This window comes from Dendrobates tinctorius, unplaced genomic scaffold (assembly GCF_039654945.1).
Source record: "Dendrobates tinctorius isolate UK_male_01 unplaced genomic scaffold, ASM3965494v1 ptg000120l, whole genome shotgun sequence".
Classification (NCBI taxonomy): Eukaryota; Metazoa; Chordata; class Amphibia; order Anura; family Dendrobatidae; genus Dendrobates; species Dendrobates tinctorius.
Window position 1 is genome coordinate 21,304,921 of NW_027361788.1, and position 72,089 is coordinate 21,377,009.

At 47.6% G+C, this 72,089-nt stretch overlaps 1 protein-coding gene across 2 annotated transcripts; it reads left to right on the top strand.

Annotated features, from left to right (window-relative positions):
* The first annotated feature begins 8,222 nt into the window (after nucleotides 1-8,222).
* Nucleotides 8,223-25,014, top strand: LOC141101652 (protein FAM3A-like). 2 transcript variants are annotated; one of them, XM_073590882.1, is made up of 10 exons: nucleotides 8,223-8,375; nucleotides 14,894-14,970; nucleotides 15,378-15,488; nucleotides 15,600-15,623; nucleotides 16,523-16,646; nucleotides 18,681-18,739; nucleotides 18,928-18,978; nucleotides 22,468-22,552; nucleotides 22,653-22,779; nucleotides 23,870-25,014. In XM_073590882.1, exons 2-10 carry the CDS (start codon nucleotides 14,958-14,960, stop codon nucleotides 23,966-23,968), a joined length of 693 nt encoding a protein of 230 aa, XP_073446983.1. In that variant the 5' UTR covers nucleotides 8,223-8,375; nucleotides 14,894-14,957; the 3' UTR covers nucleotides 23,969-25,014. The 2 variants fall into 2 exon arrangements, with proteins under 2 accessions (XP_073446983.1, XP_073446984.1); XM_073590883.1 differs by lacking the exon at nucleotides 8,223-8,375 and adding an exon at nucleotides 8,390-8,531.
* Nucleotides 25,015-72,089: the final 47,075 nt, after the last annotated feature.

A 72,089-nucleotide genomic window follows, 5' to 3' on the forward strand; every position in this document is an offset into this window, starting at 1 on the left:
CACTGTGGGGACATACTCTATGGGGGCACTGTGGGGACATCATACTGTGTGGGAGGGGCACTGTGGGGACATACTGTGCGTGGGAAGGGCACTGTGGGGACATCATACTGTGCGTGGGAGGGGCACTGTGGGGACATCATACTGTGCGTGGGAGGGGCACTGTGGGGACATCATACTGTATTGGGGGCACTGTGGGGACATCATACTTTATGGGGGCACTGTGGGGACATCATACTGTGTGGGAGGGGCACTGTGGGGACATCATAATGTGTGTGGGAGGGGCACTGTGTAGACATCATACTGTGCGTGGGAGGGGCACTGTGGGGGACATCATACTGTGCGTGGGAGGGGCACTGTGGGGACATCATACTGTGTGTGGGAGGGGCACTTTGGGGACATCATACTGTATTGGGGGCACTGTGGGGACATCATACTTTATGGGGGCACTGTGGGGACATCATACTGTGTAGGAGGGGCACTGTGGAGACATCATAATGTGTGTGGGAGGGGCACTGTGTAGACATCATACTGTGCGTGGGAGGGGCACTGTGGGGGACATCATACTGTGCGTGGGAGGGGCACTGTGGGGGACATCATACTGTGCGTGGGAGGGGCACTTTGGGGACATCATACTGTATTGGGGGCACTGTGGGGACATCATACTTTATGGGGGCACTGTGGGGATATACTGTGTGGGAGGGGCACTGTGTAGACATCATACTGTGTGTGGGAGGGGCACTGTGGGGACATCATACTGTGTGTGGGAGGGGCAATGTGGGGACATCATACTGTGTGTGGGAGGGGCACTTTGGGGACATCATACTTTATGGGGGCACTGTGGGGACATCATACTGTGCGTGGGAGGGGCACTGTGGGGACATCATGCTGTGCGTGGGAGGGGCACTTTGGGGACATCATACTGTGTGTGGGAGGGGCACTGTGGGGACATCATACTTTATGGGGGCACTGTGGGGACATCATACTGTGTGGGAGGGGCACTGTGGGGACATCATACTGTGCGTGGGAAGGGCACTGTGGGGACATCATACTGTGCGTGGGAGGGGCACTGTGGGGACATCATACTGTGCGTGGGAGGGGCACTGTGGGGACATCATACTGTATTGGGGGCACTGTGGGGACATCATACTCTGTAGGAGGGGCACTGTGGGGACATCAATGTGTGTGGGAGGGGCACTGTGTAGACATACTGTGCGTGGGAGGGGCACTGTGGGGGACATAATACTGTGCGTGGGAGGGGCACTGTGGGGACATCATACTGTGTGTGGGAGGGGCACTGTGGGGACATCATACTTTTTGGGGGCACTGTGGGGACATCATACTGTGTGGGAGGGGCACTGTGGGGACATCATACTGTGCGTGGGAAGGGCACTGTGGGGACATCATACTGTGCGTGGGAGGGGCACTGTGGGGACATCATACTGTGCGTGGGAGGGGCACTGTGGGGACATCATACTGTATTGGGGGCACTGTGGGGACATCATACTTTATGGGGGCACTGTGGGGACATCATACTGTGTAGGAGGGGCACTGTGGGGATATCATACTGTGCGTGGGAAGGGCACTGTGGGGACATCATACTGTGCGTGGGAGGGGCACTGTGGGGGACATCATACTGTGCGTGGGAGGGGCACTGTGGGGGACATCATACTGTGCGTGGGAGGGGCACTGTGGGGACATCGTACCGTGCGTGGGAGGGGCACTTTGGGGACATCGTACCGTGCGTGGGAGGGGCACTGTGTGGACATCGTACCGTGCGTGGGAGGGGCACTGTGTGGACATCGTACCGTGGGTGGGAGGGGCACTGTGTGTACATCGTACCGTGCGTGGGAGGGGCACTGTGGGGACATCGTACCGTGCGTGGGAGGGGCACTGTGGGGACATCGTACCGTGCGTGGGAGGGGCAATGTGTGGACATCGTACCGTGCGTGGGAGGGGCACTGTGTGGTCATCATACCGTGCGTGGGAGGGGCACTGTGTGGACATCGTACCGTGCGTGGGAGGGGCACTGTGTGGACATCGTACCGTGCGTGGGAGGGGCACTGTGTGGACATCGTACCGTGCGTGGGAGGGGCACTGTGTGGACATCGTACCGTGCGTGGGATGGGCACTGTGTGGACATCGTACCGTGCGTGGGAGGGGCACTGTGTGGACATCGTACCGTGCGTGGGAGGGGCACTTTGGGGACATCATACTGTGTGTGGGAGGGGCACTGTGGGGACATCATACTTTATGGGGGCACTGTGGGGACATACTGTGTGGGAGGGGCACTGTGGGGACATCATACTGTGCGTGGGAAGGGCACTGTGGGGACATCATACTGTGCGTGGGAGGGGCACTGTGGGGACATCATACTGTATTGGGGGCACTGTGGGGACATCATACTTTATGGGGGCACTGTGGGGACATCATACTGTGTAGGAGGGGCACTGTGGGGACATCATAATTTGTGTGGGAGGGGCACTGTGTAGACATACTGTGCGTGGGAGGGGCACTGTGGGGGACATCATACTGTGTGTGGGAGGGGCACTGTGGGGACATCATACTGTGTGTGGGAGGGGCACTTTGGGGACATCATACTTTATAGGGACACTGGGGACATCATACTGTGCGTGGGAGGGGCACTGTGGGGACATCATGCTGTGCGTGGGAGGGGCACTTTGGGGACATCATACTGTGTGTGGGAGGGGCACTGTGGGGACATACTCTATGGGGGCACTGTGGGGACATCATACTGTGTGGGAGGGGCACTGTGGGGACATACTGTGCGTGGGAAGGGAACTGTGGGGAAATCATACTGTGCGTGGGAGGGGCACTGTGGGGACATCATACTGTGCGTGGGAGGGGCACTGTGGGGACATCATACTGTATTGGGGGCACTGTGGGGACATCATACTTTATGGGGGCACTGTGGGGACATCATACTGTGTGGGAGGGGCACTGTGGGGACATCATAATGTGTGTGGGAGGGGCACTGTGTAGACATCATACTGTGCGTGGGAGGGGCACTGTGGGGGACATCATACTGTGCGTGGGAGGGGCACTGTGGGGACATCATACTGTGTGTGGGAGGGGCACTTTGGGGACATCATACTGTATTGGGGGCACTGTGGGGACATCATACTTTATGGGGGCACTGTGGGGACATCATACTGTGTAGGAGGGGCACTGTGGAGACATCATGTGTGTGGGAGGGGCACTGTGTAGACATCATACTGTGCGTGGGAGGGGCACTGTGGGGGACATCATACTGTGCGTGGGAGGGGCACTGTGGGGGACATCATAATGTGCGTGGGAGGGGCACTTTGGGGACATCATACTGTATTGGGGGCACTGTGGGGACATCATACTTTATGGGGGCACTGTGGGGATATACTGTGTGGGAGGGGCACTGTGTAGACATCATACTGTGTGCGGGAGGGGCACTGTGGGGACATTATACTGTGTGTGGGAGGGGCAATGTGGGGACATCATACTGTGTGTGGGAGGGGCACTTTGGGGACATCATACTTTATGGGGGCACTGTGGGGACATCATACTGTGCGTGGGAGGGGCACTGTGGGGACATCATGCTGTGCGTGGGAGGGGCACTTTGGGGACATCATACTGTGTGTGGGAGGGGCACTGTGGGGACATCATACTTTATGGGGGCACTGTGGGGACATCATACTGTGTGGGAGGGGCACTGTGGGGACATCATACTGTGCGTGGGAAGGGCACTGTGGGGACATCATACTGTGCGTGGGAGGGGCACTGTGGGGACATCATACTGTATTGGGGGCACTGTGGGGACATCATACTTTATGGGGGCACTGTGGGGACATCATACTGTGTAGGAGGGGCACTGTGGGGACATCATAATTTGTGTGGGAGGGGCACTGTGTAGACATACTGTGCGTGGGAGGGGCACTGTGGGGGACATCATACTGTGTGTGGGAGGGGCACTGTGGGGACATCATACTGTGCGTGGGAGGGGCACTTTGGGGACATCATACTTTATAGGGACACTGGGGACATCATACTGTGCGTGGGAGGGGCACTGTGGGGACATCATGCTGTGCGTGGGAGGGGCACTTTGGGGACATCATACTGTGTGTGGGAGGGGCACTGTGGGGACATACTCTATGGGGGCACTGTGGGGACATCATACTGTGTGGGAGGGGCACTGTGGGGACATACTGTGCGTGGGAAGGGCACTGTGGGGAAATCATACTGTGCGTGGGAGGGGCACTGTGGGGACATCATACTGTGCGTGGGAGGGGCACTGTGGGGACATCATACTGTATTGGGGGCACTGTGGGGACATCATACTTTATGGGGGCACTGTGGGGACATCATACTGTGTGGGAGGGGCACTGTGGGGACATCATAATGTGTGTGGTAGGGGCACTGTGTAGACATCATACTGTGCGTGGGAGGGGCACTGTGGGGGACATCATACTGTGCGTGGGAGGGGCACTGTGGGGACATCATACTGTGTGTGGGAGGGGCACTTTGGGGACATCATACTGTATTGGGGGCACTGTGGGGACATCATACTTTATGGGGGCACTGTGGGGACATCATACTGTGTAGGAGGGGCACTGTGGAGACATCATAATGTGTGTGGGAGGGGCACTGTGTAGACATCATACTGTGCGTGGGAGGGGCACTGTGGGGGACATCATACTGTGCGTGGGAGGGGCACTGTGGGGGACATCATAATGTGCGTGGGAGGGGCACTTTGGGGACATCATACTGTATTGGGGGCACTGTGGGGACATCATACTTTATGGGGGCACTGTGGGGATATACTGTGTGGGAGGGGCACTGTGTAGACATCATACTGTGTGTGGGAGGGGCACTGTGGGGACATCATACTGTGTGTGGGAGGGGCAATGTGGGGACATCATACTGTGTGTGGGAGGGGCACTTTGGGGACATCATACTTTATGGGGGCACTGTGGGGACATCATACTGTGCGTGGGAGGGGCACTGTGGGGACATCATGCTGTGCGTGGGAGGGGCACTTTGGGGACATCATACTGTGTGTGGGAGGGGCACTGTGGGGACATCATACTTTATGGGGGCACTGTGGGGACATCATACTGTGTGGGAGGGGCACTGTGGGGACATCATACTGTGCGTGGGAAGGGCACTGTGGGGACATCATACTGTGCGTGGGAGGGGCACTGTGGGGACATCATACTGTGCGTGGGAGGGGCACTGTGGGGACATCATACTGTATTGGGGGCACTGTGGGGACATCATACTGTGTAGGAGGGGCACTGTGGGGACATCAATGTGTGTGGGAGGGGCACTGTGTAGACATACTGTGCGTGGGAGGGGCACTGTGGGGGACATAATACTGTGCGTGGGAGGGGCACTGTGGGGACATCATACTGTGTGTGGGAGGGGCACTGTGGGGACATCATAATTTATGGGGGCACTGTGGGGACATCATACTGTGTGGGAGGGGCACTGTGGGGACATCATACTGTGCGTGGGAAGGGCACTGTGGGGACATCATACTGTGCGTGGGAGGGGCACTGTGGGGACATCATACTGTGCGTGGGAGGGGCACTGTGGGGACATCATACTGTATTGGGGGCACTGTGGGGACATCATACTTTATGGGGGGCACTGTGGGGACATCATACTGTGTAGGAGGGGCACTGTGGGGATATCATACTGTGCGTGGGAAGGGCACTGTGGGGACATCATACCGTGCGTGGGAGAGGCACTGTGGGGGACATCATACCGTGCGTGGGAGGGGCACTGTGGGGGACATCGTACCGTGCGTGGGAGGGGCACTGTGGGGACATCGTACCGTGCGTGGGAGGGGCACTTTGGGGACATCGTACCGTGCGTGGGAGGGGCACTGTGTGGACATCGTACCGTGCGTGGGAGGGGCACTGTGTGGACATCGTACCGTGCGTGGGAGGGGCACTGTGTGGACATCGTACCGTGCGTGGGAGGGGCACTGTGGGGACATCGTACCGTGCGTGGGAGGGGCACTGTGGGGACATCGTACCGTGCGTGGGAGGGGCAATGTGTGGACATCGTACCGTGCGTGGGAGGGGCACTGTGTGGTCATCGTACCGTGCGTGGGAGGGGCACTGTGTGGACATCGTACCGTGCGTGGGAGGGGCACTGTGTGGACATCGTACCGTGCGTGGGAGGGGCACTGTGTGGACATCGTACCGTGCGTGGGAGGGGCACTGTGTGGACATCGTACCGTGCGTGGGAGGGGCACTGTGTGGACATCGTACCGTGCGTGGGAGGGGCACTGTGTGGACATCGTACCGTGCGTGGGAGGGGCACTGTGTGGACATCGTACCGTGCGTGGGAGGGGCACTGTGTGGACATCGTACCGTGCGTGGGAGGGGCACTGTGTGGACATCGTACCGTGCGTGGGAGGGGCACTGTGGGGACATCGTACCGTGCGTGGGAGGGGCACTGTGGGGACATCGTACCGTGCGTGGGAGGGGCACTGTGGGGACATCGTACCGTGCGTGGGAGGGGCACTGTGGGGACATCGTACCGTGCGTGGGAGGGGCACTGTGGGGACATCGTACCGTGCGTGGGAGGGGCACTGTGGGGACATAGTACCGTGCGTGGGAGGGGCACTGTGGGGACATAGTACCGTGCGTGGGAGGGGCACTGTGGGGACATCGTACCGTGCGTGGGAGGGGCACTGTGGGGACATCGTACCGTGCGTGGGAGGGGCACTGTGGGGACATCGTACCGTGCGTGGGAGGGGCACTGTGGGGACATCGTACCGTGCGTGGGAGGGGCACTGTGGGGACATCGTACCGTGCGTGGGAGGGGCACTGTGTGGACATCTTACCGTGCGTGGGAGGGGCACTGTGTGGACATCTTACCGTGCGTGGGAGGGGCACTGTGTGGACATCGTACCGTGCGTGGGAGGGGCACTGTGTGGACATCGTACCGTGCGTGGGAGGGGCACTGTGTGGACATCGTACCGTGCGTGGGAGGGGCACTGTGTGGACATCGTACCGTGCGTGGGAGGGGCACTGTGTGGACATCGTACCGTGCGTGGGAGGGGCACTGTGGGGACATCGTACCGTGCGTGGGAGGGGCACTGTGGGGACATCGTACCGTGCGTGGGAGGGGCACTGTGGGGACATCGTACCGTGCGTGGGAGGGGCACTGTGGGGACATCGTACCGTGCGTGGGAGGGGCACTGTGGGGACATCGTACCGTGCGTGGGAGGGGCACTGTGGGGACATAGTACCGTGCGTGGGAGGGGCACTGTGGGGACATCGTACCGTGCGTGGGAGGGGCACTGTGGGGACATCGTACCGTGCGTGGGAGGGGCACTGTGGGGACATCGTACCGTGCGTGGGAGGGGCACTGTGTGGACATCGTACCGTGCGTGGGAGGGGCACTGTGGGGACATCGTACCGTGCGTGGGAGGGGCACTGTGGGGACATAGTACCGTGCGTGGGAGGGGCACTGTGGGGACATAGTACCGTGCGTGGGAGGGGCACTGTGGGGACATCGTACCGTGTGTGGGAGGGGCACTGTGGGGACATCGTACTGTGTGTGGGAGGGGCACTGTGGGGACATCGTACTGTGTGTGGGAGGGGCACTGTGGGGCCATCGTACTGTGTGTGGGAGGGGCACTGTGGGGACATCGTACTGTGTGGGAGGGGCACTGTGGGGACATCGTACTGTGTGTGGGAGGGGCACTGTGTGGACATCATACTGTGTGTGGAAGGGGCACTGTGGGGACATAATACTATGTAAAGAGGCACATCTTTAGGGCGTACCGTGCACTGTGTGGGAACACGAGTGACCATCGTTAGGGCACTATTTCTGTCTGGGTGGTGGGTGACGCTGTAGATAGAGGAGACCCTCTTTCTCTCCTCCAGCGTTGGAGGTCTGGTTACAGCGGTATCACATGGCACTGCGCTCTTATTTGGCTCTCAGGACATTTCTGAGCTCAGTTCATGAAGTCTAAATCTTCACAAATCTCCTTATGACGTGGACGATGCAGCTCTAACATCACAATGAGGGAATAGTACAACACTGGAATTGGCCTCAATTGACCTCCATTCAAAGAGCGAAGAATAAAAACGTCTGCAGTTTGGGTGTAGCAATATGGCCGCCGCAGGAAAAGAAATCTCACCTTGATTCCTCGCGGTGTCCGTAGTGGGGAAAAAAAGGACGCGCTTTGCCATTGGTTAAATGAACGGCCAATCAATGTCGAGTCGTGCTCTTCACAACCAATCATATTCGGAGTTTTCGCGTACACGCCTCCTCCTCCCGGGGTCGCTGAGTGGACACACACTTCCGACTATCTTAGCAGCGGGAGCTGCTGCTGGGATATAGCGGGACATTAGCGGTCGCAGGTGAGTGCCCGGCACAGGCGCCGTGTATGCAGCTAGTGCGGAAGTGCCGTACTAAGCGGCCAAAATCCGTCGTGGTACTACAAGTCCCAGCACGCCAAGTACTGCACAAACGTGCTGGCACTTGTCCGGGGCAGTGTATGTGGTTGGAAAACTTTTGTAAGTTTGGCGAATTTTTCAGGACGAGGTTATGGTGCAGCCTGTTACCATAGCAACCATATACATTCATGCACATAAACTATTTGTTTGTAGCGTGAGCAAGTAGTTAGAGTGGGCTACACCTGGTGTATACGAGGGGCTGATGGTGGCGGGCTTCCATTGATTAGTGGTAAGTTAGGTTTGGGCTGATCTAAGACTAGTTGCTACAGATATGCTGCCTGGTAACCAGGGCTGATCTCAGTAATCTGAGGCTGGTTACTATGGAAGTGCTACTTGGTAACCAGGGCTGATCTCAGTAATCTGAGGCTGGTTACTATGGAAGTGCTGCCTGGTAACCAGGGCTGATCTCAGTAATCTGAGGCCAGCTGTTATGGACGTGCTGCTTCTTAACCAGGGTTGATCGGATTAATCTGAGACTGGATGGTATGGATCTGCTGCCTAGCAACCAAGGTTTATCTGAATAATCTGAGACTGGATGGCATGGATGTGTTGCCTAGCAACCAGGGCTGAACTGAGGCTGGTAGTTATTGATGAGCTTCTGGCAACCAGGGCTGATCTCGGTGATCTTAGTCCTGTCGCAATAGATGTGCTGGAAATGACTAGGGCGGATCTGAAAAGTCTAAGACCAGTTGCTATGGATTTGCTGCATAGTACCAATGGCTCATCTCAGTAATCTGAGGTCGGTCGCTACTATAGATGTGATGCCTAAGAACCAGGGCTAATCTCAGTAATCTTAGGCTGGTCGCTATGGATGATGGATGGCTGATCTTGGTAATTTGAGACCGGTTGCTATGGATGTGCATCCTAGTAACCAGAGCTGATCTCAGTAATCTGAGGCCTGTCGCTATGGATGCGCTGCCTGGCAACCAGGGTTGCTTCTGTCTAGTTTTCATGTAATGCACCCTATACTCATCACGTGTTTGGTCTCCGTTTTGATGTATACACTGCACACAAAAAAAACTAAAGCAACACTTAAAGAGGTTTTCCACCTTTTGCAGACAAATAATTTTTATTTTTAGGTTTAAAAGAAGAAAAAAAAAATCACTTTTGCAGATGGGTACCATTAAAAAGTTTGCACCATTTGCCTTCTGTAGCCTCTCTGTTGCTGGCTGCAGATTGAGTAAACTGAGATCCATCAGTGAGTTCATTCTGCTGGGGCTTTAGATACTCTTCCTTTATCTGTCTTTTTCTGAGCTCCTCTCAGATGATTTATGACCACAGACCACATCAAAGGTCGTTGTGGTGGGAAACTGAGACTGTAAAAGCCAAACTGCCAAATTTTTAGTGAAGCCCAATTGGAAAAAAATATATTTTTTAAGGCCCAAAATACATGCTTTTGAGAAAACAAATAATGGTCCTCACAGGTGGACAATTCCTTGAAGGATTAGGCTGTGGGGTCGCTTATAGCGTAGAAGCAGTTTCCTATAGGTATGTATACAGGGCGTGATGCTGACGCTCGTCTGAGAGCCTATGTACACAGGCATCGTTTCACCTGACGATCAAGTGGGTTTTCTCGTTGGGGGATGGGCAGCCTGTTTCCACGGTGAGATTATCAGTTAATGATCGATCACTATAACCTGCGGTGTGGATGGATGATGAGTGTCACCGGGGCCCCGCTCTGCATCATTGGCAGTGGATGCCTCACGTCCGGCCTATTGGTAATGCCGAAACCACGCGGCCGTTACCGGTCAATGAGCGACCTCTCTGTGGGGCACACGGGGAGCGCTATGTGTGACCCCGACCTCACCGTATAAACCCGCGTCCCTTACACTTCAGGGATATTGATCTACCCAGTTAGGAAGTAGAAGTGATTGTGAACAGGAGCACCGGAGAGACCCCCAAAATGGGAATGGTGGTCCCATAATCTTTCCCAACAGATTCTTCTCCAGTTTTCCTTTTAACGTGTTCTTGTCTGTACCGGTAGCATGAGACAGCCTGCAGCCCGTTCACAGGTCGGCTCCCAGTCAGTGCTTATTCTTGGCTGCAGCAGTGATGTCTTGTATTCCTCTTGTGACCACTGCAGCCAATCAACCCTCAGCGGTCAGGTAACCAAAAAACAGGCCTCCATTTCTGTCTGTGAGGAAAGTGGCCGGTTCTGAATGCACGGGGTGGGAGCAGGCGAGTACACCTCATTTCACTGTTCTGCTGCTCTTCTGGAAGTGTGTATGACATTTTTAATAACCCATTCTCTGCACTGTTCTGCTCATTGTGCGCCGCACCCAGACGCCAGCCGTGAGCGCTATGGCTTATAAGCCTCTCGTTGTAATCGGCGTGTGGCATTACAAGCAGTCTTATAATATACCATGATTGCCTATGGCAATGCGTCACACACCTGAGCCGACACCACAGTCGCTTTCTCTGATGACCCTGCCCCGTGACAGCATCGGGACGTTCCCTGCAGGTAGAGGAGGCCGGTCAGACTCGTCTCTGCTGTTCCACGAAGCCGAGTTGTAAGGGGAATCTCTCTTCTCAGTAAAACAATTATGTCATGACTCCAGCTGTTGCAAGACTACAACTCCCAGCATTTTGTTCATCAGCCCCCTGGCCTCATACATAGGGGGGCTACTGTAGTGAATGGGAGTGACAGAAGCCATGTCTGAAACCGGACCAGACTGCATATACAGGATGGCCCTTGGGTGTTGTGACCGAATACTGCGTGAGTGCTCGGCCGTCAGGACATGCTGGGGGTTGTAGTTCTGCAACAGCTGGGGACCTACAGGTTGGAGACCAATGCTTTAGGCCAAATGTATCCAAGGTCTGCAGCTGGGTGCAGGGTACTGGCGGATCTGCTGATATCGCTCACATGGAGGTGACCAGTCCTGGGGAATGGAGACGGCAGATTACAGCCATATATACATAGTCCACCTGAATTGTGTGGAGATTCAGGGAAAGAGGGGCTGCATCCAAACCCCGGTAACCGGTCTAGACATCTGTCCTTCCCCCTTGCTTGGGAGAGGTGAGGAGCTTGGAATTTATTTTAAGTGCAATTTTTTTTCTCCAAGGTTTTGATCTGGTTTTATTTTGGGTGTAAATTTAATTTTCTGCGTCTTGGGCATTTTTTTTTTTTTTTTTGGTGGGTGGCGGCTGAGGGGGGGGGGGGGGAGTTATATAATAAGTCGTTGCAACACATAAGGCTGCCCCCATACACAAAAGATGAAAGTTGGTCAATTTGATGAGCCTGGCTGATCTGATGTATATGTGGGGGTCTTGTGATTCTCCCTGACAGATGTCAATGGAGATGAGGATCTGGTACTTGAAATTTTATCACCCAGTTGTTTCCAGGGGAGAGAAGCCAAAACTACACCTCTCTGACCGGGGGTATTTCTGCTCACCCAGTTGGGAACATATAAATGCTCGGCGTAACCAAACACTTGTGTGTGGAGGGAGTTGGGAGAGATGGCTTTCTGTATGGCCATCAGGACATAGTACAATGCCACGTTGCACACCACTAGACCACCAGGGTCCCTAAAGCGTAACAGCACTGACACCTAGTGGGGTAATGTGAAGTTACCAAATTATTTCCACAAGACCTGCTATACTCATTCCATCATGTATATTGTGGTAGTTCAGCTCATGCGGAGGTAGAAAAAATGAGAACACTATCTCTTTAAATCCTCGTTGGTTTATTATAAGGCAGCATACACCAACACCACGAGGGGAAAAATAAACTCAGCCTTTCCGGATAAAACAGGAAAACACCAAAGAGAGCAAAATGCTGCAACACAGTCCATACGTTGCTGATGGCACCCCGCTCTGGAGCAATACAGGGTCAGTCTTTCTTCCCCACAAGGCACCAAACCACTGGAGACTCCTCTCTCCAATGTTGCTCAAACCAGACTGCCTGTAGAGCCCATTTATTTGAAGCCCAGACCATGTGACTCTTTCCATCATGTGACTGACCACATGATCATGACATCACAGGTCCTGGCAGGTCTGCAGGTGGGGATAATGCGGACCTCCTCCCACCCGCTCTATGAGGGTCCCACATGAAACCAGCACATTATGCAAGTGCTGATGCCATTAAGCGCAGTGACACATATCTTCCCTCTATTACCTTACCAGTGACTTTCAATATACAGCAGCATGGTGGCTCAGTGGTTAGCATTGCAGCGCTGGAGTCCTGGGTTCAAATCCCACCAAGGACAACATCTGCAAGGTTTGTATGTTCTCCCCGTGTCTGCGTGGGTTTCCTCCGGGCACTCCGGTTTCCTCCCACATTCCAAAGACATACCGATAGGGAATTTAGATTGTGAGTCCCATCGGGGACAGTGATGATAATGTCTGTAAAGCGCTGCGGAATATGTTAGCGCTATATAAAAATAAAGATTATTATTATTATCTGTAGTCTGGGAGTCCTTCATATGTTTTTAGCAATCTCTATGCGGGCTTTCATATGTCTGGCACTGAGGAGAGGTTTCCGTCGGGCCACACTGCCATAAAGGCCCGACTGGTGGAGGGCTGCAGTGATAGTTGACTTTGTGGAACTTTCTCCCATCTCCCTACTGCATCTGTGGAGCTCAGCCACAGTGATCTTGGGGTTCTTCTTTTCCTCTCTCACCAAGGCTCTTCTCCCACGATTGCTCAGTTTGACAGATCTAGGAAGACTTCTGGTGGTCCCAAACTTCTTCCAGTTAAGGATTATGGAGGCCACTGTGCTCTTATGAACCTTGAGTACTGCAGAAATTCTTTTGTAACCTTGGCCAGATCTGTGCCTTGCCACAATTCTGTCTCTGAGCTCCTTGGCCAGTTCCTTTGACCTCATGATTCTCATTTGGTCTGACATGCACTGTGAGCTGTGAGGTCATATATAGACAGGTGTGTACCTTTACAAGTCAGGTCCTATCAGTTTAATTAACCCCTTAACGACCAGGGGTATTTTTCGTTTTGCATTTTCGTTTTTTGCTCCCCTTCCCAGAGCCATAACTTTTTTTTTTTTCCATAAATATGGCCATATGAGGGCTTTTTTTTGCGGGATGAGTTGTACTTTTGAACGACACCATTGATTTTCCATGTCGTTTAACAGAAAACTGGAAAAAAAATTCCAAGTGCAGTGAAATTGCAAAAAAAAAAGGGCAATCCCACACTTGTTTTTTTGTTTGGCTTTTTTTTTTTTTTTTTACTAGGTTCACTAAATGCTAAATCTGACCTGCCATTATGATTCTCCAGGTCATTACGAGTTCATAGAAACCAAACATGTCTAGGTTCTTTTTTTTTTTTTTTTTTATCTAAGTGGTGAAAAAAAATCCAAAGTTTGTAAAAAAAAAAAAAAAAAAAAAAAAAAAAATTGCCATTTTCCGAGACCCATAGCGTCTCCATTTTTCGTGATCTGGGGTTGGGTGAGGGCTTATTTCTTGTGCGCCAAGCTGCCTTTTTTATTGATACTGTTTTGGTGCAGATACTATCTTTTGATCACCCGTTATTGCATTTTGTTGCAATATTGCAGCAACCAAAAAAACGTATTTCTGGCGTTTCGATTTTTTTTTTTTTTTCTCGATACACCGTTTATTCTTTTTCTATATTGATTGGGCGATACTGAACGCGACGATACAAATATGTGTAGGTTTGTGTTTTTTTTTTTTTTGTTTTTTTTTTATTTTGAATGGGTTGATTTGAACTTTTATATTTTTTTCTACTTTTAATATTTTTAAAAACTTTTTTTTTTTTTTTTTGCTTTCTTCAATAGTTTCCATCGGAGACTAGAAGCTGCACTTGCCCAATCGCCTCTGATACATGGAGCAGGGCTGCAGCCCTGCTATATGTATCAGAAATACTCTCTTGCTATAAGCGCCAACCACCAGGTTAGGTTAGGCCGGTTTCATATTTGCGCTTCAGGGCGCAGCGACGGCCTGCATACGGCCGCCGCTAAGCCCAGCCCCCTGCCGCACCTCCGCCGGTAGCTCCGCCTCCGGGCGCATGACGCTGCATGCGTCATGCATCCCCTATCTTTAGCACTGAGGACGCAGGCCGTGCGCAGTATGCGTTTGGCGGTGCCTGCGTCCTTTTGACGGTGCGCCGAGCGCAACCAAATTGCAACAGGTTGCGTTTGGCGATGGTCGGCGCACCGTCAAAAGGACGCAGGCGCCGCAAAAACGCATACTGCGCACGGCCTGCGTCCTCAGTGATAAAGATAGGGGACGCATGCAGCGTCATGCGCCCGGAGGCGGAGCTACCGGCGGAGGCGCCGCAGGGGGCGGGGCTTAGTGGCGGCCGTGCGTAGGCCGTCGCTGCGCCCTGAAGCGCAAACGTGAAACTGGCCTTAGAAAGTCGCATTCACAGTATGTGTGAAGATATGTCCGACTTGATTTTGCATTGGTTTCACACTGTGCATCTTTACCATTTATGTGTTTTTTTTAATTATGCAGGTACGGCCAGGAGAAGAGGGGCGCCCAGTGCACTAGGGCAGGACTTGTGCTTCTTCTGTGAATTATGCGGTTAGCAGGTAAGTTCGCTGCCTCTTTGAGGGATGGTTCCCGTCATATAAAGTGATGGCGTATGGCTAGGATATACCATAACTTTTTAAATGGTGGAGGCAGGAATCCAAATAATGGAGGGGCCGTGTCACTGATTCTGCACTGTTCTTCCTTGCACAGTAGCGCCCCGGCCAGTTGCTGTGCAGAGACCTCACTCCGCCTCGTTGCCTGCGGCAGTATTCCTACACAGCAGCAGGCCAGGAGCGTTACGGTACAAGACTGTGGCAGGGCCGCAGCAGTAGATCAGCACTGCAGACCCCTTCATTTTTGGGAAATTATGAAATGAATGGCATCACTGAGATGGGAATGCCCCATTATTAGGTCCTGTCATCTGCGATGTGATTGGACACGCTGAGCCTTTTCTGTGTTCGGGCAGGTCCTGTGCGTATTATTGTGGTACTCCTCACCGTGGGCCTGACATGGATATTAGCTGGAATTATCCTGGGAACACAGAACGGCTTCCCCCGGTTACAGCAAATCATGGGGGGTAAGTGCAGCCTGGTACACCCCCTGCGTCCCCCGATCACTGCCACTCAGTGTAGTCTCCCAGTATCTTCTTTTTTTGTCATGTTGTCTTAATTGTGCTCATTATCTGCAGGTTCGGATGTGGTGAGTACGGCTGGTGAGTATATGTGCCAGTGTCTCCATACAGCCTGGGCACACTCGTACTAACCTCTGCTAACTGGGCACCTTGACTAATTATCCCACTAACCAATCTACACCCACCAATCATCTCACATGTGGTGCTGTCACCTGTCTGCACGGCGCCATCAGTGCAGAATCTCTGATATCGGCACCTCTCCGCCATACGGTGCACGGAGATGCCGATACCCGGATCCGCCGTGTGCTTGTGGTTTGTGCCAAAACATGAGATTAGTGACTATTCTAATTCCCGAATGCTCTCATTACACATCACGCTGGCACATCGTCATAGCGTCTGCATGTCACCATGGATGACAAATGGCTCTTCACCTCCAGCGGTGAAGTGGGCAGACCTAAGGATCATTTACGAAACAGACACAAATGACTACTTGAATGGCGGAAGAGTATGGGGGGGCTGTGGTCACTGGGAGATGTACCTGCTCTACTCCTCTGCTCTGTTGGGCTAGAGCTAAAATCTGTTAGAATCCATTCACTAGCGGCACTGGCTGCAGGCTAATATTTTTTATTCTATTTATGCCAGAAATCTGATTGATATGTCTGCCCTATAGAGCTCCTATCTGCATTCCCTTCACCCACCACTAGGGGGAGCTCATTGCTTATGGCCTTATACTTCTAAGGCAGTCAAGCTCCTCCTAGTGGCCACTGGAGGAAATGCTATGTTTTGTAAATCTGTAAGGGCTGAGCTTCTCATTGCTGGGGTCACCTCTGTGCCCCGAAGTTGTTGTATGGTCCTGCTTGACCACTTTCGTAAATGACCCTTAAGACTGAATCCGCATTATCCTGGTTCGCCATATCAAGCTTTCATGTCGCTGCCTCTCCCCTAGCCGTCTGTGACCTCTCGTCTGTGTTTCCTCGCAGACCCGCGGCCCAGGAAATATAAATGTGGATTACCACAGCCCTGCCCTGATAAGCACTTTGCCTTCCGAGTGGTGAGCGGAGCAGCGAACGTCATTGGACCGAAAATCTGCTTTGAAGATAAAATGTGAGTTCTAAAAGCCCCACAAGACTCTGGGTAATGTCCTACCAAATGTGCAGTAATCCAGGGTCCGGTCTGCGAATACAAGGGAGGCGACCTCTCTGTAGGAAGCAGACCGGCCTCCATATCTACACAGCAATGCACATGGAAGATGGGACGGGGGAAAGTCAGTCCGCCATGGGCAGATTTCTTATTGTGTGTACCCATTTAATGACCAGTAACCTCACTGGTAGAGCTGAGCGAATGTTCGGGTTCCTTCTTATTCGGCAAGTTATATCGCTTACCGAATAAACTACAGCGGGAACCCGGATACATGGAGCGCGCTGGCTGATCGGCACCGCAGCTGCTGTGTCGCGGCTGTGTCACAGCACATGCATGGAGATCCTGTGTGTTGGGCTCTCCATGCATGTGTTATGACTGTCACCCAGCCGTGACACACAGCCAGCGCGCTCCATGTATCCGGGTTCCCGCTGTAGTTTATTCGGTAAGCGCTATAACTTGCTGAATAAGAAGGGACCCGAACAAATTCACTCAGCTCTACTCATTGGGAAGGCCTGGTCTGATTATTGGCAAATTCCTACCTATCCGGCCAATTAGAAGAGAGTCTACTATTCAGGAACCTTATTCCCGTCCTGCCTCGGCCAAGTCTCCTTTTTATTCTATCCAAGTTTTTTTTTTTTTTTTAACCTCTTCTTCCAAAAGCCATGTGTTTTTTGTTTTTTTTTTGTAGTTTTGAATGACCCCTTCCTTTCTCCTTGTAATGTCCTATAAAACAAAAATAAAAAATTCCAAGTGCGGTGAAATCTCGGGAAACAAAATCTCCTCTTCTGTATTTTTTTTATGGCCTTTTTGCGGTAAAGGTAACATGGGAACTTGTTTCCTGAAGTTGGTGCAGTTTGGTTATAACTTGGTAGGAAAGATGTCCAGCAACACATGCGGAGAGGTAAGTGTTGAAATCAACTATTTAAAAAAAAAATAAAAAATTGTCATATTGGTAAAAATTGCATATCACTGGGCATGCGCCAGACTGACGCGTTTCAAACTAGTTCTTAATCCTAGAAAGAACTGTACTATGACGAAGAACAAGTAGTTTGAAACGTGTCAGTTTGATGCAAAATATTTTTTGGGAAAAAAAATGTTTTAATCATTATTTTTTAAATAAATAGTTGTTTTTAACACTTACCTCTCTGGATCTGTTACTGGATGTCTTCCCTACCAAGTTGTCTTCATTTCCTACTGCCGACACAGGCCCTCATGTCTCTGCACTACCGGAGGACTTCAGTTTATAGGTGAGCTGGAGAACCATTGTTTCTATGTGAATACAGTTTGGCTACTTGTCCATGGCTATTCAGGTGCCTTTGTATTTCTTGTGTGACATGCTGTCATTTATATTGATACCGCTCTGGGGTACATATGACGTTTTGATCGCTTTTTATTGCGTTTTTTTTTTTTTTCTAAGGAGGGGAAGCGACTGAGGAAAAAAATGTCAAAACTGTCTTTTTAATGTTGCTTCTCTTTACAGCTTTTACTGTTTGATTAATTTTTCCATTTGATAGATCAGACTTTTCCTGGATGCAGAGATACCAAACATGGTGGTTTTTATATTTAGGTACTTTTAAACTGTGAAAATGGGGTTCATTTAATATATTTTAAAAATAATTTTATGGTTTTTCCATTTTCTCGTTCCCACGGAACTTGAACCTGCACTTGTTTTCTCTCTGTGCACTGTAATATTATTATATTGTTGTATGTGTGTATATATAGAAGATGATCTCTTGTAAAGCCCAGCAAAGGGCTGGGCTTAGCAGGAAGACTAAGACGGCAGGGATGGGGGGGACCCTCTACAGGCCCCCTACTGCCAACTCATCCCATTAGCACTCCCGCCTCCTCCCGATCGATGGGTGCACACTAGGCAATCCTTAATCTGTGACCTGTCGTTGAGCCATGAGCCAATAGCAACACGATGACAAATTGCGATAAAGGTATAAATATGATTACTCGTTTTTCTTTTGGTGGTAGCCGTCTTGTTTTCTGTCGCAGGTTGATGAGCAGCGTCCAGAACAACGTCGGTCGAGGGCTGAACATCGCACTCGTTAACGGTCAGTGGCACGAAATGTCCATCCTGTATCGTTCTGATTGTAGAGCGTCATAGTCTTAGTCGTTAGCACGGTGCGTGGCGCTGTAGTTCTGCAGATCTGAAGGTACCTAGGTGATATTGTGGAGCTGCGGACATTTCTGAGTTTTACCCCTTCATGGTCTACATGTAAATTTATATTCTGAATTCCAGGAGTGAATGGAGACCTGATAGAGGCCAAGACGTTTGACATGTGGGACGGAGGTGAGTTGCCATGAGCTGTAGCAGGGCTGGACTGTGGCAACATCTGTTTTTGAGTTTTCATTTTCTTCTTTTATTTTAATTCTGTTAGCGTCTCATGGTGGGGCCTAACAGACCCCATTATAAGGCAGTGGCTGGTGGTGACATCTTTCCTCGGACCCAGTCATTTGCAGATTTTCAGACGTTGGGTCTTTAGTGCTCTTTCCAAATAATATGACAGCACCTGCTCAGATGGAGGAACCCATTTAACACCTTAACATTGGCCGCTGAAGATGTACAGCAGCTGTGTCCATCACCGTAAGGAGCAGGCACAGTGGTGTTGTGCCCGGCTCGGGACAGTAACTGATGCGGTCTTAGCTAGCCCCGATCACATTAGCTTAACCCAAATCCTGCTGTGGCAACTGTATTTAAAAGGCAACCAACATGGCTGCCATTATTTCTCAGCTCTGATCCCAGGGTATCGATCACATGCCATGACAGCCGGGGTCGTACTGAAGACCCCTGTGTCTACCATCTTAGGATGCCTCTGAAGCCCAGTCTCTTGGTTGGACGTCATAGGACAGTGAAGGCGAATCTTTCTGAGACCGACTTCCCAAACTGCAACCTAAAACCCAATTATTTATGACGAAGTGCCAACACGAGCCAAATGCCCCATCATGATTCCCTTCTTGTAGTAATATGCCCCACCATGATCCCCTTCATGCAGAAATATGCCCCATCATGATCCCCTTCATGCAGAAATATGCCCCATCATGATCCCCTTCATGCAGAAATATGCCCCATCATGATCCCCTTCATGCAGAAATATGCCCCATCATGATCCCCTTCATGCAGAAATATGCCCCATCATGATCCCCTTCATGCAGAAATATGCCCCATCATGATCCCCTTCATGCAGAAATGTGCTCCACCATGATCCCCTTCATGCAGAAATGTAGAAATTGCCCATTCCACCACCTCCATCATTGCCCTCTCCCCATCACTGGCCCTCTCCCCATCACTCGCATCATTGGCCCTCGACACACACACACCGGCGGCCACACATATATACACTCGCACACACCAGCGGCCACACACACACACATATATACACTCGCACACACCAGCGGCCACACACACACTCGCACACACCAGCGGCCACACACGTACATATATACACTCACACACACCAGCGGCCACACTCAACACACACGTACACACCAGTGGCCACACGCACGCACCAGCGGCGACACACACACCAGCGGCCGCACTTGCACACCAGTGGCCACACACACACACCAGCGGCCACACCAGCGGCCGCACGCACACACCAGCGGCCGCACGTACACACCAGTGGCCACACGTACACACAAACATACACACACACGCGCGCACACACACACCCCAGCTGTGCCACAAACGTGCGCGGGCGCACACCCCAGCGGCTGCGCGCGCGCGCACCCCCCCCCCCCCAGCGGCCTGCACACACGCACTTGCTCACACCACACCACAAAAAAAATGTAATGAAAACATTGTGTGTACCATAATATGGTATGCGTAAAAAAACGAAGTTTGAAGGGCCAAAAAATGAGTATTGGTTTAGGTCCATGACAAAAACATAAAGTTACAAATCTTGGTACAGTTGGTTATTACACTTGAGAAAGATGTCAGTCCGAGGTGAAAATGCGTCGTGGCATAAAACCACTTCTATATACACTGCTCAAAAAAATAAAGGGAACACTTAAACAACAGAATATAACTCCAAGTAAATCAAACGTCTGTGAAATCAAACTGTCCACTTAGGAAGCAACATTGATTGACAATCAGTTTCACATGCTGTTGTGCAAATGGAATAGACAACAGATGGAAATTATTGGCAATTATCAAGACACCCTCAATAAAGGAGTGGTTCTGCAGGTGGGGATCACAGACCACATCTCGGTACCAATGCTTTCTGGCTGATGTTTTGGTCACTTTTGAATGTTGGTTGTGCTTTCACACTTGTAGTAGTATGAGACGGACTCTACAACCCACACAAGTGGCTCAGGTAGATGTGCCATCCTGGATAAGCTGCACATTGCGAGCTGTGGCAAGGTTTGCCGTGCCTGTCAGCGTAGTGTCCAGAGGCTGGAGGCGCTACCAGGAGACAGGCCAGTACACCAGGAGATGTGGAGGGGGCCGTAGGAGGGCAACAACCCAGCAGCAGGACCGCTACCTCAGCCTTTGTGCAAGGAGGAACAGGGGGAGCACTACCAGAGCCTTGCAAAATGACCTCCAGCAGGCCACAAATGTGCATGTGTCTGCTCAAACGGTTAGAAACCGACTCCATGAGGATGGTGTGAGTGGCCGACGTCCACAGATTGGGGTTGTGCTCACAGCCCAACACCTTGTCGGACGATTGGCATTTGCCACAGAAAACAGTGTTTGGCAAATTTGACATTGATGCCCTGTGCTCTTCACAGATAAAAGCAGGTTCACACTGAGCACTTGTGATAGACATGACAGAGTCTGGAGTCACCGTGGAGAATGTTCTGCTGCTTGCAACATCCTCCAGCAGGCCTGTTTTGGCAGTGGGTCAGTAATGGTGTGGGGTGGCATTTCTTTGAAGGGCACCACAGCCCTCCATGTGCTAGCCAGAGGTACCCTGGCTGCATTAGGTACCAGGATGAGATCCTCAGACCCATTTTGAAACCACATGCAGGGTTCCTTCTGATGCATGACAATGCTAAACCTCATGTGGCTGAAGTGTCAGCAGTTCCTGCATGATGAAGTCATTGATGCTATGGACTGGCCTGCCCTTTCCCCAGACCTGAATCCAATTGAGCACGTCTGGGACATTATGACTCGTTCCATCCACCTACGCCACTGTGCACCATGGACTGTTCAGGAGTTCACTATTGCTTTAATCCAGGTCTGGGAGGAGATCCCTCAGGAGAACATCCGCTGCCTCATCAGGACCATACCCAAGCATTGAAAGGAGGTTGTACAGGCATGTAGAGGCCACACACACTACTGAGCATCATTTCGTTGTCTTGAGGCATTTTTATGAAGTTGGATCATCCTGTAATTTGAGACCTCCATGAGATATTAATTTTGATTTACATTGATCATTTTTGTTTTATCATTCTCAATGCATTCCATTATGTAATGAATACAGATTTATAACTGGAATAGTTCATTCAGTGACACCTACGATGTGGTATTTTAGTGTTCCCTTTATTTTTTTGAGCAGTGAATTATTGGATCAATGATCTTCATGTTCGGTTAGTGCGACCTTAACTGTGAAGTGTCTTTTCCTTTACATCTCAGAATGTAGAGAAGCAAAAAAAATTTTTTTTTTAAACTGAAATATATTTTTAGGTTATAGTGATAATAATGGCAGAATTGCCTTTATTTCATCCCACCATTATATGCTAAAACAGAAAATCTGTCACCTAGAAAAACTTGTGTAAAATGTGTTTATACCTCACTTAGTCATCATGTTTGTTGTGTTTTGGTTTTTTTTGTCTTCAGACGTATCTGAGCTACTGAACTTCCTGCGGCCCATCCATGAAGGAACCCTGATGATTTTGGCTTCTTATGACGATCCAGCCACAAAGTAACTTGCATTTATTTTTTTTTCAAAGTTTTTTTTTTTTTCCCCAAAAGCTAACTTTACTGTAGTGTGACTCTTTCCTTGCTTCTGTCTCACCTTCAAGAATGAATGAGGATGCCAGGAAGATGTTCATCGAACTGGGCAGCTCTTCTGCCAAGGAGGTGGCATTCAGAGACAGCTGGGTCTTCGTGGGAGCAAAAGGGGTTCAGGATAAATCTCCATTTGAGCAGGTATAGTTCTCTGTAACTTTTCATATTTTATTATATTTTTAACCCTTAAATAGCAGAAATATTGAGTGTTTCTGATGTGATGCCTTTAGCATACCAAGCATTATTCTTTATTCAATACTACCAGTATAAAAAAAAATTGTGCAACAGCTTCAGATGTAGAACTGGGGTGCACAACTTTTTCTTGTGCCATATGTCAGACCCCTACTTATTTTGTATCGATGACCTACCACAAGGATAGGTCATCGATGGAAAAGGATTGGATCCAACCCCTTGAGGGCTGTAATGAAATATAAAGATATTTATGGCATGTTAAAAGTATGTGCCGTTAATATTTGCTCGGTGGGAGTGGTACTCCCACTTATCTGAAGAATGGGGGTCCCTGTTCTTAGTTGTTTGTACCTGATAAGGGTACAGATTGTGTGTATATATGTGACTCTGATAGTAAATGTGTTTCACTGCTCTCATAAAACTGTATTGAAGGAAGCGCAGCACATGGGCAGTGCCACCCCACTTATTTGTTATTGGGTCTACAGACCCTAATTTTACCAATATATGGTAACTAGTCATGAGAAAACATACTCGGATAAGGTGTTATCTGAGCATGCTCAGGTGCTAACAGTGTCTGCAACATGCTAGAATAATGTTTGAGTCCCCGCGGCTGCATGTCTCGTGGCTGTTCGACAGCTGCAACACATGCAGGGAGTCCCTGCATGTGTTTTGGGTGTCTAACAGCCGTGAGACATGCAGTCACTGGGACTCGAACGTATTTTTCGAGCATGCCAAAGTCACTCGGTTAGCACCCAATCATGCTTGTCTATCACCTTATTGGAGCACGTTCACTGATCACTAATGGTAACGATCACAAAGTGCGTCCTATGCGCTCTCCTCTCCTCATTAACATGGAAAATACACGTAAGCCCACTCCAGATAGCAACAAGCATGTCAGTGACCAGATGCCTGGGGGCACACAGAATAACATCGCAGGCTGGATGCAGCCTCTAGTTCTGCCCATCTCCGGAGATGACCCATGCAGGACGTTCGTATGTGTACTTCTCTGTGCGGTACTAATAGATGTCTCTGTATTTCCTAGCTAATACAGAACAGTAAAAGCAGTAACAAGTATGAAGGATGGCCCGAAGCCGTGGAGTTGGAGGGCTGCGTGCCCCCTCGTACACTAGAAGTTGAGTAAAGGAAGGGTGAAGACGGCCCAACCTAAGCAGAACCGCGAGTGCACTGGTGATGGACTGGTTCTTCTCTGATTTCTTCCCTTTTTTGTTTCCAACTCGTTGGCCATTGGCTACTGACAGTAACTGCCCCTCATCTGGACATTACTGCCTGGCCTGTTACCATCCTCTCAAAGTGCATTCGGATGTACTTAGTAGACTGACAGCGGAGAGGTGCGGACTATTAACAGGTTTATTACATGGCAAGAAAAAAAAAAAGATGACTACCAAACTCGCTCTGATCAAGAAGTGGCACCGGAAAGCTGCAACATATCATTGTACATTTTTACGCATGTCTCCATTGTATCATTGCATGAGCAACAGGAGGTGAACATTAGGGCTATAAAAAAAAAAAAAAAAAAAAAAAAAAAATCTGCAAGCACAACTGCGTGTTCCACCCAGACGTGCATGGACGGATAGCAAGAACGTGCCTCAGGGTAATCTAAAGCCATTCTAGGCGGGGGAGATTAGGACTGAAATGGTTTTGCATTTCAAGACTTTCATGTTTGGTCTGAATCCGAGCCGAACTCCCTATTGTCCTATACAATCAGTAGCCACGGATTCTCTATTGGGCAGAGCGGACCGGATCTGATCACTTATCACTACTTTAATAGGTCAGTCGCAGCGCGGGATATAATCTTCCCACAAGTAATTTATTTTAATATTGAACTGTTTGGGGTGGGGGGGGATGTTGATAAATCGCAGTGATTATTATTATTTTTTTTCTTTTTACACCGCAACACCAAAAAGTAGTCCCTCACCATGACCCAGTATGTTGGGTGAGGTCCCATAGGCTTCATATATACGGCATGATTCAGAATGAGTGGTGTATGGCTGCTCTTGAGTAAGACTCTTGTCTTCTATCAGGAATGGGTGCGTGACTGAGAGTGGATGAGACAGACAGAAGGGGAAGGCACAGCTATGCTTTCTTCATGATTTTTGTAACGGAGGATTTAACACAACTATGTCAGGTGTACTTTCCAGTAAATTGATTTTTTTTTTTTTTTTCTTATACAGGAGTTTGTGTCTTCATTTATTTGGTTCCTGTACTATCAGATAACTTGGATCTCGCAGGCAGGACCTGTTCATAGCTCGAGCTGCTCTAGGCACCAAGCTCGAATTACTCAAAGGCACATTTGCACTTGCCAATCATCATCATATGCTAATTGCGTAGCAATTTGTTATTGCTGACGTAAAAAGGATCAACATGAAAACGCGTTTATTCTTGATCGTCAATTTTGATGCCCTAAAAATAAATGTAATAGGTGGATTTATTCACTTATGATGTATAGTTGTGGTAGTTCGGTTCACTCGGCTGCACTCGGAGGTAGACACAGGTGCACTGTCTCTTTAAATCATCCACTGGTTTATTATGCAGGCAGCATAAACAAGTGCGAAGTAAAAAATAAATAAGGCCCTTCGGGCAAAGCAGGAAAACGAAGCAAAATGGTATACAATCTCTGCAGCCGTGGGGATCCGCCTGCTCAGGTATAACAACCAGGCTCAGTACAGTTGAACAGAAAACTACTTCTGGAGCTTCCGGCTCCAGACCCACTGAACACTTAATGTCTAAGACGGACGACTATTTAAACCCCAGACCACACCCTGGGGGTGGCGATAAGGTGGAGAGCCTCCCACTTGCTCTATGGATGGCCACAAAAATTCAGCCCTTAAAATGGCCGATTAACCCCTCTCAACGCAGTGTACTTTAGCAAAACTTCTGTGTTTGAAATCAATGAAGCTATTGGCCTCAGTGAAATGTGCCTCCACTCCAGCACTTTGCCAGTGACTTTGTCATGTATCGGCCCCCGCTTAAAGCCGTGGGTTTTGGCATCTTTACTCACTATGCAGGGAAGTCTGGACAGGGCATCTGCATTGCTATGTAGTTTCCCTAGCCTATGCTCCATGTGGAAGCTGTAGTCCTGGAGAGCCAGAAACCACCTAGCCAACCAGGCATTCCTCCCATTCCTTTCCTTCATCCATCTCAGGAGTGCATGGTCTGACACTGACCTGATCTTTTGGCTTCACAGGTAACTCAGCGCGTCAATTGCCCATTTGATGGCCAAGCACCCCCCCCTCTGTCTCTTTTCTTCAATAATGGCATAGGTTTTTCTCACAGGCAGAGAATTTTCTGCCTAAGTATATGATGGGATGTTCCTCCCCGTTTACTTCCTGGGACAACACTGTCCCCAACCCCACTTCTGAGTCGTCCGTCCAGACCACAACTTTCCTACTGAAGTCAGGTGTGATCAAGATTGGCTGCATACACAGGGCAAGCTTCAACTCCTGGAATGCCGTCTCTGCTTCTGAGGACCATTTGGCCGTCAGCATCTTTGCGTTCGTAAGAAGATCAGTCATGGGGTGGTTATCATGGTGAAATTTGGGATAACTCGCCGATAGTATCCGACAATTCCCAGAAACGACCAAATCTGTTTATTGGAAACCGGTTGCTTCCAATTTTGGATTGCCTCCATTTTATTTAATCGATGCTTTATTTCACCCTTTCCGACCATGTAGCCCAAGTATTTTGCTTCTTTCCCCATGGTGCGCTTCTTTTTGATTATGGTAAAGCCTGCCTTAGTGCATCCAGTACCGCCTGGACCTTCTGCAGGTGACTTTCCCAATCCAGGCTGAAGATCACGATATCCTCCCATATGAGCTGCAGCATACTTTTTGTGAGGGGCTAGGACCAAGTTCATGGCCCTCCTATAGGTAGTTGGCGCTCCCTGCAGACTGAACGGCATCCTGGTATACTGAAAGCACCCATCAGGTGTAGAAAAGGCCGTCTTTTCCTTGGCAGTTGGGGACAGGAGAATTTACCAGTACCTTTATGTTAGGTCCAGGGAAGTGATGTATCTGGCTGACCCTAGATTCTCAATGAGCTCATCGACCCGGGGCATCGGATGTGCATCTGACTTGGACACCTCATTTAGCTTCCTGTAGTCGTTACACAAACGCCATCTGGTTTTGTCACAAGGACAATGGGGATGGACCAGCTGCTTTTTGACCCCTCTGATGCCCAGGCTTAACATTCTCCTCACCTCCTTTTGTCTCCAAGCATTTACAGAGCCAGCCACCTTTGTTAGCTTGGCCTCCATAGGTGCAAGATTGGCCTCTAAATGAGACACCCTTGATTCGACTTCAATGATGCGCCCCCTCATGGCCTGCATGTCCTGCCGGACACGTCCCACCTCTGAGTGTACCTCCTCTATTTTCCCGGTCAGGGACGTTCTAGTTAGGGATATGGCCTGCATTAATTGCTCGGATGCCTGTCTAAGAGTTAGGTCTTCCTGGTCGCCGCCTTCCTTAATGTCAGAAGAGCGACCGTTACGCTGATCTCCAGCCTTAGCCTGCGATGAACAGTGCATGATCCCTCAGGAACAATCAGACGGCTTGATCCTTGCAAATTCTTTTAATTTGCCACCCCTGAACCTCTTGAGCGATTCATAGTTACTAGTAACGTAGAATGGCAAATTTAGAGAATATGTTCAATTATAAAGTCCCCCTTCCTCCAATTCCAGAAGCAAAAGCACTGCCACAAAAGAATATAGGTACTTGTTTTAACTCAATAATATGGGGGAAGTGCAAGTAGATTATAGGGTGAAATGCTGATTATTGCGGCAGACTTAGGGTTATTGCCCAGGTCCTGTGCAGCAAGATGAGGTAATGTCTCACAGCGCCTGCAGGGGCAGCGGTAGGAGAACAGAGATCTCCTAAAATGGCAGGAGCCCACGGGCTAGCTATATTGTCAATGAGGGAGCGTGGGGCTCATTTTTCAGAGCTCTCACCGTGCTTCCCTCTTCTATACCTCCGGGATAAAGTCGCGCTGCTCCAGCGGCTCCCCAAGGACCGGGATCCATAGCTCCATGCCTCCTTCCTGTCGGAACGCACAGTGTAAGATGGCCTCTGTCCCCTACAGGCCCCGCTGTCTTGCCGGCGTCTCCTCCAAGCCAGACTCACTGGAGCCACGCACCGCACTCCCTCTGGTATCGGATGTCTCCCGGGTTCCAGGGAATTACGCTGCCCGCAGTTAAAGATCGCTCAGGGCAATATAGCTGTGACGAGGTCAGCTTACTCTGAGTCGTTTTCTTTTGGACCCTCTGGGTCGTGGCACCCACCCACCTAGGGCGAGCTGACCTTGTGAGGAACCACCCCCTATACAGGGAGTGTCAGTGGCAAGACCAAGGGGGTGAACCACCACGACTGCCAGAACTAGATGGCCGGCTCAGGTAGACACTAAGTACGAGTGTCTGATAACAAAGGACGTGCAGGAAAAAAGACAAGACGTGAATTCAAGGTATCTTCATTAAGGCAAACTCAGGGTAACAACAGGTGCAAAACGTGAACCAGGCAAAACACAGCAAGGTGCGTGGCACGCCAAGGTCCATGGCATGGTACGTGCCAGAAAGTAAGCCCGGTTACCGGCAAGGGCTCAATGGCATCGGACTCCGGCCAACTGGCAACGATCGACAGGATCAGGGCATCAGGCTGCGGACATCAGCTCCGGACATCAGGCCGCAGTCATCATGCTTACGATCTCTGGCAATGATGGCAGGTTCCGGGTATCCAGCAGGCAAACCAGGGTACAGGCAAGGAGGCACGACAGATCTCCAGACATGGGGCGTGTTAGGGAACACGCCGAGGTCCAAGGCAAGATTCCAGGCAGGGTGGGTGCTAGGGGCACACCAGGGTCTAAGACAAGGTGCATGTGTAGGGAACACACCAGGTTCAACGTGCAAATTACAGTGCGTGTGAAGGGGACACGCCAGGGTTCTAAGGCAAGGTCCTGCGCGTGCCAAGGGACACGCCAGGGTCAGGGTTTAAGGCAGAGTCCTGCGCGTGCAGAGGGGCACGCCAGGGTCATGGTTTAAGGCAGAGTCCTGCGCGTGCAGAGGGGCATGCCAGGGTTCAAGGCAGAGTCCTGCGCATGCAGAGGGGCACGCCAGGGTCAGGGCCAGGGGAGAACTTCTGGTTCAGATCCTCCAGGATCATAGAGAGTGTTGCTAGATCAGACTGGCTGGACCATAGAGAAGGTCACATGATCAGGGGCTCCAGGAATACAGAGAGGATTGCAGAATCAGAGCAGAGACGGATGGTTACCTAGCAACGGCGTGCAGCCAAAAGGTAAGGCGCGCGTGCACACTGCTCCAGGCATCTTGCAGCACAACAATCACGAGGTGCGTGTGCACACTGCTTCCAGGGATCTTGCAGCATGAGACACAACGGGCATGAGAATTCAGTGCACGTGCACACTGCTCCAGGGGTCATGCGGCACAACAGACATGGCGGGCATGACAGGCATAACGGACATTGCGGGCATGACAATAGCTCAGGATTTTGTTCAGGATCCTCTGAGCGTGTTCTCCTAGCTCCACAGCATCGCCACGCCCCCATTCTCCTCACGTCCTTGGAGATCCCCTCGCGGCAAGCTTCTGGAGTCTGATTCGGCTTTTGGTTCACCCTCGCATGCAGTTCTGTCAGGATTTCATGCTCCATGACCTGCGTACAAACTGGCAATTCTGAAAACTGGTTCCGGTGCAGCAGCTCGGCATTGTTGCTTCTGGGCATTATAGAATACTGTAGATAAGCCCTGAAAGGCAGGGGCTGCATCTTATAGTGGCCATAACAGGTGACAGGTTCCCTTTAAGGGTGAAGCCAGGACATGTTGTACATGCATTTCTCCTTGAAAGCCTGAGAAATATGGGTCGTTTGAGACATTTGTTCAGAAGTAGTGTTCTTTGATTAAAAAGGTTGGAGAGGGCAAAAACTTATAAAGAAGTCCAGACAATGATATATTGTTTAGCTAAAATTATCTCCAATGCTTTAAAATTGAAAGCTAAACCAGAGAGATGTGGAAGAAAACGGAAGACTACCATACGAATGGATGGAAGGATAGCCAGAATGGCAAAGGCTTAGCCAATGATCAGCTCCAGGATGATCAAAGACAGTCTCAAGTTACTTGTGAGGACTGAGACAGTTAGTCTGGGGTCACACTTGCGAGTGTGATACGAGAAACTCGGACCGGAGCGCTCAGCTGCATAGAAATACACACTCCGGTCCCGAGCGCCGCGTATTGACGTGAGATTTGTGCGAGTTTCACGCAAGTGTGACTCCGGCCTTTAGAAGATGCCTGTGTGATGCTGATCTCTTAACAAGAAACTCCCGCAAAGTCCCACTGTTCTGAAACGGATATAGTTTGCCAAAGAACACATCAACTGGCCTAAAGAGAAGTGGAGAAACATTTTATGGACTGATGAAAGTAAAATTTGTTCTTTTTGGGTCCAAGGGCCTCAGACAGTTCGTCAGGCGACCCCCAAACTCTGAAATTCAAGCCACAGTACACTCTGAAGACAGTGAAGCATGGTGATGCAAACATCATGATATGATGGACTTGTTTCTCTTACTATGGTGCCGAACCTATTTACCACATACCAGGGATCATGGACCAGTTTCCATATACCGTATATATTCGTGTATAAGCCGAGCTCTTCAGCACATTTTTTGGTGCTGAAAACGCCCCCCCTCGGCTTATACAGGTCACGGTCCCAGAAAGCCGGTGGGGGAGGGGGAGCAGCGGGTAAGAGACAGGAGCCAACGGGGAGCAGCGGGTAAGAGGCAGGAGCCGGTGGGGGAGCGGCGGAGCTGTGGGGCACAGAGCCAGGAGCCGGCGGCTGTGGCTAAAGCCTGTGCCGCTGCGGTAATAGTAGTGCACAGTGCTAGCTGCAGCCGGCGGCTTCCAGCACACATACTCACGCGCCCTCGGTGAGTCTGTGACACTGCATCTCGTTCCAGGTGCCGGCGCCAGCAGCTCTCTTCCAGCCGAGCAGTCACATGGTACTGCTCATTAAGGTAATGAATATGCACGTGTCTCCACTCCCATAGGCGTGGAGCGCGTATTCATTACTTTAATGAGCGCTACCACGTGACCGCTTGGCTGGAAGAGAGCCGCTGGAAGCTGGAACCAGATGCAGTGCCACCGAGGGAGTGCAGGCAGGTAAATAGGATTTTTTTTTTTTTATTACAGGAAACATGCATAGGGGAAAAGGGGATAAGGAGCCATGCATACAGTCTAGGGACCTGGGGAGCTCATGCCTACAGGATAGGGACCGGGGGAGCAATACATCCATACATACAATGACGGGGACTGGGGATAGGGGAGCCATGCATACAGGGACAAGGGAGAAATTGAATACCACCTAGGGATGAGGGGACAATGCATACCTGGCTTATACTCGAGTCAATAAGCTCACCAAGTTTTTCTTGGCAAAAGTAGGTGCCTCGACTTATACTCGGGTCGGCTTATACTCTAGTGTATACAGTATTAAAATACTTAAAGAGGTCATGTTACCTTATGCTGAAGAGGATATGCCCTTGAAATGGGTGTTTCAGCAAGACAATGACCCTAAACACATCAGTAAATGAACAAAATCTTGGTGTCAGTCCAACAAAATTGAGGTTATGGACTGGCTAGCCCAATCTCCGGACCTTAATCCGATAGAACACTTGTGGGGTGACCTTAAAAATGCCGTTTAAGAGGCAAAGCCAACAAATGCCAGACAATTATGTGATGTAGTCCAAGCATCCTGGGCTGGAATTACAGGTGACAGGGGCCAGAAGTTTGTTGGCTCTAGGCAACAGAGATATGAAGTACTTCTAAAAAATCTGTGGGCATACAACTAAATATTAGGTTAGTGTAAGGAGTTTGTATGTCCTCCCCGTGTTTACGTGGGTTTCCTCCCGGATTCTCCGGTTTCCTCCCACATTCCAAAGACATACTGATAGGGCTCACAATCTAAATTCCCTATCGGGGACAGCAATAATAATGTGTGCAAAAAACTATAAAGTGCTGTGGATTATATTAGCGCTATATAAAAATAAAGATTATTCTAAAGATTATTATTAGTGATTCACAGGAATGATAAATCCACAAAAAAAGTGATATTGTGAGTTTATAAAGACAAATGCAGACACTGCTATTTTTTAAAACAGCCCAATGTTCATTTTTGGTTATTTTCTGTAAAGTATTTAATAATTAATTATATACCTTTCTCTTCATGTTTTGAATTAGAAAACAGTGTGCAATTTTCCCAATGCATGGAAATAAAAACCAGTATCAAGATTTTGTGATTTAACTCATGTTTTTGAAGACATTTCTATTATTTTGAACACTACTATTGCTTCCACCGGTTCCCTGTTTCGCCATGGTTTGAACAGGTTAATGTGGTACACCTGGTATGGCTTTCTTCTCCCTGGTTGTTCGACCTTGTAGTTGACGCATCACTCAACTTTTCGACCACCTTATATGGCCCTTGCTATTTGGCCAGAAACTTATTTTCCACCGTGGGGATCAACACCAACACCCTTTCTCCAGGGCTAAACGCTGTCTTGCCGAACGGTTGTAGAGCCTCGCATGGGCCTCTTGGGTTTGAAGGAGGCTCTCCCTCACAATCGGCATCACTCTGGTGATCCTATCCTGCGTCAGGGCCACATGTTCGATGACACTTCGGTGAGGTGTTACCTCTGCTTCCCTGGTCTTCTTTGAAATGTCCATAAGTCTCCGAGGGTGCCATCCGTATAGCAGCTCGAATGGTGAGAACACCGTAGAGGCCTGTGGGACTTATCTAATAGAAAACAGTAGGTACTGATGTAGACAATCCCAGTCTTTCTCCACCACCTTCTTAAGCATAGATTTCAAGGTCTTGTTGAACCTCTCCACCAGGCCATCTGTCTGCGGATGGTACCCCGACGTTCGGAGTTAGGTAATCTGGAGAACCTTACACAACTTTCTCATCACTTTGGACATAAAAGGAGTCCCTTGGTCCATCATTATCTCCTTTGGTAGGCCCGTCTGGGAGAACATATGGACTAGCACTCGGGCTATACTCCTTGCGGAGGAGTTTCTCAATGATACCACCTCCGGGTACCGTGTTGCATAGTCCAGTGCCACCAGGATGTATTGGTGACCCCCTCGTGGACTTAACGAACGGCCCAACAAGGTCCATGGCAATCCTGTCAAATGAGACCTCTATAATGGGCATCGGCATTATGGGACTGCGGAAATAGGATACAGGAGCAGTTATGTAACAGGTAGAGCAGGATCGGCAGACATTAACAATGTCCGTGACAGCCAGGCCAATAGAACCTCTGGTGAAGGACCCGCTCTTAAATTTTGTGTACTCCCAGAGGTCCACTGAAGCCATGAGAAGGGGCCAGTTCTAATACCCTACTCCTATAGGGACCCGATACCAACAGCTGCTCTATCACGACCCCTCTTGATTTAGTGATCCGATAAAAGCAGCTCTTCATTTAACGCGAAATATGGAAACCTGGTCTCTGCCCCCTACTTTTGAGCAACCCCATTTATCACAGTCACGTTGTCAAATGGACTTTTTAAAGTAAGATCCTGCATTTGGGCAGTTCCAAAATTCCCCCCAGAAACCCTCAACTCCGGAATCTCTGCCTCATTGGTCACCGTCTCGACCTAGTCACCAGCAAGGAGACACAGGCGAAACTCGTCAACCTCTGTCTGCGATGGTGATTTATCATGGTTGAATTGGCTCCTGTCTGAGTCACATGGTACCCCTGCCTTCTTCAATAAGTCTCAGAACAGGTTAAAACCCTGCCGTATTATAACCGCCTGTCGCAGGGTCTTAACCACCCTGATCTTATGCGACTTGGCCCCATAGTTAGGTTTTATAGTCACTCTGGCAACAGGGTAGACCTTGGCGTCTCTGTAAATGCAACAGACATCCACGTTTTTTCCAGAAATCAACTGGTGAGGGAGTGTGGCCCTTATGAGGGTTACCAAGCTCCCCAAATCCAGTAGTCATGCCACCAGTACGCGATTTATTGTCAAGGGACATGACTGAGGCCCCTCACTAATGGTGTGATAGGCATAATATGAACAGCGAAATATCAACGTTATGAAGTCCAAGACAAATTGTGGTTCAATAAAGATCAATAAATCAACCAGTATGAACTAGAAAAGTCCATATAATCCAGAACACGCATGAAAAAAACACGTAAGCAATTGTGTTCGTTTAAAAAATATTTTATTAATAAACATTAAAAATGAATTAACCAATTAAAAAAAAAATCATGCACAAGATGTCTACATGCCCCCTGAGGAAGAAGCAACGAAACGTGCGTTGGGATGGAGGGAAACGTTGCCAGTGCCCGCAACATTATATTGGACCTCAATGGGATCTTCACCTGTATAGGTAATCAAAATATCTTTGTACTAATCTATGTAAACTATATTCCAATAATCAGCACTGTGGGTATAATATTTGCTTAGGCACTTGTACCTTTTCCCCATATAAGTATGCTTAATGGTTTTGGAAGGCATCTACATAGCTTTATTGTTGTTGAATTTTTGCCTTTATATGGGTCTCTGGCCCTAGGTGAAATTGATTCTTAATTTGGCCCCTCTTGTCTTATTATTTTTTCAATATTTGTGCTACACAATGATTATTTGCGGTGCACTGGTAATTCCGTTCCCTCATCTAGAGGCATCTTGTGCATAATTTATTTTATAATTGGTTCATTCATTTTTTATGTTTATTAATAAAAATAAATATTTTTTAAACGAACACAATTGCTTAAGTAACATAGTAACATAGTTATTAAGGTTGAAGGGAGACTTTAAGTCCATCTATTTCAACCCATATCCTATCCTAACTTGCCCTAACATGTTGATCCAGAGGAAGGCAAGAAAACCCCATGTGGCAAACAGTAAACGTCACATTGGGGAAAAAAATTCCTTCCCAACTCCACATACGGCAATCAGACTAGCTCCCTGAATCAACGCAATATTAAGGAAACTAGTGTATATAACCTGTAATATTATACTTTTCAAGAAAGGCATCCAGGCCCTTCTTAAATTTTAGTAGGGAATCACTCATTACAACATCATATGGCAGAGAGTTCCATAGTCTCACTGCTCTTACAGTAAAGAATCTGCGTCTGTGAGTATGCTTAAACCTTCTTTCCTCCAGACGTAGAGGATGCCCCCTTGTCCCCGTCACAGGTCTAAGAGTAAAAAGATCATTAGAAAGGTCTTTGTACTGTCCCCACATATATTTATACATTGTAATAAGATCACCCCTAAACCTTCGATTCTCCAAACTAAATAACCCCAAGTGTAATAATATGTCTTGGTATTGCATACCCCCCAGTTCCCTAATAACCTTGGTCGCTCTCCTCTGCACCCGCTCCAGTTCAGTTATGTCTTTCTTATACACCAGAGGCCAGAACTGTATGCAGTATTCTAAGTGTGGTCGCACTAGTGACTTATATAGAGGCAAAATTATGTTCTCCTCATGAGCATCTATGCCTCTTTTAATACATCCCATCATTTTATTTGCTTTTGCAGCGGCCGCCTGACACTGGCCACTAAATGTGAGTTTGTCGTCCACCCATACACCCAGGTCTTTTTCAGTGACAGTTTTGCCCAGTATTTTACAATTAAGCACATAACTATACATCTTGTTTGTTCTACCCAAGTGCATGACCTTACTTTTGTCATTTATCAGCCCAAGCTTCTAGTTTACATAAATCCTCCTGTAATATAAAATTGCCCTCCTCTGTATTGATTACCCTGCAGAGTTTAGTGTCATCCGCAAATATTGGAATTCTACTCTCTATGCCCCCTACAAGGTCATTAATATGTTAAAAAGAAGCGGGTCCAATACTGACCCCTGTGGTACCCCACTGCTAACCGTGACCCAGTCCGAGTGTGCTCCATTAATAACCATCCTTTGTTTCCTATCCCTGAGCCAGCTCTTAACCCACTTACACATATTTTCTCCTATCCCCATTGTTCTCACTTTATGTACCAACCTTTTGTGCGGCACCGTATCAAAAGCTTTTGAAAAGTCCATGTACACTACGTCCACTGCATATCCTTGGTCCAGTCCGGAACTTACCTCTTCATAAAAGCTTATCAGATTAGTCTGACAGGAACGGTCCCTTGTAAACCCATGTTGATATTGGGTCATGAGGTTATTCTTCTTCAGACACTCCAGTATAGTATCTCTTAGAAAACCCTCCAGGATTTTACCCACAGTTGAGGTTAAACTTCCTGGCCTATAATTTCCAAGTTCAGTTTTTGTCCCCTTTTTGAATATTGGCACCACATTTGCCATACGCCAGTCCTGTGGTGTAGACCCTGTTATTATGGAATCTTTAAAGATTAAAAATAATGGTCTATCTATGACTGTACTTAATTCCTGCAGTACTCGGGGGTGTATCCCATCCGGGCCTAGGGATTTGTCAATTTTAGTGATTTTTAGACGCCGCCGTACTTCCGTGGTTTTTTCATGTGTGTTCTGGATTATATTTACTTTTCTAGTTCATACTGGTTGATTTATTAATAATATGAACAGTGCCTCCCTTGGCTGCAGTCCATCTGCTTGGAGGACATAGGGCAACGGGCGGCTATGTGTGCAGGGCCGTGGCATCTCCCACATAGAACGTCTTTACCATCAGCCTTTGGCGACGCCTTGAGACTTAGGACTCCCCTCAGTGGTGGCTCTACTACCCCTCTTTTGGGATTCAGGATCCCTCTGGGTACCCCAGTATGGAGATCAACCCCACCTGGCTTCCTTAAGGACCTCTTGACCACCTTGTACCTTTCAACTAGGCCAACCAGGTTGTCCGCATTTCGGGGGTCCCCCTGAGCTACCCAGGTCTGCACCGTCATGGGAAGGGCGTGGATAAATCTGTCCATTTTGACCTGCTTTTCCATCTGGGCTGGGGTGGAGGACTCCGGCTGCAACCACTTTTGTACCAGATTCAACAAATCGAACATTTGGGAGCAAGGGGGTTTATCACTGCAATGCGCCCAGTGGTGGACCTTTTTGAGCTTGGAGAAACATGGTCACCCTTGAATGTGCCAGTATCTCAGTTGTTAGGCATATTCCTGGGTGTCTTGTAAAGCCAGGTCATAATAAGCCTTCTGGGGCTCACTAGTTAGATAGGGGACCAGCACCTCCGCCTACTGCTCCGGCTGCAGCTTCTCTCTCTCTCTGCCACCCTTTCACAGTCAAAAAAGCTTCCATATCATCAACCCTGGGTGATTTTTTGCATCTCTCGTTTTACCGCTTTCCCGATGTATGGGTCATCACCTTGACTTGGAGGAGGGGTGGTTTCTCTGTTGCAGACATCCCCTGCCAGGAGTTCCATCTGCCTTTGTTGCTGTTGGATCTGCTGCATCAGAAATTTGTCTCCTGCTGTACTTGCTGCTGCACCTGGTGCTGCTGCTCTTTGCTCTTCTGTTGCTCTCTGAGCATGGAGCAGATACCAGGAGACGTGGAGGAGGCCGTAGAAGGGCAACAACACAGCAACAGGACCGCTACATTCTCATTTTTGCAAGGAGGAGCAGTGGCATAGCCCTGTAAAATGACCTCCATCAGGCCACTAACATCCATGTGTCTTCTCACACTGTCAGAAACAGACTCCATGATGGTGGTATGACAGCCCGACATCTACAAGTGAGTGTTGTGCTTACAGCCCAACACTGTGCAGGGCGAATGGTATTTGCCAGAGAACGCTAAGATTGGCAGAACGTCATTGGCACCCTGTGTTCTTCACAGATGAGAGCAGGTTCACACTGAGCAGATGTAACAGTCTGAAATCGCTGTGGAGAACCTTCTGCTGCCTGCAACATCCTCCAACATGACAGGTTTGGCAGTGAGTCAGTAAGGAATTGGGGAGGCATTTCTTTGGAGGGTCGTACAGCCCTCCATGTGCTAGCCAGAGGTATCTTGACCGCCATTAGTACAAGGATGAGATCCTCAGACCCATTATAAAACCATATGCAGGTGCTGTGGGCCCTGGGTTCCTTCTGATGCATGACAATGCTAGGCCTCATGTACACACGTGGTCAAAATTGTTGGTACCCCTCGTTTAATGACAGAAAAACCCACAATGGTCATAAATAACTTGAAACTGACAAAAGTAATAATAAATCAAAAATCTACAAAAATGAAGAAATGAAAGTCAGACATTGCTTTTCCACTATGCTACCACAGAATTTAAAAAAAAAAAAAATAAAACTCATGAAATAGGCCTGGACAGAAATGATGGTACCCCTGAAAATAATGTGACAAAAGGGACATGTTAAATCACGGTGTGTCCACTAATTAGCATCACAGGTGTCTACAATCTTGGAATCAGTGAGTGGGCCTGTATAGAGGGCTACAGATACTCACTGTGCTGTTTGGGGACATGGTGTGTATCACACTCAACATGGACCAGAGGAAGCAAAGGAAAGAGTTGTCTCAGGAGATTAGAAAGAAAATTACAAACAAACATGTTAAAGGTAAAAGTTATAAGTCCAGCTCCAAGCAGCTTGATATTCCTGTGACTACAGTAGCACATATTCAGAAATATAAGCTCCATGGGACTGTAGCCAACCTCCCTGCACATGGGGGAGTAAGGGATAATCAGTTCGTGGGGATGCAGTGAGTATCCGGAGACAGAGAAGGGGGTTAACAAGAATTTACTGACCAGGCAATAACAAGTAGTATTCCACGTAAGGAGGAAAAGACAATCAGAAAAAGAATATACAAAACAAGACAACTTATCGGTTGCAGTTCTGGCTGAGGAAGGGCTGGAAAATCTCTCAGCGGCGTCTCAACTTATGTATGAAGTTTCTGGCTTTGCTACGGAAATACGAGTAGCACTGCCGCCCGACAGTGCTGATGGATTCAGTTCTGCTTGACTTGGGTGTGCCGAAATGTGGAAACAGTCCTTTATGTGGATTCCTCAGAAATGGCGCAGGACATGGGTCGTGAGCACGTGTACAGGCAGCAACAGCACGTTGTCTTACGGAGTAGTCTCTAAGTAGTCTATCCGGTGTCTCTGGTAAAACAGGGGTATCCAACAGTGCGGGAACAGACGGTAACTTAATAGCATCACGAGAAGTCTTAAGGTCAGCACACTGAGGTATGGGAAAAGTGGAGATGTCAGCGCGAGCAGCGAAGAGGGAGTCAACAGTCTCCTGTCGCCTTCCCGCCAAGGCTGACCCATTCCCGCGCTCAGATCTCCTTATATACCACATTCCCACTGCTGTCTGACATAAAGGTCTCTCCCTTTTTGTGGAAACCTCCCCCGCCAACAGTGGTAACAGCCCCAATAATTTCGGCCTTAAAGAGCACCGCACACTGCTGACTCCGTCTCGACCCATCTTTTTACAGGGGCAGTAGGAAAATTGATGACAAATCAAAGCAACGGATAATATGAATGGTAACAAAAGAGCCCAGAAAGACTTCTAAACAAATTAAAGGTGATCTTCAAGCTCAAGGAACATCAGTGTCAGATTGCGTCATCCGTCATTGTATGAGCCAAAGTGGCCTTCATGGGTGCTGTATCTGGCACAGGGTGTCTAGAATCTGGGCCGGGTGCAATGAAATCTCATGACTATCAAGGTATTCTAGAGAGAAATGTGCTGCCCCGTGTCAGAAAGCTTGGTCTCAGTCAAAGATCATGGGTCTTGCAACAGGATAATGACTCAAAACACACAGCTAAAAACACCCAAGAATGGCTAAGAGGAAAACATTGTGCTATTCTGAAGTGGCCTTCAATGAGCCCTGACCTAATCCTATTGAGCATCTTTGGAAACAGCTGAAACATAGAATCATAGAATGGTAGAGTTGGAAGTAACCTCCTGAGTCATCTGGTCCAACCCCCTGCTCAAACAGGATTCAATAAATCATCCCAGACAGATGTCTGCCCAGCCTCTGTTTGAAGACTTCCATGGAAGGAGAACTCACCACCTCTCCTGGCAGCCTGTTCCACTCATTGATCACTCTGTCAAAAAGTTTTTTCTAATATCTAATCTGTGTCTCCTCCCATTCAGTTTCATCCCATTGCTTCTAGTCTTTCCTTGTGCAAATGAGAATAAAGATGATCCTTCTACAATGTGACAGCCCTGGAGATATTTGTAGACAGCTAGTAAGCAGGGCTGTGGAGTCGGTAAGCCAAACCTGCAACTCCGACTCCTCAATTTCCCTTACACCGACTCAGACTCCCACATATATTGCTTATATTTAAGTGAAAAATTTATTGTAGTACAATGTGAACATCAGACATTTATTCACTTTTATGATACAATAATCAAGATATTTATATGGAACATAATATATATTTATTGGAATACAACTTTAGAACACAAAAAACTAATAAATGGTAAATATGTAATACACTATGTAATATCGATTACATATATATATATTGTGTATATATATATATATATAACACTATGTGAACAACGACAAAGCAAAGTCCAGCAATAACGTGAGCAATCCAGGATGCTGTTAAAATTTTTTTTCTTTTTATTCATAAATCCATTAAAATGCAATGGTCCAAGCAGTTCAAAACAGCAATAACGCAGGAAACTCGTGCAGATAGGACTACGCGTTTCAGCGGTAGAACCCGCCTTCTTCACGGTCCAGTAATAAACTATGTAAGTGGCAACAAAAACATACTAAATAACATTTGTGCAGTCTATGAATTTGTTCTAAGAAATAGAATTGCCTCCATCAGATCCTCCTTCATAGATGACCTCAAATCTGACCTAATAATTTTAAGGCCAGAGAACAACCTCTCTACACTAACTTAGGTTGGAGGCAAAGCCGTAACCACATGGGCAACACCTCTAACAATTTCCGGGTATAAAGGAATTGCCTCATGCACAGTCAGTTTTGATGAACAGTTGAATTTTTCTATTTCTTTGAGAGCAAGTGAAACATTTTGCTGAAATATGGTCAATCTGCTTGCTATAGGAGACAGCAGTGAAATCTTTTTCCTTGCGGCAACGCTTTGCCTGCTCCATGTCATCCAAATACTTGTCAAAGTCAAACTCCTCATCTGATGAGGATGAAGATATGGCAGCAGTAGCACTGTCAGGACCCAAGTCCTCTTGTGCCTGGCAGTCCTCCTGTAGGCCACTCCTAACTGCTACCTCAGTCAGAGCTTCTTTTCCTTTAGTAAGCTGTTGATCATCAAGCAGTATACGATGACTCGGGTCCACATAAACAGCTGCCAGAAAAAAATTATTTTTCAATAGCTGTGTCTCTCTCCGTTTCATTAAAGCAGAAATGCCATCTGTGATTAAACCTCCTCTTTGGGACAGGCAAAATAGCAAGTTCTTCCACTCCCTTATGAAAATGCCAGGAGTTAAATCCTCAGCTTGTAATTTTTTAGTCACGGTAAATGGGTGATTAAGCAATTCCTTCAATTCATTAACCTGTGTCCTTTGACCTTCATTTAGGGTTGCCTGAGGGTTCGCGTTATCTATAAGAAACGGTTTTAGTTCAAGCAATCGATCAATCATTAAATAAATGCTGCCCCACCGAGAGGCTTAATCGACAATTGCCCCTTTCCCAGCATGTCTCTTCAAGATGGAATCAATTTTAGGGGTTCTGGCGGCAATAACCAATTTCCTCACTTTTCCAATCAGATTTCCAGCATGTCCCTCTTGCAGACTATCACTTAGTGCCAGCTGCAGTGTGTGCACAACTTTCTCACTTTCTCCAGCTCGGGGCCCAGGAATCGGATCCTGTGCAGGGCAGGCACCCCTCCCCCTCCTCTCTCTGGTGAAGACGGCAGAAGACAGGACAGAGGAGGGGAGATTGCCCCCTGCAGTCTGGAGCCGGTGCAGGACGGGAGCACTGCAGCATACAAGTGAGTTTTGATAGGTGCGTGCCCCCCCTGCCCCTCGCTGGTTATGGCCATGATTCACACAGCATTTTTGTGGATCCGTTTTTTTGCAGTAAAATGCAGTGAATCTGGGCATCCCAGCAAAGTCAATGGGTTTCAAGATATGACATTCAGACACATTGTTTTGTGAGGATCCGCTTTTGGGCTGAATGAGCATGTCAGTTTGTGTGGCGTTTTTCTAATCTGCTTTTGCTATTGAAAACATTATCTATGAGCTCAAAAACCTTTCAGGTGATGTGGTTTTTAAAAAGCTGATCTGCTTTTGCAGCTGAAAAAACGTATCCTCAAAAAACGCAGCAAAAACGCTGTGTGTGAATGTAGCCTTAGATCAGGAATAGAACAGCCATTTATAGGACATTTCATAACTTTCCCAAATTCCTATGAAAAAAATATTCAGCACATTCTGCATAGAACTACTGTACCCAATTTATTATATATTTTAGGACTCGGAGTCGGTCCATTTTATACTGACTTCGACTCCACCAAAATGAGCACCGACTCCACAACTCCGACTCCAACTCCACAGCCCTGCTAGTCTTCTCTCAGTCTTCTTTTTTGCAAGCTAAACATTCCCAAATCCTGTAACTGTTCCTCATAGGGCATGGTTTGCAGACCGGTCACCATTCTGGTCACTCTTCTCTGAACTTGCTCCAGTTTGTTGATGTCTTTTTTTTTTTTTAAATGTGGTTCCCAAAACTGGACACAGTATTCCAGATGAGGTCTGACCAAAGAGGAATAGAGGGAAATAATGACTTCACGTGATCTAGACTGTATGCTTCTGTTAATACATCCTAGAATTGCATTTGCCTTTTTTGCTGCTGCATCACACTGTTGACTCATCTTCAGTTTATGATCTATTAGTATACCCAAGTCTTCACAAGTACTGTTGCTTAGTCCTATTCCTCCCATTCTGTACATATTTTTTTTTTTCATTTTTATTGCCCAGATGTAGTACTTTGCCTTTTTCCCCTGTTAAAAACCATTCTGTTAGTTGCTGCCCACTGATCCAGTTTATTTTTATCTTTTTTAATCCTCTCTTCTCTAGTATTAGCTTTCCTTACTAGCTTTGTGTCATCAGCAAATTTAAGCAGTGTACCCTCAATTCCTTCATCTGAATCATTGATAAAGATGTTGAATAATACAGAGCCCTGTGGTACCCCACTTGAGACATTCTTCCAAATGGATGTGCAGCCATTTACAACCACTCTTTGGGTCCGATCACTAAGCCAGTTATGAATCCACCTAACAGTTTCCTTGTCCATTCCATACTTAGTCATTTTTTCAATAAGGATTGTATGAGAGACTTTGTCAAATGCTTTGCTGAAGTCAAGATATACTATATCTACAGCATTTCACTGATCCCACCCAGTGATTTTATCATAGAAGGAAATTAAGTTAGTCTGACATGACTTATTATTTACAAACCCATGCTGACTCTGGTTAATCACTTCATTTTTATCCAGGTACTTACATACATGTTGTTTAATAATTTGTTCAAAAATCTTTCATGGTATACAAGTCAGACTCACCCGGCCTATAGTTCCCTGGGTCCACCTTCTCTAGTCTTCTGGGATTTCCTCCTGTTCTCCAAGAATTTTCAAAGATTATGGAGAGTGGTTCAAAAATTTCTTCTGCTATCTCCTTCAGTACTCTGGGGTATAATTCATCTGGACCTGGAGACTTGAATTCATTTATGTTAGCTAAGTGTTTCTTCATTATATTTCTGTTTATTCTGTTTATTCCTGGATTCTTCTCTTTCTTTAATAGGACAGTGAGGATCAGTTGATGTTACATTTCCTTTCTGAGAGAAAACAGATGCAAAATAGGAATTTAAAAGTTTGGTCTTCTCAACATCCTTTCTTACCATTTCATCATTTTCATCCTGTAAAAATCCTATAGCTTCTTTGACTTTTTTTTCTTTTACTTTTGCCATATCCCCAAAATCCTTTTTTATTGCTTTTGATGTCTCTTGCAAGCCTTACTTCATTGTCAGCTTTAGATTATCTGATTCATGCCCTGCAGGTTCTGCATACAGCATTATATTCTTCTTTAGATATGCCTCCTTTCCATTTGATAAACATTTCTTTCTTCCTTTTTAGCATGTGTTTAAGTTCTATGTTTATCCATCCTGGTTTCCTTAACCCCTTCATGACCCAGCCTATTTTGACCTTAATGACCTGGCCATTTTTTGCAATTTTGACCAATGTCCCTTTATGAGGTAATAACTCAGGAACGCTTCAACGCATCCTAGCGATTCAGAGTTTGTTTTTTCGTGACATATTGGGCTTCATGTTAGTGGTAAATTTAGGTAGATAATTTTTGCGTTTATTTGTGAAAAAAACGGAAATTTGGTGAAAATTTTGCAATTTTCAAATTTTGAATTTTTATTCTGTTAAACCAGAGAGTTATGTGACACAAAACAGTTACTAAATAACATTTCCCACATGTTTACTTTACATCAGCACAATTTTGGAAACAAATTTTTTTTGTTGTTAGGAAGTTATAAGGGTTAAAAGTTGACAAGCGATTTCTCATTTTTACATCAAAATTTACAAAATCATTTATTTTAGGGACCACCTCACATTTGAAGTCACTTTGAGGGGTCTATATGGCAGAAAATACCCAAAAGTGACACCATTCTAAAAACTGCACCCCTCAAGCTACTCAAAACTACATTCACGAAGATTATTAACTCTTCAGGTGCTTCACAGGAACTAAAGCAACATGGAAGGAAAAAATGGCCATTTTAATTTTTCCAACAAAAATATTCTTTTAGCCTCAGTTTTTTCATTTTCACATGGGTAACAGGATAAAATGGATCCTAAAATTTGTTGGGCAATTTCTCCTGAGTACACTGATACCTCATATGTGGTCATAAACCACTGTTTGGGCACACGGCAGGGCTCAGAAGGGAAGGAGTGCCATTTGACTTTTTGAATGGAAAATATGCTTGAATATTTAGCGGTTGCCATGTTGCGTTTGGAGAGCCCCTGTGTGCCTAAACATTGGAGCTCCCCCACAAGTGACCCCATTTTGGAAACTAGACCCTCCAAGGAACTTATCTAGATGCATAGTGAGCACCCAGGTGCTTCACAAATTGATCCGTAAAAAAAAAAGTACTTTTTTTTCACAAACATTTTATTTAGCCTCAATTTTTTCATTTTCACATGGGCAACAGGATAAAATGGATCCTAAAATTTGTTGGGCAATTTCTCCTGAGTACATCGATACCTCATATGTGGTCATAAAGCACTGTTTGCGCGCACGGCATGGCCCAGAAGGGAAGGAGCGCCATTTGACTGGAAAATTAGCTCCAGTCGTTAGCGGACACCATGTCACGTTTGGAGAGTTCCTGTATGCCTAAACATTGGAGCTCCCCCACAAGTTACTCTATTTTGGAAATTAGACCCCCGAAGGAATTTATCTAGATGTGTGGTGAGCACTTTGAACCCTCAAGTGCTTCACAGAAGTTTATAACGCAGAGCAGTGAAAATAAAAAATCATTTTTTTTTGCTCAAAAATTATTTTTAGCCCGCTATTTTTTATTTTCACAAGCCTAACAGGAGAAATTGAACCACAAAAGTTGTTGTCCAATTTGTCCTGAGTACACCGATACCCCATATGTGGGGGGGGGGGAACCACTAGTTGAGAGCATGGGAGAGCTCAGGAGGGAAGGAGCGCCATTTTGGAATGCAGACTTTGATGGAATGTTCTGCGGGCGTCATGTTGCGTTTGCAGAGCCCCTGATGAGCCTAAATAGTAGAAACCCCCACAAGTGACCCTATTTTGGAAACTAAAACCCCCAAGGAGCTTATCTAGATGTGTAGTGAGCACTCTGAACCCCCAAGTGCTTCACAGAAGTTTATAGACGCAGAGCCATGAAAATAAAAAAATATTTTTTTTTTCCTCAAAAATGATTTTTTTAGCCTGCTATTTTTTATTTTCACAATGGTAACAGGATAAATTGGACCCCAAAAGTTGTTGTCCAGTTTGTCCTGAGTACGCTGGTACCCCATATGTGGGGGGGGGACCACTGTTTGGGCATATGTTGGGGATCGGAAGGGAAGTAGTGACGTATTGAAATGCCGACTTGATGGAATGGTCTGTGGGCGTCATGTTACGTTTGCAGAGCCCCTGATGTACCTAAACAGTGGAAACCCCCCACAAATTACCCCATTTTGGAAACTAGACCACCCAAGGAACTAATCTAGATGTGAGGTGAGCACTTTGAACCCCCAAGTGCTTCACAGAAGTTTATAACGCAGAGCCGTGAAAATAAAAAATATTTTTTTTCCACAAAAATAATTATTTTAGCCCCCAATTTTTTATTTTCCCAAGGGTAACAGGAGAAATTAGACTCCCAAAGTTGTTGTGCAATTTTTCCTGAGTACGCTGATACCCCATATGTGGGGGTAAACCACTGTTTGGGCACACTTCGGGGCTCGAAATGGAGGGAGCACTGTTTGACTTTTTGAATGCAAAATTGGCTGGAATAAATGGTGGCGCCATGTCGCGTTTAGAGACCCCGTGATGTGCCTAAACAGTGGAAACCCCCTCAATTCTATCTCCAACCCTAACCCCAACACACCCCTAACCCTAATACCAACCCTAATCATAACCCTAACCACAACCCTAACCCCCAACACACCCCTAACCCTAATTCCAACTCTAACCCTAACCACAAGCCTAACCGTAATCCCAATCCCAACCCACCCCTAACCCTAATACCAACCCACCCCTAACCCTAATCCCAACCCTAATCCTAACCCTAACCCTATTTGTAACCCTAACCCTATTTCTAACCCTAATTTCAACCCTACCCCTAGCCCTAACTCTAACGTAAAAATAAAAAAAAAATATTTTCTTTATTTTATTATTTGTCCCTACCTATGAGGGTGATAAGGGGGACGGTGATTTACTTTTATTTTTATTTTGATCACTGTGAAAGTTTATCATAGTGATCAAAATAAATGAATGAATCTGCAGCGTTGCAAATTCGATTCGGCGCACTGTGCATTTTCCAAGATGGTGGCGCCCATGATCCTGGACGGCGGGACACCGGGACGGACAGAGGGAGTTCAGAGCCACCGTGGAGGGTGAGAGGGGGTGATCGGAGGGCGGGGGGAGCAGAGGGAAGGCGTCAGACGGTGGCGGCAGCCGATCGGTGCCATCAGTCGTGGGGAGGTCAGGTCTCGGTCTCCAGCCATGTCCAATGCTATTTCAGCATCGGCCTTGGCTGGATTGTAATATTTCACCAAATTTCATTGATGAAATATTACAATCGCTCTGATTATCAGTTTCACTTTTAACAGCCAATCAGAGCGATCGTAGGCATGTGAGGGCTAAGCCACGCCCCCCTGGGGTTAACTATGAAGGGTCCTCTGTGTGCGGGTTGGGTGACCTTTCAGTGACCCCGGTCACCCGACCCACAGGGGGGAAATCAATTCATGACGCCACATAGGCGTCATGGGTCGTATTGGCATGACTTCATGACGCCTATGTGGCGTCAAAGGTCGGGAAGGGGTTAAATGCTTCGTATTCTTCCCTCTTTTTGGAATTGTTAACGATTGTGATTCGAGAATCTAAATTTCCAAGATTTCCCATCCTTCCGGGACATTTTTGTCCTTAAGGATATCCAGCCATTGGATCCCTCCAATTCTCTTTCTGATTCCCTTAAAATCTGCCTTTCTGAAATCTAACCTTGACGTCTGAGTCTTCACAGGTCTTCCGCCTCTAGTTATCCAAAATTCTAAAATAGCATGGTCGCTACCTCCTAGGGTCCCAGCCACTTTTACCTCCTCAACCATTTCCTCTCTGTTTATAAGGATTAGATCCAAGGTAGCAGATCCCCTTGTTTCCTCCCCTACCTTTTGGAAGATAAAGTTGTCAGCAAGAGAGGATAAGAATTTCCTTGACCTGTTAGTTTTGCCTGAGAGAGATTCCCAACAAATGTCTGGATAGTTGAAATCTCCCATGACCACTATGTCATATTTTTACAGAACTTGGCCATTTGATGCCTTTTCTGTCTGAAAAAGGCAACCTTCAAACAACTGGAGCAGTTTAAAATTTAAAAATACCTGTTGAGAGGTACAGAAGTCTCATTGACAGTTACAGGAATCGTTTGATTGCAGTGATTGCCTCAAAAGGTTGTGCAACAAAATATTAAGTTAAGGGTACCATCATTTCTGTCCAGGCCTATTTCATGAGTTTTATTTAAAAAAAAAAAAAATCTGTGGAAGTATGGTTGAAAAGCAATGTCTGACTTTCATTTTCATGGATTTTTGATTTATTACTTTTGTCAAATTCAAGTTGTTTCTGTCACCATTGTGTGTTTTTCTGTCATTAAATGAGAAGTACCAACTTTGACCACGTGTGTATGTCAGCAGTTCCTGCATGATGAAGGCATTGATGCTATGGACTGGCCTGCCCCTTCCCCAGACCTGAATACAATCGAGCACATCTGGGACATCATGTCTCGTTCCATCCACCAATGTCACGATGCACCACAGACTGTCCAGGAGTTGACTGATGCTTTATTTCAAGTCTGGGAAGAGATCCCTCAGGAGAACATCCGCCGCTGAGTATCATTCCAAATCCAGACCTCCATGGAATATTAATTTTTATTTACATTGATCATTTTTATGTTTTTTGTTCTCAACACATTCCACTATGTAATGAATAAAGATTTTCAAGTGGAATTTTTCTTTCAGTGATATCTAGGATGTGGGATTTTAGTTTTCCCTTTATTTTTTGAGCATTGTATATACAAGTGCTTCTCGCTAAATAAGAATATCATCAAAAAGTTAACTTCAGTTCTTCAGTACAAAAAGTGAAACTCATATAGAGTCATTACAAACAGAGTGATCTATTTCACGTGTTTATTTCTGTTAATGTTGATGATTATGGCTTACAGCCAATGAAAGCCCAGAAGTCATTATCTCAGTAAATTAGAATAGTTAACAAAAAGCACCTGCAAAGGCTTCCTAAGCGTTTAAAAATGTCCCGTAGTCTTTCAGTAGCTCCACAATCATGGGGAAGATTGGTGACTTGACAAATGTCCAGAAGGCATTCAATGACACACTCCACAAGGAGGTCATTGCTAAAAAAGCTGGCTGCTCACAGAGTGTTGTATCCAAGCATATTAATGGAAAGTTGAGTGATAGGAAAAAGTGTGGTAGAAAAAGGTGCACAAGCAACCGGGATAACCGCATCCTTGAAAGGATTGTTAAGAAAAAGCCATTCAAAAATTTGGGGGGAGATTCACAAGGAGTGGACTGCTGCTGGGGTCATTGCTTCAAGAGCCACCACACACAGACGCATCCAGGACATGGGCTACAAGTGTCACATTCCTTGTGTCAAGCCACTCATGACCAATAGGCAACTCCAGAAGCGTCTTACCTGGGCCAAGGAGAAAAAGAGCTGGACTGTTGCTCAGTGGTCCAAGGTGTTGTTTTCAGATTAAAGTAAATTTTGCATTTCATTTGGAAATTAAGGTCCCAGATTCTGGAGGAAGAGTGGAGAGGCCACAATCCAAGCTGCTTGAGGTCTAGTGTGAAGTTCTCCTGATTGGCTGTTTGTACATTCTGTACAATCAATTTGGTTGAATCTTTAGACAGACAATTTCGGCAAGAAAATAAACTGATCATTCTTTCTTCCATTAATGGAAACCGCAGTCATCGGCTGCAAATTGTATATGAACTTGACCACAAGTATTGTTTTCCTGCAGTGTTTCTACAGGAGAAAAAAGGATTAATGCAGTTCCTATTGAAATCAGTAGGCTACTAGGTCCTCCGTGGCTGGAGACCCCAAATGACTCCTTTCTCCCGATGACTTGCTTACAATTTTCTTTAGCAGTCTGCCTTTTTGCCCAACTTTTCTCTTGCATGTATGGGCAGCTTTAGATCTACATTTTGTAACCACTTAGGCTATATCCTGCTAACAAATTGACAAAAGCATGATCAGGAATTCATACATAACTTTGGTTCCTTTTTCCTGCCTTGGGACAAGTAGACACTTTTCTTTCCATTTTAAGGGGACTATATCACCACTAGAGATGGGTGGACCCCTGGATGTTCAAGTCCAGCGGGTTCGGCTGAACAGTTAAAAAAAAAAGTTTGGGTTCTGGTACCAGAACAGTACTCGAACCCAAACCCCCCGTTCACTTGAATGGGGTGCCTGAACATCCAGTGTTTGCCCTGCTGTCATGTGCATGACAGCGTGTCAAACACTGCTTCTGATTGGCGATAAAATCATTACTGCTGCTCAGACAGGCTCGATTCCCACTTTGTCAAATGACAGCGTGAGCCCACAGCTATGATCGAAAGTAAAAAGTTTACCTACGGTCACTGGCGTTGGCTGATGGGGACTACTGCTCCCATCAGCCTACACCTTCTGCCGCTAATAACAGCAAGAGCAGGCAGTGACTGATGGGAGTATTCATCAGCTAGCGCCTGCACTCTAAATAAATAATTTTAAAAAAAAAAACAAAACAGTGTGGGTTCCTTTCTATTTTTGATAACCAGCCAGGAAAAACTGACAGCTGGGGACTGCAACCCTCAGCTGCTAGCGTTAGCAAGGTTGGTTATCAAGAATAGATTGGTACCCATCCCCATACTGTTTTTTTTAATTATTTAAAAACTTTTCTGCTTTAGCTTGGCTGGTTGTCAAAAAATGTGAGGGACCCCACTCCGTTTTTTTTAATTACTAATTTAAATAGGAATAAAAAAAAAAGTGTGGGGTCCCTCTATTCTTGATAATCAGATTTGCTGACAACTGAGAGTTGCAGTCCCAAGCAGTGAGTTTTGTGTTTCTGGTCATCAAGAGTACAGGAGAACCCAATTCGTTTGTTTTTTTTAAAAATTAATTATTTAGAGCACAGGCACAGGCTGATGAATACTCTCATCAACCGCTCCTGCTCTCAATGTTACTAGCAGCAGCAGGCGCAGGCTGACGGGAGCAGTAGTCCTATCAGCTTGCACCAGTGACCGGAGGTAAACATTTTATCTCCGATCATAGCTGCGGGCTCATGCTGTCATTTGATCGCATGGGAACCTCGGCTGTCTGACCGGCGGTAATTATTTTACCACAGATCAGAAGCAGTGTTTGTTGCACTGTCATGCACATGAATGTACGAGAAACACCCAGTGTTCGGGGGGGGGGGGGCAAACACAAATAGCAACGCAGAATTTCTGGTGAAGTGTTTGGTACGGATGCCGAACTTTACTGCTCAGGTCCGCCCATTTCTAGTCACCACTAGTGTTGGTGTAAATTAATCCTTACGACCTGGCCCAGCATCCAACTCCCTAATCTGTGACTACTGGGAAGGAGCCCAGAGAGCCACCTCTTATCTTCCAGCATCTGAAGCTCTCCTTTTGATTAGCTGGCTTGGTGTGATGACATCGTTGCAGTATTGTGCACATGTGCCATCGCACCATGTGCCTGTAGGTAAGAGGCAGTTCTTGGGGCTGACTGCCACAGATTATCAACGTGGCTAATGGACCGGGTCCGTGTGAATACCAACTCTACTCATGGACTCTTTGTCATTGGCACCAAGAGATAGGGCTCGCATGCTTACCCGCTTCCATGTTTGGTAGATGCCAGCTGTCTTACAATGCAGATACCTGTAGGTCACTGCTGCAATTGGCATTCGCTCTGATTGCAACAGCTCAACCACTTAGAAGCTGTGGTCATTGTTCACTATAGCATCTACGTGGTTAGATAGGTGTCCTCTGTCATCCTGGACGATGAGACATGATAGTGGGAACTCCACAGCATAGATCAGTGATGCTATAGCCATCTATGATCTGACGTTTCGGTGCTCAGAAGAAAGCGGGGACCCTTCTTCCTAGTGATTTATAAGGGTCCAGCAGTGATGCTATTGTTTGACATCTCTCCTACATGTCGTTTACACCGCCACGCCTTATTGCTTCCCTTACAAACCCCAAACTATCCTCCATTCCTGCAGAACATAAGTTACAGGAAGTTTACAATAACTCCGCTGCCTGCGCCTGATATATTTAGGACCAAGGACGTGTTCACCCCTCCTGGGAGTCGCCACAATGCTGTAAAATGGAAACTATGAGGTTTTATAGTTGTCCTGTGCTAAGACGCCCTACAAGAAAAACCAACGCAGACCTGTGGACTGATAGTAAGAACAATGCTGCTACATACAGTAGATCACTAATGTCCTCAGATTTAATTTATAAAACTTTTTTTTGTGTAGTATTTATTTTCCATGAATACAAGCCCCCGATGAGCAGCACCAACCCCATGCCATCACTTATTTATATCCCCCCACTGCTGTTTTGATGATCTGTCCTACAAGTAAGACCAAAAAGGAGGTTTATGTTGATTTGTTGTTTTTTTTTTTTCTATTTAGATCTGGGGGGTGTACTCTAGTATATCCAGACCACCACTAATCACTGCATGGGGAACCAAGCCCCCCTCAATTCTTTTTCCTGCATAAGAAGCTCTGTTTGCTGTAGGTGGGGTCCCTGCACAGCATGGATTGGTGACAGATGTCCAATGTGGGACAACCCCTTTAAATGTCCAATGATTTTGGGCTCAAAGGTTCTATACATACATCATGATTAGACAATTTTTGTTTTATCTGAGTTACGTAGTTAGATTGTGATTATTTCTTACATTAATTTAAATTGCTTACATTTAAGGATTCTGCTTTCCAAAATTGCCCCAAATCATAGTAATCTAGGAAAGCGGGCAGAGCTCCTGCAAAACACTGCCACTAGGGGGAGCAATCTGCACATGCATTTATATTGCTCTGATTGCCTTACATTGGGGCTGTATAGATATATATGTATGGAGCTCCCTCTAGTGCCTGCTGCCAGTGACTATAATTGTATCATTAAGTTCTAAGCACTCCGCTTACAGTTGATGTGTGGATCTCCTTGTAAAGTTTATGGAGGTGCAGTTTGATCGCTCTGGCCTCCAAAACTTGGTAGAGAGGACAAAGCGCTGATGATATCACTTTAGAAATAAGAGGCTATGTATCCTGGGCCGTTCACCTCTGCAGTTACATGACGGTTACATCATTCCTTACTCTAATCGCAGGTATCTTGGGGCCGTGGTTTGTGTTGTGACCTGTTGTATACTTGCTCTACTTATAGTTATGCATTTTCAGTTACTGCTGGGTTAAAAAAAGAGAAAAAAACTAAAGCTACTCAGGGAGGAAATCTGAAATGTGAAGATAATTCTGAGAACAATCAGATGTCTATTCTACCCTGGAATAAGGTTCCCATAAAGCACATATAACCAATGAGGAGTCAGCAATTTTAAACACGTTGTATTGGATTAGCACAGAAGAGCAAACTACTCAAGTGTATGTATATATACTGTATATGTATATATATTTATATACAAGTACAGATGCATCCAGTACTGGGATTAACAGGTACGAGAGCTATACAATATATTATAACCTGATAAGAATACAGCAATGGGATCAAATGCAATATTCAACGTTCCCTTTTAGGTGGCTTTGGTTTTGTTACTCTGTCCCTAACGGCGGTCACCAATATTTCCTGCTAGGCTGCAAGTCTTAGAGATGTGGGTGACGTGATACACCCTGGCCGTCTTTGTGTCTCCAAGCACGGCTCCATCCCACCCTCTCTACTGTACATCTGCACTGGAAGTAACGGCCCAGGAGCTACTCTTAAACATGACAGGCACTCCTCTTTCCTCAGGACAAGTTCAAGTCTTTGGGGTTTGACCTGCGAAATCTGGACGGCAGGGTTTGACCAACGGAACTTGGACTTCAGGGCTTGATCGGCGAAGTTTGGACTTTGCGGCTTGTCCACTGAAGTCTGGTGTACGGTGATTGACCTAGGAAGTCTGGCCTTCCCTGATGTCAGATCACCCTCAGTAATCTCTACTGCCTTGTTGGCCACAAATCCATCCTGCTGTTTACGCGTCCTCACCGTCCCATGTATCGGGGTCAACTGAAATCCCGATTCATGACCCTGGCCTTTTATAGTCAGCAATTGTGCCACAGCTGTCACCTGACCCAGCAACCCCTTCAGTCTCTTCCCTCTGAGAACAGTCCTCCCTCCTTCAGTTCCTGTCTGCCCAGTCCAGCCAGCAGATAGCGGTATTTGATTGTCAGTGCCGTGGAACATTAAATATGGATATTTTCTGTACCCTACTCCTTTTCATACCTCCTTCCTTTTAGCTTGCCAGTCCTCAGGTGAGAGGAACCTTCACACATCCTGATGCCCTTTGGGGATGATTCTAATGTTGCCAGCAATGGAGCTCACTTATGAGTCTTTTGTATGATGCACTGCCATATGAACTTGTCTTGTGCATATCTCGTATGTGGGATACCAGCATTGGCATGCTCGGTTATATGAAACTCCTCTTGAGGAGACTCCACAGGGACACTCAGGATTTTGGGTGCTTCATGTGGAGGTTCAGTTGCCTGTCCATTCTCTGATTCGGCTGAGGGCGGGAGCGCCACCTCATAATTTTCCGTGGGTACAGTGAACCACTCATCCTCTATGCAGCATTCCGCTGTTCCATCGGGGATCCAGCCCATTTCTCTTCTTCATCAGACATGAAGGGGCAAAGCATGTTCCAATGTAATATCCGGCTGGGGCTCTTCCTTTCAACAGATCAGACTCAATACACTGGGTTATCAGGATGGGCCCTTATCGTCACTCGCTGGGGAATCTCTTCCCAACGATAATAATCCAACTTTTTCTTAGGATGCTTAGCTCGCACCAGGACTCGATCTCCCGGTTGGAGTGGCGTTTCTTGTACTGGGGTTATGTCACAAGTGTGCCAAGTCCCCCTCGAACACCTGGAGATAGATAGTTACTTTGGGTAATGAATCACAGGAGGTCTTTAGGGCAGTGTGATTCATGTCCTATTTTAAATTAAGCTCCTTTCCTTTAGTGCTGAAAGGGTTAAAGACTCCATGCTGGCTGAGACCAAACAGCCTGGTTGTTCTCAACTACAACTGCTTATCATTTACACCCTGTATATATATACTGGCTCTGAGTGTTTAGTCCCTGCTGGTGAAAAATTAGACTTTCTGTGCTGAATGCTAAAGCTAAGTGGTTGGAGTTGAGTTGTTGTAGTAGTCATCTGTGCTTTGCTGTAGTACATGTGTGTTTATCTCCTGGTCCTTGTTCCCATTTAGTTTGTTCCTCCCTGTTCCTATCCTCCTCCCTATTGTTGGTTAGTGCTTTTGTATGATAGGTTTTCTGTTATCCCTGTTTTGCCTTTGTCTTGTTTTAGATTATATTTCTGTCCATGCCTCATTGGCTAGGGGAGGGGACGGATTAGTCCTGGGCCTTTCTACCTTCAAAAGTACCCGCAGGACAAGGATAGTTAGGGTCCCAGTTCCAGGGATAGTTTGAGGCCCCTCTCCCTTACCAAAGACCGTCACTGTGTGATGGGTTACATCTAGATGGTCAAATATTCTAAACTTTAGTTCCACTAGTCGTCTCAGTGTTTGTAACCGATGTCTACAGTATGTTCTCGCACCATAGTACTTGGGCTGCTTCTAGTGCAATTCTCTTCTGGGTCAAGTTCCAGTTTGGTGATCTCTCTTGCCAATTCTGACCAAACAACAGCATATATGGCGTGAATGTGGCATGGACCTGTTTATTGTATACATGAACTAGCTCTAAGACCAATTCAGGCCACCTCATCTGTAGATCCTTCTCCAGTGTTCTTAACACCTGCAATAAAATCCTGTTAAAGCATTCACAGGGCCCATTCCCTTGAGGGTAGTAACTTCGTCTTGTTCAGAAGTTGGCAATGCCATAGAGTCAGTGTAATTCTTCCATGACTTTCCTTTGAAAACAGGCTCCTTGGTCAAAATGGATCCTCTTCGGGCACCCGTACACATGGATAAAGTCTCTGCATATCGCACTGGCAGCCGCTGTGGTCGTCTGGTCTCTGGCTGGAATCACAACTTCGAATCTGGTGAAATGGATGGTCATTACCAGGCAGTACTCGTAACCATTAAGAGACAAACCAATCATCAGGTAGTCGACCACCAACACCTCCAGCGCCGTGGACATCTGTGGCGCCCCCAGGAGTATGGTCGCCACACTGGCTTTGCCTTCCTCCAGGGGAGGGTAATGCCAGGCTTGGAAGCAGTGAGGGGTCTCTCCAGCAGTTAACCTAATGCATGCAACACAGTTCCACTCCGGGCCAGCAGGGGGAGCTCTGAACCAGGATTGAGGAGGAGAGTGCTCTCTGAGGGTCAGGAGGAAGGAGTAGTCAGATAGTGTGAGGAGGTCCATGTGTGCAGACGTGTGGAGTGGGGTGAAGGTTGAGCTCCGGGAGGAGAGCTCCCTCACCGCTAGAGTGCAAAGACTGGAGCCTGGTCTCCACGGTGGTACGGATACTAACGGTCCTGCCACAGATACCAGAGGAGTAGGAGGCTGTAAATGTCCTGCTCTCACCAAAGACTAGGGACACAACAGCAATTGAATGGAGAGCCAGGACTCAGGAGAGGAGTCCCCGAGAGAGGCTACAGCTGTCTGTCATACAAGTAAAGTTCTAGGAACATCTGAAGAGAGGCATTTCAGAGTAACTAAGTACTGGAGTGCTTCACACTACAAAGCGCTAGGAAGGAGACTGCACAGCCCTTCTGCTGAGAGAGAATCCGGATCTGCTTCCAGGCTAACCTGCTCCAGTAATCAGGACTCTGAACTGCATATGCTCAGTAAAGGTACAGAAACTACAACCGCTGTGTCTTGTCTGTTCCCTACGCTTTCGGCACTGCTACATCCCCGTGCCAGCTACATCTACACTCCCCTGGGACTACAGCTCCACCTGTGGGGAGCTTTACCATCTAAGCTGCACATACCATCAGTCCCAGCGGATCTGTATGCAGCGTTGGCTCAACATCTTATTTGCCAAACACCACGGGTGGTGTCATGTACTATTCTACCAATAACTACATCTCCCCATTACTTGGGCGCCCAGGGCCACGGACCGGGTCATCGCTGCTGTGACACATCCCCCTGACACCGGCCCGGTACCGAGTACCCCACAGCCCTGGGAGGGCGACCCACATCCATATCACTTTGGTGAAGACCCTTTGCTCTGGAGGCTTGGACAGTTCACACTGCCAGCACCTTCGACAAACTTCCTCCACCACCCGACGTAGTGGGGGCAATGCACAAGCCTCTGTAACCACTGAAAGGTCCATTCTACCCCGAAGTGTGCGCTCCTTTCGAGAGCCTAATGTAACGTCCGTCTGCAAGTCGGGGCAGCGAAAAGACAGCGCCCCGAGTAACCCCGATACCCTTTACCCCTATACAGGGATCTGGATTTACAGCAGAGCCTAGGAGGCGCTGTCGAAACAGGAGCAGTGCGCCAGAGCAGGACGGTCGCCAATAGAAAAGCAGGAAGGGAGCCAAAAACGTAGTCAGAAACCAGGCGAGCGGTAGAGGTGCAAAAACGGCAGGCGGTAGCAGTGTCGAATATCCAGGCCAAGGTCACAAACCGGGAGAATAGCAGAGGTACAGAATCAGCAGGCAGAAGAGAGGTCAGGGAATCCAAGCCAAGGTCAGCGTCAGTAGTCGGGAGTAAGGCAAAGGTACGAAAACGGCAGGCAATCGAATAGTCAGAATCCAGGCTGAGGTCAGAGTTAATTATAGAATCACACAGGGGAACCAAGAATATATCCGGCGGCTTGCAAGCCCAGTCCCAAAGTATTTGAGGGATCAGGTCATCTCTCACAGGCTCCCGGCCTGCTGATGTCATCAGGACCGCCCCCAGGACCAGACCCGATGATGATGCACCAACCCCTTCATGACTGACATTGGAGTGGAGTCTGCGTCCACTAGACGTCTGCGCAGAAGCCCTTTCACTGTTGCCGCCATCACTTGGGCGTTAACCACGACGCCTCCCAGTGACTGAGGCAGGAACAGCAGGCCCCGAGTTCGACGGCGATGTGTCAATCCGGTGCCTCCTGGTGGCCGAAGCCTGGACAGCATGCCCCGAGCCCAAGGGCGGCGTGACAGTCCGTCCCCTCCTAGTGGCTGAGGGCGGAACAGCAGGCCTCACGTCTGACGGTGATGTGACACCTCCTTTGCCAATCTCCACTCCATCCCTTCTGGAATCATCACCTGACATGCAGTTCCAGATTCTCGGGCGTAGCTGTATCAATCTATATAGCAAGCCGTTCTTCATGAAGAGCCTTTCCCACTGTACTACTATTTGCAGGGCATTGATTGAAAGTGCCCCCCTCTCTTCTCTGCTGGGCTTCTGGTCTAGGATTATCCACTTCCTCAACTATTCCGTCTGTATATAGCTTGAAGGGTTGGGAGAAGTCGGCATACGTCAGGATGGTTGCATTCGTCAGTGCAAGCTTCAGGGCCAAGAAGACATATTCATGTCTTGGGCCCCACTGGATTGTCAATTTGAAATAATGATAGGAAAAGGAGGTGTCAATGCCATCAGATATCATATATAACTCTCTAAAATATATACTTTATTGGATATTAAATTAAAAAGGACACCTGTCTGTAAAAGACCAACAAAACACCCACATAAATAGCACAACAAAAAGAAAGAGAAAATATTGCGAACTCGTCCCTACCAGGCACCTGTTCTCAGCCTCTACCTGACAGCAGAGATTGGCACCCAATTACAATCGACAAAGTCGCTCCCGCTCCTCTGTAGCTGTCCCTGGAGTCCCTAGTGTGCCCTATCATAGACAAGAAAAATTCCAATAATATTGCATAGCATTAAGAAGCTAGGAGGACCACATATGTCCCAACAGGACTGTTATACCAAAAATCATGTAGTGAGAAAATATAACAATCACTGATAAAAAAAAGAGTGAATTCAGAGGACTGATAGTGCTGGAAAAAGGACTACCTATATTGCTAAACCCTAACTACCAGCGGAGGTTTGCTCCCTATAATATGGCAAAATGGCGCCCCTGCTCCACGTTGGCTGTCCCTTATTGTCCCTAGATAGTACTATATAATGGTAGAGTAGATACAATTGAATCAAGCTATAAACAGATATCCATTGATGTTGATATCTAACTCTACAGATTTCACCAGCTCACAGACACCTTAATGTTATGGTGTATATATGTGCTGAAAGGCAGAGGCGTATCTAGGGGGGTGCAGCCGGCAGGGGGGCGAAGTCAGGCCGCCTAATCCGGTGGTCCGCAGTGTCTCCCCTGGCGGCTGCATTCTGCCACCCCCCGGACTGGGAGTCGGAGGTTCTCTGTGCCGGCTGTCAAGCTGACAGCCGGCGCAGAGAAGCTGCTGCGTGCCGACTCCCAGGGATCAATTGTACTGGCGTCTATACAGACACCAGTACAATTGAAGCTCTGACCGCCGGGTCAGAGCGACGCCAGTGGGTCGCCCTCACACCCAGGGCTGTGGGATACTTGGTACCGGGCCCGATGAGCCTCAATGGGAGATGTCACTGCAGCTGTGGCCCGGCCCGTGGCCCTGGGCGCCCATTATAAAAGGGGGTTGTTTCAGTGTGCTTGTGGTAGTGAAAGTTTATCAGAGATTCGTGACGCCACCTGTGGTGTTCGGCAATGAAAATGTAAGCCGACGCTGCAGACAGATCCTCTGGGACAGATGGTGTGGTGCAGCAGCGATGTTATAGCCCTCCACATGCAGGGCTGTAGTCCCAGGGCAGTGTAAGTGAAGTGACATGCAAATGGTGTAGTGTCAGGTGCAGAGGATGCAGCAGTGCTGGGCAGGTTCTCGCAGGAATGAGTGGAGGACACCAGGGCATGTAGTTCCAAAGCTTTACTCACAGTCTGTTGTACAAACAAGTGCCTGCCTCCGTGCCGTGTCCTCCGGGTCAGGGACTCAGTCAACCTCCAGGCCAGATGGAATACTCCTTTCCAACACTCCGCCAATATGTGCCTTTCTGAACGTCTCCTCTTATAGCGCCTTTAAGTGAAGTACTCCTACTACTGAGTTACACTGGATTTCCTCCTATCCGATGTTCCTATGAACTCTACTTGTACGGCAGACAGCTGTAGCCTGCTTCGGGGACTCCTTGCTACTAAGTCCCGGCTCACTATCCAGTTGCTGTTGTGCCCCCAAGTATTGTGTGGGAATAAAGTGGTCACTACTTCTATTTCTCCGGTGTCTGCTGCAGGACCTTTAGTATCCATACAACTTCGGGGACCGGGCCCCGGCCTTGCGCTTAGAACTTCTAGGAAGGGTGCTCTTCTAACCCACGTCCTCTGTTTTCTCTTACTCCTCACTTTCCGTACTAATCGTTCCTTCTATGGAGAATCAGGCTTTCAGGCTACGTTGCTCTTTCTCTTCCTCTCCCGTGCCAGCAGACCCAGGTCACTGGGATCCGCTGCAGCACCTCCATCCATCCATCCCTCTCTCCGGGGATCTTCTCCTCTCCAACTCCCTAACCAACTGACCTCTAATCCTAAACTCTTCCCGCTCCTTGTAATGTAAACTAACTCCACCAACTTCCCAGCACGTTTCGTGTTCCAAGCAGGGAGCCACCAATGGGTGCTTTGCTATACTCCAAGTAGGGAGCCGCCGAAGGTGCTTTGCTACACTACTTTGTGGTGTGGGGTGCAGGTGTTGGAGTGTGGTCAGGAGTCTCCACCTTACCTGGATGGTGGGATACTACACCTCAGGAGGAGGTGCAGTACCTCTGTGGCGACTGAGCCTCAGGGGCGCCACACCAGCAGCATGATCATGTGATGTGATCACGCTGCTGACGTCACTCGCTGGTGCCCAGAAAGGGGAACATCAGTGGTAAGTGTGCTCCACTGTGGAGCTGAAGAAACCACCAAAGATTAAGGGGGGGACATAATGTGTGGGGGGATTGCTTTATGTGTGGGGAGATTTGGAGTGGGGATGGGGGGACTACTATATGTGTGGGGAGATTTGGAGTGGGGATGGGGGGACTACTATATGTATGGAGGGATTTGGAATGAGGATGGGGGATTGCTTTATGTGTGGGGAGGATTTGGAGTGGGGATGGGGGGATTACTTTATGTGGGGAGGATTTGGAGTGGGGATGGGGGATTATTTTATATGGGGGGAATTGTAGTGGGGATGGGGGATTACTTTATGCGGTGGGATTTGGAGTGGGGTTCGGGGATTACTTTATGTGGGGGGATTTGGAGTGGGGATGGGGGGATTACTTTTTGTGTGGGGGATTTGGAGTGGGGATAGGGGGTTAATTAATGTGTGTGGAGGGATTTGGAGCAGGGATGAGTTTTTTTTAATGTGTGTGGAGGGATTTGGAGCAGGGATGGGGGGGTTATTTAATGTGTGTGGATGGATTTGGAGTGGGAATGGGGGTTATTTAATGTGTGTGGAGGGATTTGGAGTGGGGATTTGGGGGTTATTTAATGTGTGTGGGGAGATTTGGCATGGGGATGGGGGGTACTTAACATGTGGGGGGGGATTTGAGGACACAAAATGAGGAGCATGTATGTGTGAGGGCATGTATGAGGAAACAGTATGGGGGATGGGTGCAGACACAGTATGGTGAGTGGATGGGATGGATGCAGATAGTATGGGGAGCGAATGGGTGAATGTGTGTGGACACAGTATGGGGAGTGAGGGTTATGGGATGTGTGTAGACACAGTGTGGGGAGTCAGTGGTATGTGTGAGCAGACAGTATAGAGAGTGAGGGGGTAAATATATGAGGAGACGGTATGATGAACAGGGGGATGTGAGAGGAGACAGTATGAGGAGGGAGGGGAATAGTGTGAGGCGACAGTATATTGCAGATATTTTTTATTCAGGAGCATTATAATGACACTTCTATCTTTAAGGGCATTGTGTGGAGATTTGATGCAGAAGACCGGAGAAGATGGAAGTCTGCCGAGACGAGATGTGGATGAGAAAACTCATCATGGGGTCTGGACAAGAAGAAGAAAAGGAGAACAACTCCCCCTGGCTGAAATTTCCTTCTTTCTCTGGGGCTTCCTCCTCCTGTTCTATCTCCTCATGTGCTTGCCCTGTTTGTGCCTGTGTCTCCATCGCCATTACTGTGCTCCCACTCTGCAGGTCTCCTCCGACCTCCTCCTCACCCTGCTCCTTCCCTTCACCTCTCGTGACAAACCGATCCATGTTGCGGATGGTCCCGGATGGTCTCACGATTATCCCAGTACCTTTTGTGAGTCAGGGCTCTGTGTTAATGCAGAGTATTTGCGGCGGTCAGCAGGAGCTCCCTCACATGTGTCTGCACATGGCAGCGCCGGAACAGGAAATCCAGACTGCTTTTTACACAGCACTCATACTTTTATCCTTTTTTTCTGAACAGTTACCGAGCATTCATTTTTTCCCACCCCGTCTACAGCTGTACGCTCCTCACACACTGCCGTGTACCGGCTGGTATCATGGACAAATACATGCTATCTGTGTGTGACTCCAGAAATAAAAATACAGATTGACATTTTTCCATACACCGTATAGAGCTGTCCACTTCTGCTACAGTACCGTATATCTGCTGTTTGGATAACGGTCAAATCCATACTGAGACAGCGTGTGTGTGTGACTCCGGAAATAAATATACAGAGATTTACATTTCCCCATACACCGTATAGAGCTGTCCGCTTTTGATACAGTACCGTATATCTGCTGTTTGGATAACGGTCAAATCCATACTGAGACAGCGTGTGTGTGACTCCAGTGACGACGTCATCTATAAGGTACCTGGATGTAAATATTATTTGTGATACTGACTAATTTTCATATTTTTATTTATATTAGGAGTATTAAAGGGGTTCTCCAGGTTTGTGCTGAGTCTGCAGTCATTCTTTGTGACTGCAGACTTCTGAATTCTCACAGTGCTCACTGAACGCTGTTAGGAATCTCTTGTGCCGGTAATTTACATACATGCAGTGTATGTGTGACTCCGGAAATAAATATACGGAGATTTACATTTCCCCCTACACCGTATTCAGCTGTCCGCTTCTGATACAGTACCGTATATCTGCTGGTTGGATTACGGTCAAATACATACTGGGAGAGCATCTGTGACTAAGGAAATATTTACATAGATTTAAATTTTTCCTTACACCATATACAGCTGTATGTTTCTGATACAATACCATATATCTGCTGGTTGGATTATGGTCAAATACATACTGGGAGAGTGGGACTAAGGAAATATATACGGAGATTTACATTTTTCATTACACCTTATACAGCTGTATGCTCCTCATATAGTACCATATATCTGCTGGTATTTTTGGTACATTTTCCCAAACATGAGGAAGGATGGTGGAAAAGGCCGCGGACGTGGGCGGGTGGGGCAGCTGGTACTGATGGTGGTGCATCTACTGGTTATGCCAAAAGCACAATAGCAGCTAAAGCAGGAGATGTTGAGCCAGCGTCATCGTCTGGCTCAAGAAGGCCTGTAAGGTTCCCTTTTCTGGGAGTAGGTAAACCGCTTTTAAAGCCGGAGCATCAGGAACAGGTTTTGGCTTATCGTCTCCTCTTCTGTAGTTTCAAAAACTGCAAGCACTGAGTCGTCAGTGCAGGCTTCTGGTCAGGAACAACACCTTTCCTTGTGTCCTTCACCCCCACCAAAAGTGAAGGATGTGGCAGGCCACACTTCAGATTACTCCATGGAGCTCTTTTCACATACCATGCCTGGGTTATCAAGTCAAATCCTGAATTCCCCAGTCCAAGATGAATCTGACATGGAGTGCACTGATGCACAGCCACTGCTAGATGATTCTGCTGGTACATTGACCCAGAGCACTAAATTTCCCCTGCAGTCTACTGAGCCAGAATCTGATCCTGATGAAACTCAGGTGCCCCTTCCCGCATACTATACCACCTTACACGGTGACACAGAGGAAGGTGCAGATGAAATTGAAGAGGAGGTGATGGATGACCCAGTTTGGCATCCATTGGGGGAAAAGCGTGCCGCTGGCAATAGCTCAGAAGGGGAGAAGGATCTGCAGCAGGCATCATCATCGCAGCAGAGGTTATCTGGCAGGCCCGTAGCTGTCCAAAAACGTGGTAAAAAAAAGCAAAAAGAGTTGCAGGACAGCTTGGCCAGACGGTCAAATTAGCACAGCGTGCAAGCCCTGAAAATTTATACCATAGTAGGAAGAGTGCAGTGTGGCACTTTTTTGACCAAAATCCTATTGATGAGGCAAAGGTTATCTGTAAGAAGTGCGGAAGGACCTTTTATCCAAGGGAAAGATCTCCGAAATTTGAATACCAGTTGCATGCTTAGACATTTAACCACCATGCACTTGCAAGCGTGGACAGACTACAAAACCTCAGGTAGCACATGTGCACCTGCTCCGACTGAAGGTAGCCAGCAACTCTCCATCGCTTTTCCCACTGTAAACCCACCGGTAAGCACACCACCAGCAAGAAATGTTGAGATGTCGTCGCAAGGCCAAAGCAGTTAGGGAATCACAATGTTTTTGCAACAAAAGACTGAACCTAGGCCATCACCACCATTACCAACCCCCTGTCAGTCTGTCAGGTCCACCGCTAGATCCCCCATATGCAGCTCTGAAGTCCAGCTCACCCTACCTGACACTCTGAGTAGGACAAGAAAGTACTCATCCTCTCAGCCGCGTACACTGGCTTTGAACGTCTACATTGCCAAACTGATCTCATTAGAGATGATGCCCTTCCGTTTGGTTGAAAGCGAAGCATTCCGAGAGCTCATGGCCTACACTGTCCCACGCTATGACCTACCCAGTCGGCACTTCTTTTCTAAAAAAGCCCTCCACCTGCATGTGAAAGAGCGCATTGTCCATGCACTCAAACAATCAGTGAGTGGAAAGGTGCACCTCACAACAGATGCATGGGCCAGTAGGCATGGCCAGGGCCGTTATGTGTCCATCTATGCGCACTGGGTTAATGTGGTGGATGCAGGGTCCACAGGGGACAGCGCCGGTGGGACAGTGCTGCCTAGCCCACGGTATAGGAAACAGTTGGCTGTAGGCGTTCGACTCTCCTCCTCCTCCAGAAGCGAAAGCTCGTCGACAGAGCACAGTCGCACGAGCACTCCATCTGCAGCTACCAGTATTGCACACGAGGTGTCCCACTATCGAACAGCTAGTGGTAAGCGTCAGCAGGCTGTTTTAAAGATGATGTCTTTGGGCGACAACAGACACACCGTGGAGGTACGGGCTGACTACTTGCAGCAAGAAACTGAGTCATGGCTGGGCAGCCTACATCTTGAGCCAGGCAAGGTAGTCAGTGATAACGGCCGTAATTTTGTGGCGGCCATAGCCCTTGCAAAACTCAGGCACATACCTTGCCTGGCTCACACCTTGAACCTGGTGGTGCAGTGCTCCTAATAATTATCCAGAGTTAACAGCCCTGCTCCATAAGGTGCGAAGACTGTGCTTGCACATCCGTCTCTCGCCCATAGACTCCAGTCGTATGCAGAGGCTGCAGCGATTGCTCCACCTCCCCAAGCACCGCCTAATCATAGACGTTGCAACAAGGTGGAACTCCACCATGCACATGGTTGAGAGGCTGTGCGAACAGAGGCAGGCTGTAATGCATTTGTGGGAGGATACACGGGCAGGCAGTTTGAGGGCAAACATGGAGTTGTCGGGTGTGCAGTGGTCAAAGCTGAAATACCTCTGTAAAGTCCTTCAGTGTTTTGAGGAATGCACACGGCTGGTAAGCGCAGACGTCGCCATCATAAGCATGAGCATCCCACTTATGCATCTTCTCATGCAAACTTTGATGCACATTAAGGATCAGGCGTCTGAGAAGGAGGAGGAGGGAAGCCTTGATGACAGTCAGCCATTGTCTGCTCAGGGAACTGTCCTGGATGAGGTGGAGGAAGAAGAGGAGGATGAGGGGGATGATTATTTTTGGGAGGAGGATGCTTCTCGGGGGGCAAGAGAAAATGTTGGCTTGCCAAGGTCAGGTACAGGGTTTGTGCGTGACTGGAGGGATGTGGATTTGGCAGAAAGTGCTCCTCCACCCACCACTGTCAGTGCATAATTGACACCTGGAACATTGGCCCACATGTGTGATTATCTCTTGCGGATCCTAAAAAGTGACCCCCGCATTGTCAAAATTATGAAGGATGACGACTACTGGTTGGCCAGCATCCTCGATCCACGCTATAAAGGAAAATTACAGAACATCATGCCACAGAAGAACCTAGAGCTAATATTGGAAAACAGACAAGCAACTTGTCATGATCCAGCGTGGATCTGACAGTTTAAATGGATAAGTGAACTTTTTTTCCTTTGGCTAGGTGCCAAAGTGATGCAATTGCCCCCGGTGGCCATTAGAATTATTACACGTGGTGTCGTTCATTCTAAGTGGCCCCGGTGGTGGTGAGTGGTATCGCACCTTAGTTTTAGGGTTAATTCGCACAATTACAAATCAGGTGTTAGGCTCTATAAAAGGGAGCCAGGTGGGTTCAATCACTGTTGGTGATATTGATTGTGTGTTAGTCATTCAAAAGGAGGCCTGGGTGAATGAAGGAGCTGAACATGAGTCCTGCGCAGCCCAGCCAGAGAGGACGAGTGGCAGCTAGGTGGTCTGCAAGAAGGGCTGGCATGGTGTGGTGGAGTCACAGTTTATGGTGTTGGCAGCAAGTGCTTGCATGGCTTGGTGGAGTGATGACTATGGAGAGAGTTGCACTCAGCATGCGGGACTTGGTTGCTGAGAGCTGGACTCAAGCATGCTTGACTTTTTGGGCAGGAGCTGAACTCATCTTTGGGACTCTGTTACTGGACTTCTGCAATTGGTGGTGGACTCTGCTCCAAGGCTGCACTATGGTGAAGGATCCAGTTATGGTGATGGATCCGGGTGGAGAAGATGCACGCAGGTGGTGGGCTCTGAAGCTAGGAGCGTACGCAACAGAGCAAGTGGTGCCTCCCCTGTTTTGTCATCTTTCCTCATGTTTGTTTTAGTGCAGTGGTGGGATTAGTTTCCGCACCGACCAATTCCCTAGTGAGGGTTTAGGTACAGGGCGAGCTAGGGTTTTTTAGGTTCCTGTTGCGCGCCCGGTGCGGAACCGGCATAGGGAACGTTAGGAGTGCAGGGACACTGGCTCAGGGGAGCTCAAGAGGTCTCCACTTCCCTATTCCCTATCGCAGGGGCCCACCATTGTTAATGTTTCCCAGGTTTCCCTTATTGTTTTAATTTCGCCTTACTGGAGGCGGGGTTTCCAGACTTGTATATACGTGTAATGTCTAAATTCGCCAGTTGGAGGCGGTGTATCCAGCTGCACGTGTTTATTATTTAAATTCGCCCCACTGTAGGCGGTGTATCCAGGGTCACGTGTGTCATATGGGTTCGCCTTGCGGTACTCGCTGCGTCCAGACACACGTGAACGTGACACAACTCTGGTGAACCGTTTGTTAGAGGCATTCCCAGCACACAGCAGTGGTGCAGGTTCTACCACAAGCCGTACTGGGCCAAATGGAAGAGGGGTTCGTGGTGCACACAGCCGAACTGGCGTTGGAGACAGGGGTTTCATGACCAGGTTGTGTACTGATTTCTCGAGGACCGCTCACACGACTGTTAATACTGAATCAATTGCAACAGACAGGAGACAGCAGTTGTCAACTATGGTTTAAAATTACCTCTCCTCCCCTATCGATGTTCTCCCTCACAGTTCATTCCCCTTTGAATACTGGGCCTCTACACTGGACACCTGGCCTGAATTGGCACAATATACCTTACAGGAGCTCGCTTGCCCTGCTGGTAGTGTGCTATCAGAAAGAGTCTTCAGTGCTGCTGGATCAATCCTGACAGAAAGAAGGACCCGGCTGTCGACCCAAAATGTTGGTAATCTCACCTTCATTAAAATGAACCATGCCTAGGTTTCAAAGGATTTTGTACCACCTTCCCCTGATGACACATAGGTTGCCAGCAAAATGGCTCGCTTTGTCCTCCTCTTCCTCCGACTTCTGCAATTCCTCCATTTGCAGCTGCTGAACATCCAGTCTACACCTCAACATATGCCAGTTTTTCCACCTCCCTAACTGGGCTGTCCCCCCCAGGGCCAGCGTCAGCACCTGGTGCACCCAGGGCAAGTGCCGGGGCCCTGAGCAGGTGGGGGGGCCCACTCGTGGGCGACGGCACTGGCCCAGGGCCCCTCACAGTACGCAAAAGTCTCTGACGGTGGGGGGCCCGCTCGCCGTCACAGACACCGTCATACTATGAGGGGCCCTGTGCCACTGCCATTGCCCACGAGTGGGCCCCCCCCTGCTTGCTCAGGGCACCAGCACTTGCAATACTTACCTCTCCCTGCTCCACCGCTGTGACCTCTTCCGCGTTTCCTGACAGTGACATTCATATCAGAGAGCACGATGACGTCACGTCTGTACGCCATCTGCCTGAACAGTCCAAGTGCAGAGAGCTGGAAGATGGCGACGCTGAGGAGTCTAGACTAGAGCAGTGCCCAGCAGGAGAGGTATTTATTTTTTTTTAATGTTTGGAGCAATATATGGGGAGCATTATACACTGGAGAATTATATATGGGGCCCATCATACACTTGAGCATCATAGATAGGGCCCATTATACACTGGAGCATCATATGGGCCCATCATACACTGGAGCATTATAAATAGGGCCCATCATACACTGGAGCATCATCCATGGGGCCCATCATATACTGGAGCATTATAAATGTGGCCCATCATACAATGGAGCATAATATACGGGGCCCATTATACATTGGAGCATTATTAATGGGGTCCATTATATATGGAGCATTATACACTGTTTGCATAATTATTAGTAGGCAAGTTGTATTTGAGAGGATTATTTTTATTATTGAACAACAACTATGTTCTCAATCAAGCGAAAAGACTCATAAATATCAAAGCCTAATATTTTTGGAAGTTGGAGTGGGTTTTTTTTAGATTTGCTATCTTAGGAGGATATCTGTTTGTGCAGGTAACTATTACTGTGCAGAATTATTAGGCAACTTAATAAAAACCAAATATATACCCATCTCACTTGTTTATTTTCACAGGTAAACCAATATAACAACACAAAATGTAGAAATAAACATTTCTGACATTCAAAACCAAAAAAAAAAGGGACCAACATAGCCACCTTTCTTTACGATGACACTCAAAAGCCTTCCATCCATAGATTCTGTCAGTTGCTTGATCTGTTTACGATCAACATTGCGTGCCGCAGCCACTACAGCCTCCCTGACCCTGTTCCCAGAGGTGTAATGTTTTCACTCCCTGTAGATCTCACATTTTATGAGGGACCACAGGTTCTCTATGGGGTTCAGATCAGGTGAACAAGGGGGCCATGTCATTATTTTTTATTCTTTTAGACCTTTACTGGGCAGCCACGATGTGGAGTATTTGGATGCATGTGATGGAGCATTGTCCTGCATGAAAATCATGCTTTTCTTGAACGACACCGACTTCTTCCTTTACCACTGCTTCCAGAAACTGCCAGTAGGTGTGGGAGTTGAGCTTCACTCCATCCTCAACCCGAAAAGGTCCCACAAGTTCATCTTTGATGATACCAGCCCATACCAGTACCCCACCTCCACCTTGCTGGCATCTGAGTCGGAGTGGAGCTTTCTGCCCTCTACTGATCCAGCCTCGGGCCCATCCATCTGGCCCATCAAGAGTCGCTCTCATTTCATCACTCCATAAAACCTTACAAAAATATGTCTTTAACATATTTCTTGGCCCAGTCTTGACATTTTACCTTATGTTTCTTGTTGAAAGGTGGTCGTTTTTCAGCCTTCCTTACCTTGGCCATGTCCCTGAGTATGGCACACCTTGTGCTTTTTGATACTCCAGTAACATTGCAGCTCTGAAATATGGCAAAACTGGTGTCAAATGGCATCTTCACGCTTGATTTTCCTCAATTCATGGGCCGTTATTTTGCGCTTTTTTTATCAACACGCTTCTTGCGACCCTGTTGGCTATTTGCCATGAAACGCTTGATTGTTTGGTGATCATGCTTTAAGTTTGGCAATTTCAAGACTGCTGCATCCCTCTGCAAGACATCTCACAATTTTTGACTTTTCAGAGTCCGTCAACTCTCTCTTCTGACCCATTTTTCCAAAGGAAAGGAAGTTACCTAATAGTTAAGCACACCTTATATAGGGTGTTTATGTCATTAGACCACACCCTTCCTCATTACAGAGATGCAAATCACCTGATTTACATAATTGGCAGTTGGCTTTCAAGCCTATACAGCTTGGAGTACGACAACATGTATGAAAAGGATGACGTGATCAAAATACTCATTTGCCTTATAATTCTGCACACAGTGTACAGGCCCATCATACACTGGAGCATCATCCATGGGGCCCATCATATACTGCAGCATCATATGGGGCCCATTATATATGGAGCATTATATAGGCCCATCATACAATGGAGCATCATCCATGGGGCCCATCATATACTGGAGCATCATATGGGGCCCATCATATACTAGAGCATCATATGGGGCCCATCATATACTAAAGCATCATATGGGGCCCATTATATATGGAGCATTATATAGGCCCATCATACAATGGAGCATCATCCATGGGGCCCATCATATACTGGAGCATCATATGGGGTTCATTATTTGAGGCATCATAAAGGGTATGGAGAATTATATGGAGCACATATGGGGCCTATTCTGTATGGAGCCCATCATATACTGTATGGAGCTTTATATGCGACTCATTATACTGTATGGTGCAATATGTGGGGCTCATTCTACTCTATGGGGACCATCCTATACTGTATGGCACATTATATGGGGACCATCATATACTGTATGGAACATTATATGGGACCAATTATTTTGTATGGAGCAATATATGGGGCTCATTATTCTGTATGGCGCACTATGTGGTGGCCATAATACTGTATGGAGGAATATACTGTCCGTTTTTGGAGCTATTGGAGAATTTAAAATGGATATCAGTCATGTGATGTAAGAAGTGAAGTATTTTTCATTGTACTATACCATTATTTCTCTGCCGTATCGGAGCATCATGAAATGTGGTATGTTAAAGGGGCGCACTGACACTCTTTCGCCCGTGTCACACGAAAACCTGGAGCCAGCCCTACCCCCCCCCCACAACTTAAGCCAAATAACACCCAGTTTTCAATGCGTAACTAGTATTATAAAGTAAATTAAGGTTGCCAAGATTAAGTAATAAGAATTGATGTCGTTGGCATTAAAATGGGCACTGTAGGTGTGTTTACTGTCCTCCACTCCCTGCCGACTTTGCTTCCCCATTGACTTGCATTGGGTTTCGTGTTTCAGTCGGACCTCCGACTTTTCCCGATAGTCGGCCAATTTCGTTCAACTCGTCTTTTGAAAAAGTCGGGTGTCATGAAACCCGACTCGACCCTAAAAAAGGCAAAGTCGCTCATCTCTAGTTCCCTATAGACAATATGATCCCACATACAGTATGATGGTCACCATACAATAGGAGACCCCACAAACAGCCCACCTCTACATACAGTATGAGCCCCCACACATATATAAAATACTTCACCCGCTTTTCTGATAACACATCAGCTGCATTCACTGTAAAATTATGATAATTACAGCCAAATAATTTGTATAAGTATCATGACTCGAGCAGGAAAAAAAAAATCACAAACGTCTCAAATTTTCAGGGGTGGGAGGGTAGCCACATCGTGCAGCCTGTGGGCCAGTGTTTCATGTGCTTTGGATCACTTGGTCGACGAGCCAGGCAGGACTAGCCATAGGGCCGCACTTTGCCCAGGTCTGTATTTCTGTATGTAGCTGTATCCATCTATGCACTATAAATTTGAGTTACTGTAAAATATGTCCTCTTCTTTGGCTGAAAATACTCAAAAATTGTTAAGAAAAATATTTTTACCCTACTGAAAAAATATGTTGTGCGACCTCCAGCAGAGCCTGTCCTATGGAGCAGTGGGGGCACTAGCAGTCAGACCCCCAGCAACTGATGGCCCTTTAAAGGGAACCTGTCACCCCCGCCAGGCGTTTTTAAGTAAAAGAGCCTCCTTGTGCAGCACTAATGCTGCATTCTGTCCAGGTGGCTCTGTTATTTAGCTTCCGTTCCACCGCAGAAATAATCGCTTATAAAATTGTTCAAAAATACCTGAATTTTGACAGGGGGCAGGTCTTTCCCCCTCTGACAGACGCCTCACATCCATCACTTATTTCGTATTTGGCGCCGCCTGCTCAGTTTTCTTTTGAAATGCTTGCGCCTGCGCTGTACTATAGTTTCGTGGGCATGAGCACTTAGCGCTGCCCGACGTGCCCGTGCTCTCAGATCACATCTCGGCCTTCATATCGTGCGGCCACAGATCTCGCCCCGCAGTCGCTTATGATTTATTCACACTGCGGGGCTGGGAATCTTGGGCATGAGAGCCGCAGAGAACTACTGTGCATGCCCAAGATTCCCAGCCCCGCAGTGTGAATAAATC

Excerpts from the sequence above, each read along its gene's own strand:
- LOC141101652 (XM_073590882.1), top strand. Across the intron at positions 15,624-16,522 it reads GGATGTGGTGAGTACGGCTG|ACCCGCGGCCCAGGAAATAT; the intron begins GTGAGTATATGT and ends GTTTCCTCGCAG. Across the intron at positions 18,979-22,467 it reads GTTTGACATGTGGGACGGAG|ACGTATCTGAGCTACTGAAC; the intron begins GTGAGTTGCCAT and ends TTTTGTCTTCAG.